Source organism: Gigantopelta aegis, chromosome 8 (genome assembly GCF_016097555.1).
Source record: "Gigantopelta aegis isolate Gae_Host chromosome 8, Gae_host_genome, whole genome shotgun sequence".
In the NCBI taxonomy this organism is placed as follows: Eukaryota; Metazoa; Mollusca; class Gastropoda; order Neomphalida; family Peltospiridae; genus Gigantopelta; species Gigantopelta aegis.
Genome location: NC_054706.1, coordinates 38,416,990 through 38,483,914, shown reverse-complemented (window position 1 = coordinate 38,483,914; position 66,925 = coordinate 38,416,990). Strand labels below are relative to the sequence as shown.

The following is a 66,925-nucleotide window of genomic DNA, read 5'->3' as shown; positions in this document are numbered from 1 at the left end:
TGAAATTGGTATAAACCTGTTTTCTCTAAAACCTTAAATTCACGAATATGTGCGTGTGACTGAACTGCATTTTCCCCTTCAGAACAAAGTAGACACATCTGTGCTTGTCGTAATCACCAACTGGGGGCAATTTCACAACACATCGTACATTTATGTTGCGACTAGAAGTTATACCGGGCATACATTTGTAACACGTGTTCAGTATCTATTTCACGAGGAAAATTACATTATTACGAAAAATGGAGCATTTTAAAGGGACATTCCTGAGTTGGCTGCAATTTTTAAGATGTTATCGACTAACATACTTTTTTTAAACGATTGTAATTACATATCAAATATACTTTTCTGTATAAAATATTAGTGGCTGCATATTAAAGTTTTTGATCGTTCTAATATTTGTACTAGGTTAAATTTCATTTTATTTGAAGACAAAATCAAGTTTGGGCTTCTTACAAATATTAAGACGACCAGAAACACATTGAATATACAGACACTGATATTCTAAACAAGAAAATATATTTAATATGTAAGTTTAATCGTAGAACTATTTTATTAGTCGGAAATATCTTACAATGCAGAAAACTCGGGAATGTCCCTTTAAGAACCAATAAATAAATAAATATGTGTATGTCTAAATATACTAAAAGGCAAAAGTTATTGTGACATGGATTGTTTGGAGTAATAAATTTGTGAATTGATTTATGGATGTAAACCAGAGAAAATGTGCATGAAACAGCTCGAAGAAATGCAACAAAGCAGTTGTTGCAGCGATTGCATGCTTTGTGCAAGAAACATGGAATATTCGGGAGAAATCCTGTCCATTGTTCACCATAAATGGCCAGACATTCAGTCGCAAGTCATTGCCACTCTGTGCAGCATTCAGAAGTCCAGAAGTTAGAAAAACACCAAATCCTCCAACAACACTGCAAGAAAGCGGATCTGGAATGACATTCCCAGGAACTTTCTCCAGCGTTTAGTGGCCTCAATGAGACGACGGTGCCAGGCCTGTATCAATGCTCATGGTGGACACACTCGCTACTGACTATTTGAACTTCGCTCTGGACCCCCTCTAGTGTTGTGGCTTATTTGCATATGGCAGGTGCGCCCTTTTCATGGACTATTGCTCGTTTTCATACCTTCGAACACTTCTCTTTCCATGTTATAACGTTTCATACATGGCAGTAAAAATTTATCATCAATTATCTTTGTCTTTTGTGTGTCAAAATAACTTTTGCCTTTTAGTATATATTTGTTGTACTATAATAGTAATAAGAATTGTGGTTTAGTCGTTTAGTTACGTTTACGTGCAAAACTAGGCTTAAGATGTTTTATAAAATTGGAGAGAGTAGTGTCTACTTATAAGAATTCACTAAATATTTTGTCAACTTTAAGCAAAAATAACCAAGTTTCAAATCAGTTTAACGGTCTATAGCCCACATAGGCATACGCCCCCCACATAGGCGTACGGGCTGCTTTTTACCCGAATTAAATGAAAATTCCTGAATCTGGATTACATTTATTAATATTTGCATTACTGCCAAACAGGTATATAGGGTTGCATACGAATCACTACATTTTCCATGGATTACAAGTAATATTATGGTTAGAAACGTTTAAAGTTTGTTTTGTTTAACGACACCACTAGAGCGCATTGACTTATTAATCATCGGCTATTGGATGTCAAACATTTGGTATGTCTGTCTCGTAGTCATCAGTGAAAACCCGCTACATTTTTTTCAATTCAGCAAGGGATCTTTTATATGCTCTTCCCCACAAACAAGACAGCACATACAACGGCCTTTACCCAGTTGTGGTGCACTGGTTGGAACTAGAAAAAACCCCAAATCAGTCGAATGGATGCATCGAGATTATGGTTAGATTGATGGAAGGACATGGTAAAAAGGCTTCAGGTTAGCATATTCTGCCAAAATCAAATTTTTGCCCGAATTTGGGGATTTGCTCCAGCACTAAGGGTGGAGGGGGGGGGGGGAAGGGGGGGGCTTGCCCGGTACGCTTATGAAAGTCCAACTAAATTAAAGCTCGAGTATTAAATTATTGACTGGCAAGGAGGGGAGGCAAGGCTGATTTTTGTTAAACGAAACACGAATCTGGATTATAACGTAAATTCATATTTGCATTACAACCAAAGAGGTACATATAAATATATACGGCTGATTTTTGTTAAACGAAACACGAATCTGGATTATAACGTAAATTCATATTTGCATTACAACCAAAGAGGTACATATAAATATATATATAGTGTTCCAAACGAACCACGACATGTGCTAAAACTAATATTACGAGTAGAATGATCGAAATACATATACATGTATACTGAAAAGTGTTCAGTCCAGCTTATTTTGCTGTTTCAAATTAGCGCCATACATAGACGAAGCTAACATTTTTCTTGGAGAGAACAGGGGAATATCGAGGGTGGAGGAGATGGTTATAGTTCCGAGAGTCGTAAAACTGTTTTATGAAAACAAAAAGTTAGGAATTTTCTCTTTTACTCCCCCTCCCCTCTCTCTCCACTCTCCCCCCCCCCCCCCACCCCACCCCGTTCTTCTGCTTTGGCACTGGATGTATGGCATTACAGACACAGAGGCTAATTAATCTCTGATACACATTTCTAGTTGCCAGTGGGTGTTATCAATCCACTACATGAAGGGGCAAAGTGCAGCTCAAGGCAAATAATTCTTTTAAAATGTCACCGTACCCTTCCACAGTAAACTAGGAACATATTTTCACTTTAACTTGGCGTATGCCAAAAAAAGCGGCAGAATATATTTAGCTAAATGGCGAGTTTATCGTGAGTCAGGGAAATGCGCTTGGTTTCAAGTGCTGCATCGTTTCAGTTTGATTAAATAAAACTGAAAAAAGCATGCCATGTAGACCGTTAAATCTGCTGAATCAGCATCAAACATGCTCACGGAAGTCTATAAAGGAACGTTACCGTTTACACGACGTCTCGGGTCTGAAGTGCTATAGTCTAGAACTCCTCGTAGGATTATAATGTTCTATGCGCCATTTACTCGTTACCGAGAAAAACGATGTTAAAGTTTTAACTTAATGGAACTTCCATATGTAATAGTTATCTGTGTGCGGTTTCTCATTTGGATATAAATTATTTATCTAAATATTCTTATTCTAACCTGGCACTGCACTAAAACATCGCATTTTCTGTAAAATTGTAAAATTTGATTGGGACTTAGAATTAATTGCGACATACAACTTGACTGATTCTTTTAGAACTATAATGTATTACAACATAGAACATATATTTAAGCACATACATGACTGCTCGAGCGTATTCTGTATTTTGTAAATATACTTTAAAGCTGCCTTCTTGAGTTTGTTTCCTGTATTCTGTATTCTATAAATATAATTTAAAGCTGATTATTTGTTGTTGTTTAAAAAAAAAAATGTTTTTAACCATATTTGAGGCAAAATGCCGAAATTATCTATAAGCCCTTAATTAATTTTGCTGAGTATATGATGAAACAAATATTATATTCATAATGAGAGATCCCAGACTACTGTCGGTAATTGTAAAGAAAATGTTAAGTAAACTTCTAAAGCATTCAATATTATTTCATTTCAACTTATTTTCAACTTGTTGTTATATTAGTTGCTAGTGATTAGTGAGAGAAAAGAGGGTGTAGTGGTCTTACACCTACCCACTGAATCGTTAAAACTCACACTGGGCTGCGAACCCTGTACCTACCAGCCTTATGTCCGATGGCTTAACCACGACACCACCGAGGTCGGTTTAGACTTTCAAAGCCTTCCCTCATTCCATAGACATGTACTTTTTAAAAAATATTATTTTGAAGTAAACAAAATAGCATTTCATTCACAACCCCGTCGGTGGGCCCATTGGGCTATTTCTCGTTCCAGCCAGTGCACAACGACTGGTACATCAAAGGCCGTGGTATGTGCTATCCTGTCTATGGATGGTACATATAAAAATCCCGTGCTGCTAATCGAAAAGAGTAACCCGTGAAATGGCGACAGCGGGTTTCCTCCCTCAATATCTGTGTGGTCCTTAACCATATGTCCGACGCCATATAACCGTAAATAAAATGTGCTGAGTGCGTTGTTAAATAAAACATTTCCTTCATTCATTCACAACATAATTATATTGGAGGAAGGGGTTGCATAAAGTGTCACCCACTTGTCAAGTCCAATGATAAAAATAAATTAAACATTGTTTCGATGGCGATCAGTAAAATTGCATATCACCTGTTTCAGGAATAACAGCCAGTCAAATTAGATTCTAAGAATGAATGATTATAATAAGAAACCATTTATCGGCTACTGAGAGTCAAAGTGTATTTGTGTACTTGATCCTTTTTAGCACTAAATACAAGTAGATCAACTCGTGGTTGATGAAATGTCTTCAACATTCTATAAAAGTTTATTCATATTCTAAAATGATCAATAAAACACAGTGCAGCGTGAACAGCTGTGAAGAGTCAGATGCATGAAAACAAAAGCAAAATCTTAAAAAACCAAACACTAAACGTTTTGACGAGGCCATCGAAAGAGTGTATGCAGCTGTGTGAACTGTACACACATATACGCATACGCACAAAATACGCGAACACACACACACATATACACACACCGCACATGCACACACACGCACGTACACACATGCACACACACATACACACACACACAACACACACGTAGCCACATGCACATACACAACGCGCGCGCATACACACACATACATACATACATGCACACCACACACACACACACACACACACACACACACACACACACACACCAAAAAAGCAAACAAAAACCAAACCAAAACAAAAAACCCAAAACCCCGAAACAACAGCAACAAAACAAACAATCTAGCATCACTGTCAACACAATTTATGACAAACAAAACATTAAAACACACACACACACACACACCACAAAACATACAAAAACACCCCTCCTCACAAACAACTACAACAGCAACAACAACAATAATAACAATAACAACAAGCAAAACACAAACAATTAAAAAACCCATCTAGAAAAATATTATCAGAAATGCTTATAGATGTATGTTTTAAACTTTAAGAGATACGGGAGGATGTGTGGTGTATTCGTCACCCTCGTGGAAAACCGTAAAAAAACACAGCGGGGAACAGTACACGCAGTGGATACAAATCGAAGAATGTCGCGTCATAAAAAGAAAGTTAAAACAGCATGGTCTACCTGTATTCTAAAATTAAATGATTATGTGTCAAACATTTACACTTTCTACATGTAAGGTATATTGTCGGATATTTGTAATTAGTTTTTTTATCATTTTAAAATTGGAATAGGAAAATATGGGGTTCCAACAAATCAGAATTAAGATTGAGGTGGTGTTCATACATTTACAAATTATAGTATTTTAAAACGACCATTACACTTTGATACAGGCATATAATACGGCAGTAGGCCTAGATAATTTTTTAAAACACAGCGTAGAAAGCAGCGGGGGTGGGTGGGGGGAGGTGGGTCAAGAAGGCATGTGCCCCCATTTTTTTTTATCCTGTAGCAGCATATATATATTATTTTTAATTATTATTACTTTTTTTTAATTTATTTATTTATATAGTGTGTGGGCCCACCTCCCCATTTTGTTTACACCTTCCTACGCCACTGTGGTATGATAGTGTCATAAGCCAGTGCAACAGACGGTTTTGTTCAATCATTTGGTGCACTCATCGACATTAATTGGATGCATATGTTTTGACAGCTAGTCCTACCTAAAACTTGAAAGTCTTGTTTTGGCTCGTGGAAACCACGCTACCGTTGATTCAGTGGCAGGGGAGTCTGGCTGGGCTTCCTGCCACATTCAGACACACATGGCTGAACACGCGTCTTTGAACTCCGTAATCACAGACATTATGACAAGTACAAATGTATAAAATCAGTTGGAAAAATGTATTTATTATTAGAAAACAAAATAAATAAAGTGGGACTTACTTCTTCTTTTTTATGTTTAAAAAGCCTTCAAACTTCACATATTAAATTAGGTCGTCAATTTCACCTATTAAATACGCAAACAACGTCACAACCACGTGTTTATGGTGTAAGACTTGTTTGGTGACCAGTATGACCAGAAAAGTATGATTAATAAAATAAAAACTGCACGCACTTTACTTCACTGGTTTAGCTTTGGGCACATACATATGTACATAATTAGCAAAAATTCGACTATCATGCCCATGGTATAAAGCACATGGAGTATTACTAAATAAGCAATAATTAAATAGATTAGTGTAAAAAGCATTCTAAGAATTTGGGTATTAAAACAATGTTATCTTTATACGGCGAAATTAGTTCCATGATTGTTTTGAGGGGTTTTCCAGGCAGCGTTCTTTCACCGCGGCAGGACGAAATGGACTCTTCCAAGAACAGCTCGCAATTTTACGTCTTGTGAGACGCCAAGTTCCAGCGGCCGTGGCACCAGTAAGCAATCTATAGACAAAAGGTAATCATACGTTTTTTTCATTGTTTTATTTCACAGTGTATTTTAGAAAGGAAAAAAAGTCAAGTTTTAATATTTTACTTAAGATTTATAGAATTTGAAGTAATATAATTTTATTATAAATTCCATTATTTTAAAGGTTTGTTTTTAAAGTTGCAAGTGTCACATAATTACATAATTTCTGCCATTTTTAAATGTAGGCTCTATTTGTGATAAATAATTACAAGTCAATTGATCTCACATTTGATCTTTGCATAATTAATTCAAGAATATTAAAATTGTCATTTGTTGTCACTTGGTGTAAACAGTGGTTTCCTTGAGGATCCTTAGCAAAAAATACAACATAAAATTTTCATCATTTATGCATTAAAATACTAGCTAGCTCTCTATCAATATAGAGAAGTAATTCAAATTCAGACTGTGATGTCATGTTTTAACCTTAAATTTATAAATATTAGTCACTGATATAGGATGCAGGGATGGGGGTGATCCAGTAGCACCAGCGATATATATTATATATATATATATATATATATATATATATATATATATATATATATATATATATTATATTATATTATATATATATAGAGGATAATAAACGAGTTACCAGTTATTATCAAAATTATGTCCCGAGTGAAATAATTTTCAGTTGTCACAAGCTTTAGCAAGTGACAAACGAAAATTATTTCACAAGGGACATAAATTTGATAATAACTGGTGCCGAGTTTGTTATTCTATTTATTACCTCAGCTATTTTTTCCCTAAAAGCCCTTATTTTCGACACACATGCACGTACATGTATAGAAACGATATAAACTACTTTACGCACTGTTCTGAGTATTGCCATAACTTTGTAATTTAATCACGTTAATAGATAATTTTATAAAAACAATAGTTATTTTTATTCTGGTACAAAATCTATAATGAATTGCATTAAAATGACATTTTGTTATATATTTAACACCAGAAACAGACAGCTGTAAACACAAACTCTTTAAACTACATGACGTCATTGTGTGTCTTTGCCAAATGATGATGATGTCATATTTAGTACCGACAAGGTCATTGGTTTATAAGCGTCAAATCATCCAATAGTATTGTTCGTTAGACCAATGCATGATAATTTCTCAGTGAGAAATTATGATTTTTATTTTCCCCATTATGAGTGTCTGCTGGAGTAATAAATGATATTATATTATATTATATTATATTATATTATATAAATTAAATTATATTATATTTATATATATGAAAACTTGTCTTAAATATAAATATAAATATGTATTTCTATATATATATATATATGCCTCCACTACCTTTTGGCACCTTCCTACGACTTTCTTAGTAAATATAATTATTTGGGTGTAATTTAGTTTTTGTGGGTGTTTATGTCAATGTATTCACTGTATTTCACACAAAAACAAGAACAAGAACAAGCATTGGTCTTAATGTAACTTTAAGACTGCACCTTTAAGTAGTAGGCCTATCTGGCTTTCCATGCCTAGATGTCAGTTTATTAACTATCTCTGCCAGTGTCAGTGAATATTTGTAATAAGTTATTTTAAAAATTAATAACCTTCTTCCATTGTTGTAAACATATGCCCATGGGAGTCTACAGAACTTATAAGAAGAAGGCAGCTTACAATGAGTCTACTTGTTCTATGTGAGATGCGCGGTCGATCTAGGATCGATCCCCATCGGTAACCCATTTGGCTATTTCTCATTCCAGCCAGTGCACCATGTCTGGTATATCAAAGGCCATTGTATGTGCTGTCCTGTCGGTGGGATGGTGCATATAAAAGATCCCCTGCTTCTAATGAAAAAATGTAGCGGGTTTCCTCTCTAAGACTGTCCAAATTATCAAATGTTTGACATCCAAGCCGGTGATTAATAAATCAATGTGCTCTAGTGGTGTTGTTAAACAAAACAAAACAAAACTTTTCAATTGTTGTAAACTTTTTACCATGGAAGTCTATATAACTTATAAGAAGAAGGCGGCTTGTAATATGTCTACTTGATCTCTGTGAAGTCATATTTTACAACACATCATATTTCTCTTTATTATACACCAGTGTAAGATATTGCTCATGTCATAGCAATCACTCAATATCTAACTAGTGTAATACTTAAAAAAATTTTTTTATTTAACTTTAAAAAAAAAATCATAATCATACAGTTAATACAATAACTTTACATAACAGATCCAATGTTTATAAATAAATATATGAATGTGAAATGTATACACAAAATACTAATAACAATATCAATACTAGTCCTGTCCTTAAACAGTCCTAAAAGCAGTATTCAAAATACAGAAGAAAAAAAAAAGGAAAAAGAAAAAAGTCCACCCCCACAACATATGGACATTATAAATTAAAAAGATCTATACAGTCGGACCTCGTTATCTCGATCTATGTAAACTCATTATCTCAGGCTAGTTTCATCTCAGTCCACAGTTACCTCAAATCTTGGACCATTTTGTTTGTTCCCTTCAACATCGAGATAACAACGTTTGACTGCATATATATAATTAATCCTTGAATAAATTGTGACATATAGACCAGAATTTTACAAACTTATCATAATTGCAACAAGAGAACGCCACGTGTTTTGTTACATTATAATATAGACTCAGCTCCTTTTGTATCCATGTAAAATCTGGGATGAGACACTTTAAAAACTAGTGTAATACTGACATGACGTGAGCATGACGTAGATCACTCACTGACCTAATTCGTAGAAAAATAATGTGTAGTAGGTCTCGATACCTGCTTACTGGATTTCGACTTGTTTGCAGTTGGTTTGTAATAAATAAAATACTAAACTTGCTTGCCTGTCATACCATTTTTATGAAACTCGTGGACAGTGCTTTCACTCGTGAAATACCAACACTGTTCACTAATTTCATAAAAATGGTATGACAGGCAAGCTCGTTTAGTATTCTATATGTAGCATATCAAAAGACCTGTCAGAGCCAGTAAGGGGTCATACACCCAACATTTGCCCATATGATATTTAAATGATGAATAAACACATTTACAATATTCCAGAATACTGAGTGTTTTCGTAAAATTTGTCAAGTCCAAAGTTGGGTTAAATGGAGATAACTGCATAAATTGCTTCTTTGATATAAAAGTACTCTACGAGGTTACATGGTTACACGTACAGTGGTTATCTCTAAATGGATTAGATCCTCTTAATATGGCTGATATAAACCATGTTTTTATCAAATTAACATTTGATGAAAAATACACTCTTCAATTAAGAAGCAGGACCTCCCAAAGTTGCTTATGGCCTTCTGTTTTCAATACTAATCAATATTTATGGTATGTCCCCATCCCTTTAATCTTAAAACAATGGTGATGGATCAAATTACACATGTAATCTGGCATGTCTGCCATTGTTAGTAAAGCTAATTTGCCATTTTAATCTTTAAACAATGGTGATGGATCAAATTACACATGTAATCTGGCATTTCTGCCATTGTTAGTAAAGCTAATTTGCCATTTTAAAAATACTTTGGTGGATGGAATCTGCATCTCTTTAAATAAGACATTCAAACCAGCATCATTTTAGTTTCTTATCTTGATTTATAACAGTCTGTATGAGCACACGTGCGTGTATGCACGTGTGCATGTGCGTGACTGTTAGCAACCCCTTGAGTAGGAAACGGAGCATATCTCAAAGCAAAATCTGATTTTTGTTTTGGCCAATCCCTCTAATATTTCGAATTCTTTGTTGTTGTTTCTCCATGCTACTGTAAATATGGAACTAATTTGTTGAATGAGTCAGACTGTGAGATGTGGTAGCAAGTAATACCAGGTCTCCCTAGCTTTTGTCTTATTCTACATATAGTCCTTATGTGGATATCCAGACACTGTCAAAGGTGTGTGGCACAGTCTTCCACCCATCAACACCTCCAGTAACATGACATAACATACTAACAGTCCTTATGTGCATGGGCGTATGACCCGGGGGGGGGGGGGGGGGGGGGGGGGCAGGTGGGAGCAATTGCCCCCCCCCCCCCCCCCCCCCCCCCCCCCCCCAATTCGGGCAAAACAGTGGGGAAAATTCGGACAGTTTTTAACTGGGTAAAATTTCGGGCAAATCAACCCCTCCAGCCCCCCTAAATCAAAGAGTCCCCATACGCCCATGCTTATGTGGATATCCAGACACTGTCAAAGGCATATGGCACAGTCTTTCACCCATCAACACTCCCAGTAACATGCCATCATATACCCCTGTGTCTTCTTTTTAACATGGATATGTTGACTAAGTAAAATAATTTTACTGAATAAATAAATTTACAATAAAACTTTTTTCCCATTGAAATTCTTCTGCTTCTGCCCATTCAATTTTATTGGATGCTCCCCCAGCATAGGCATCAGAAGTGGGGGAGGGATGCTGGGGGTGGGTGGGGGGTAGGGCATTGGCATAGGCATCAGAAGTGGGGGAGGGATGCTGGGGGGGGCATTGGCATAGGCATCAGAAGTATAAGAGGAGGCAGTGGCGCTGGCAAAAGGTGAATTAATAAAATAACTCCTGCTATTAATTCCATGTGAAAAATTATGATGATGGTACTGCCTAGGTGTGTGAAATCATAATTTATATGAAGAATTATGACCTGTGGTCAACTATAATATTTAATTCAAATGAATTATATTCGAAAATGCAGTATTGAATAAGGGTGAGTATTACCACCCACACAAACATGTACAGGCTGATTACCACCCACACATACATTTACATTACCACCCACATATACATTCACATTACCACCCTCGTATACATTCACATTACCACCCACATATACATTCACATTACCACCCACATATACATTACCACCCACGCATACATTTACATTACCACCCACACATACATTCACATTACCACCCACACATACATTCACATTACCACCCACACAAACATGTACAGGCTGATCCATGCATCCATCCATCCATCCATCCATCCACGCACCATCCATCCATCCATCCATCCATCCACCCATGCAGTTATTCATGCAGTTATCTTGCATGGATACTTCCATCTATCCATCCATCCATCCATCCATCTACCCATCCATCCATCCATCCATCCATGCAGTCATCTTGCATGTATGCTTCCATTTATCCATCCATCCATCCGTCTGTCCATCCATCCATCCATCCAAACACACAGACACACACAGACATACACATATAGACACACAGACATACACATGTAGTCTCTCTCTCTCTCACACACTCTCTCTCTCTCTCTCTCTCTCTCTCTCTCTCTCTCTCTCTCTCTCTCTCTCTCTCTCTCTCTCTCTCTCTCTCTCTCTCTGTCTCTGTCTGTCTTTCTCTTTCTCTCTGCATGTGTATGTGTGTCATACTCATACACATTGTTGTAGAAGAGATTTCCGTTCCACACCTAGAATCTATAACAGGTTTAGAACATAATGACCCAGTTTGTGCCAAGCAAAATGTCATACTAGGCATAAAAGTACACATGTTAGTAATTTTCATACACAATACTTTGTGAATGGCATTTATTATATTGTATTCACTGGATGCTGTACGTATTACATAAATACTGGGAAATAATATTCAGCATTTAATTTTAACACAGTTTTAATACTAATATAAAATGATTGGTATCTATACAATTTGTATCAATAGTTATTTCACAGTATTTGACATCCATATTAATCAAGCGGTGTTTGAAGGTTTTTTCTCTCTTTTGTTCTTTTTTTTTTTTTTTTTTTTTTTTTTGGGGGGGGGGGGGGGGAGGGAGTATTTGTTCTATAAGGTTAATGCTTGGGAAGGGGCCCCAATATTAGGAATAAGTTAAGTATCTCAAACACTTGCATGTAGTAGTATGTCTATTCAAGCATATTTGGGGTTGGATCTAGTGTAGTCAGTAGAGGACTCCTCTGAAGTGCTTATGTTGAAGGAACGAACCCACTAAGTGGACTTACTCTGATGGGACCGGCCTCGGTGGCGTCGTGGTTAGGCCACCGGTCTACAGGCTGATAGGTATTGGGTTCAGATCCCAGTCGAGGCATGGGATTTTTAATCCAGATACCGACTCCAAACCCTGAGTGAGTACTCCGCAAGGCTCAATGGGTAGGTGTAGACCACTTGCACCGACCAGTGATCCATAACTGGTTCAACAAAGGCCATGGTTTGTGCTATCCTGCCTGTGGGAAGCGCAAATAAAAGATCCCTTGCTGCTAATCGGAAGAGTAGCCCATGTAGTGGCGACAGCGGGTTTCCTCTCAAAATCTGTGTGGTCCTTAACCATATAACCGTAAATAAAATGTGTTGAGTGCGTCGTTAAATAAAACATTTCTTTCTTTACTCTGATGGGGAAAATACATATGAATCATCCCTTGCTGTTACTGGGAAAATGTGGTGGGTTTTCTCTGAAGACTATGTGTCAGAATTATAAATGTGTTTGACATCCTGTAGCTGATGATTAATTAATCATTATGCTCTAGTGGTGTCAATAAACAAAACAAACTTTAACTTTTTTCAGGAGATCTTATTGTAAAACATAGAGTTGATGTGATAGTAACTGGGAGCGTGTTTTGACAAATTTGCTATTGTTATGTTTTTTTATTTTTCATTTATTTTCTATGCCTATATCCACTTAAAGAAATAGTCAGACAAGAGTTGTGGACTGTTATACATATTTAACTATATTTTATGCACATATTGTTTAAGGTGAACAAGTACATTGCTATATAGAGAATAATACATGAGTGGTCGTTAGATACCATTTATCTCACAATGAGTTGTTTTAAAATGTATCTAACATGCAAAAGTGAGTTTTTAAATGAGTTGTGAGATAAATGGTATCTAACAGACATGAATGTATTATTCTATTTCTTACATATCCTCTAAAACCAGGTTTTAAGCAAATTTTAACATCTTTTTCGACTAAAAGTTATTTACAGCCATTGCACTTGTAGCTAACTTATGTATCACTGACCCATGATTGTCAGATTAACTATATATCACAATGTAATCAATTTCCATCGTGTAGTTTTTCATTGGATGTATGGCAGTGGTGACCTGGTCATCACCTAGGAGCAGCCAGTCATATGTCTTGAAATTATTAACACACGTACATGTGTAAACAACCATGTGTTATAAAAAATAACGCATGGTGTCCTCACCAAGAGGTGTGTGAGAAATTTATATAATTCATGTATAACAGTAAATGTGATAGCCATGATATGTTACGGCTGCAGCTATTTTTGTTCAGCATGATATTTAACACGTTAGGTGTTTTTTGGTTAACTACATCATTGGAACACACTGGTTAATTAATCATCAGCTATTGGATGTCAAACATTTGGTAAATTTGATAATTCTGACATATAGTCATCAGAGGAAACCCGCTACATTTTTTCATCAGCAGCAATTAAGGGATCTTTTATATTCACTTCCCCACAGACAAAAAAAGCACATACCATGGCCTTTGACCAGTTGTGGTGCACAGATTGGAATGAGAAAAAAAAACAAATCAGTTGAATGGATCCACTGAGGTGGATCGATCCTGTGATGCAAGCACCTCAGGCGAGCGCTCAACCGACTGAGCTAAATCCCGCTCACCATTTCATCAGATGTTGAAGAACATTGAACAGTGTGGGTTACTGGTCTGACAGGATTCATACGGGTCATGGAAATACTGTGAAGTCAGGAATTTGCAAATGTCATTTTCCAGACAAGGATGGTCATGGAATATTTTAGCTGCATCATGAAAATAAAACCTGGTTGAAAAAAAAAAATTCCCATTTGAAAAAACACAAGATGACGTGGACATTTTGAATCAAAATATTGAAATGTTATCAGATTATATTGATGAATGCTGAAAAATTCTAAAAGGTCATGGAAAATGCCTTTAAAACATCATGGCCAGCCATGAAATGTGGTTCATAACAAAATGTATGCACTCTGATGATGTCTAGCGTTAGCAGATTTGTGATATTACAGAACAGACCTGCTGGAATAAAATGCTGCAGTGTTTTGCAGTAACACCTTCTCCAGTAAGCCATGAAGAAGTTTATAATCTATGTCCAACAGTTTCCGGTGGAATGTGATTGATGAGTCAACAAAAACATCTGTAGAATCCACCATGCAATTACCAGGAGCAGTGTAAACTGATTTATATGAAATGGTTGTAAGAAAACACCATGTCTCTTGAAAAAACTAGTTTGGAAATTGTGACTTGACTCTTCCTTTTTTTTCTCTCTATTTTATGGCATGTTCTATCAACATCTGTCTATTTCCTCACAACACATTTTAATTTTTCTTATTCCCCAAGATCAGCCTGTATATTATATGTAAATATAACCTGAGTTTGGAACAGTGTATTTGTGTCACTTCAGTTTACCTTTCATTTCATTTAAACTTATTTTCGTGTTTATATATCCAATTACAGTTCAAGCACACTGTCCTGGGCACATACCTCAGCTATCTGGACTGTCTGTCCACAACAGTGGGTTAGTTGTTAGTGGTTAGTGAGAAAGAAAAGGGTGTAGTGGTCTTACACCTACCCAATGAGTCGTTAAAACGTGCTGTGGGTGGGAGCAGGTACCGGGTTGTGAACCCAGTACCTACCAGTCTTATGTCCGATGGCTTAACCAGACACCACCGAGGCCAGTTTCAATTAACCAAGACTGTGGTATTACCAACTGATGGGGATATTAAACTTTAAAAAAAAAAAACCCAACAAAACATTAATCAAGGCTCCCCACTCCCCAACATTTGCATTGCCAACTGATCTGGGAATAAGAAACTTAAAAAAAGAAGAAAAAAAAAGAAGAAAAAGTCTTGTCAACACTATCAGGAAGTAAAACCACTCTTAGCTCTTCCTTTTGCATTCACAGTTTTAATTCAGAAGGTTGCTTTGCACCCTATCTGTTTACCCTGTACAGGCCAGAGTACTGGTTGTTTTCTCACTACCTATGTGATGTTCCTTCTTAGTGTGGTTTTTAATGTTAAATTGATGTTGTTCTTATTTGTCAAGCTGTTGGTATGTGTTGGTGCTGTGGGTATGTGTTGGTGCTGTGGGTATGTGTTGGTGCAGTTGGTATGTGTTGGTGCTGTTGGTATGTGTTGGTGCTGTTGGTATGTGTTGGTGCTGTGGGTATGTGTTGGTGCTGTTGGTATGTGTTGGTACTGTTGGTATGTGTTGGTGCTGTGGGTATGTGTTGGTGCTGTTGGTATGTGTTGGTACTGTGGGTATGTATCCAATGTATAAGCCCTATACTAGTATTGCATGGTTTCGTTTCACCCCTTTCAGGTTGCTGTCTGTGGGATGATGCATATAAAAGATCCCTTGCTGCTAATCGAAAAGAGTAGCCCATGAAGTGGCGACAGCCGGTTTCCTCTCTCAATATCTGTGTGGTCCTTAACCATATGTCCAACGCCATATGAATGAATGAATGAATCTTTAATGACACCCCAGCACAAAAATACACATCGGCTATTGGGTGTCACAAATGGAATATAACCATAAATAAAATGTGTTGAGTGCGTCATTAAATAAAACATTTCATTCATTTCCCTTTCAGGTTGACGCACACACATACATATCTGTGCTGTCTTTCAAGGTCAGGGGTTAATAGTTATTGTTAGTGGTTAGTGGTTAATGAGAGGGAAGTCAGAGTATTAGTTTTACACCTCCAAATTAAGCTCTTAAAACTGGCTTTGAGTTGAAGCTGGATCCTAGCACCGACATAGCAACTCTAAGGTCAATGACTTACGGTAAGCACAATGCCAGCTGAGGACAGTTGTAGGTCAGCTATAACTGTTAGTATATGATGAGGTACATGCATGCGCCATTCACCTGAATATGTTAGTTACAAATAGTGCATACCACAAATGACATGCATATGCTACACATACAGTGGGATATCCTCAGTAAACCAGAATTACCTCATAGCCAGATGTTTTTCATGGGCCCTTTTCAAATGTCAGTACAGAATTCAGAACAGAATCTATCAAAACAACATATTCCTTAAAAATGGATGTTTGACTTGGATCCAGTTTAGAGGGATTTATATAGCAATTGTCTTGGAATATGTTGTTTTCTGTTTGAGAAAAATGCCTATCAAATTAAAAAGATCCTTTGGTGCTATGAGTATGAGTATGAGTATGGGCATGGGCATGGGCGTGGGCGTGGGAATGGGTATGAGTATGAGTATTGGTGTGGGTGTGGGTGTGGGTGTGGGTGTGGGTATGGGTATGAGTAGCCTATGTGGCAGCTGGTTTCTTCTCTCATTAAAGCAAGAATTTCAATAACCATGTTAAACACCAAATAATCATAGTTTATAACATAACTAGATGTCATTAAAGGGTTATTTCAGAGTCTGTAGCCATTTTGAAAGGTTTTTAGAAAATAAAATATATAAATAAAATATAAAATTACAATTTATTTGCTCTTTTTTTTTTGAGGGGGAGGGGCTTAGAATATGATTACCGATAGCTCTATAACCAATGCATTTCTGGACTTCATAGTATCTCAGTATTGATTTGTGTCTAAAATAATTTCAATAGCCAAACAAAATTTAAAATAATTTGATCAAATGTAATTCCAAATGCATTTATCTGTATAATGCTTTATATTTACAACATGTTAAGGAAAGATAATATTTAAAAAACAAACAAACAGAAAAAAGCAGGATGTGTGATTATTTTGTTGGGGGGAACAAACACAAGTCTTGCTACAACTAAAACCTCAGGATAGTTCCTCTAAAGAAACATTCCTATCTTGTCCTTGTTAGTTATGTACACAAATATGCAAAATGTGGGTCACTTATGGTAGTACTAAACCAAATAACTTCCGGCTGGGTCAAGGTTCGAGGTGCACCCACCTTTTGATAGAGAAGTTAACACCACAAGTCCTGAGATTGGTGATAAATGTGTGTGTGTTGCTTGTAAAAAAAAGAAGAAGTTTCATCTGGGCAAAATACGTATGCAATTTTATTTCATCTTTATGTGGAACTAGGTTAGTCACAGATGCTACTCATTATATCTGAAATGAGCTGCTTGACCCCAAATGTTTTCTAATTCACTTTAACGGTGGGGGGTGGTAGTATTTATATTTGTGGAGTTTATGTTGATTGATACGCTGCAGGTAGGAGGTTTAGCCACATATGTTACTATTGTTGTCTATGGGATTTGATTTAGTAGTATACACCCTTATGTGTTATTTAGTTGTACAAAATGTTATTATCAGCCTGATTAATCATCTGGAATTTGATGAACATAATTAGGATAATATGATGTCAAAAATGAGGTAAAATATTTGTGATATGCTTTTTCTTGCTGAGTTGTTGATTTGAATATAGTCTTTCTGTTAGTCTTCCTAATACAGAATGGAAGAAAAGAAGGAAATGTTTTATTTAACAATACACTCAACACATTTTATTTACGGTTATATGGTGTCGGACATACAGTTAAGGTCCACACAAAAATTGAAAGAGGAAACCCACTGTCGCCACTTCATGAGCTTTTCGATTAGCAGCAAGGGATCTTTTATATGCACCATCCCACTGACAGGATAACACATACCATGGCCTTTGATATACCAGTCATGGTGCACTGGCTGGAGCGATGGGCCCACCGACGTGGATCGATCTCAGACCGATGGCACATCAAGCAAACGTTTTACCACTGGCCTACGTTCCGCCCCAACACAGAATGAAGACTCGTATGAAAAGACTGATGTACATAATATTGTGGTTTATGTGCATGTTGTGGACATCTGCCAAAGTACTTGATAGACAAGAAATGTGACCTCAGAGGATTGTGCTTGGTATTCCAAACAGTACATGATGGTGCATAGATGTATCGTCTTGACTACTTGTATAAACAGCTACTGAAGTAACAAACAAACAACCTGTCATGGACGGAGGAGCCGAGACCAAGGCCGGCTCTTGTGCCCATGACAGGTGTTCTCTACAACAGCTTGTTCTGAATGTGCAAGTAAAACCCTATGACCTGACCTGACCTGACAAACAAACAAAGCACATGTGATTTTGTCTTTTGAACATTAATCTTGTGACAACAGACATGTATACATTATACAGGCTTATTCATATTATATATCATATCATTGATATATATCATTGATATGCATATAAACTTAAGTACAAATAAAATACAGGTATGAAGGCTTCCAGAAGTAAATCTCAATGACAAAACCATTAATTTATTCACAATTTGTATCTCTGTCCAAGGCAACCTAAAGGATATGTTGACATGGCCGTTATTGATCACAGGAATCACTGTTAGGTGCTTTGTCTATAGGAGGACTGCCACTCCACATCATACTTTGTAGGACTACCTTGCTCCAGGATAATACATCCTAATATTGTAGGAGGACTGCTAATCCCAGGACAGTACATCCTATTGTGTAGGAGGACTACCTCTCCCAGGACACTTTATCCTTTGTAGGAGGGCAGTCACTCCCCAGGACAGTGTATCCTTGGTAGGAGGACTGTGACTCCCCAAGACTGTCCATTCTTGGTAGGAGAACTGTCACTCCCCAAGATAGTGCATCCTTTGTAGGAGGGCTGTCACTCCCCAAGACAGTGCATCCTTGGTAGGAGAACTGTCACTCCCCAAGACAGTGCATCCTTTGTAGGAGGGCTGTCACTCCCCAAGACAGTGCATCCTTGGTAGGAGGACTGTCACTCCCCAGGACAGTGTATCCTTTGTAGGAGGGCTGTCACTCCCCAGGACAGTGCATCCTTTGTAGGATGGCTGTCACTCCCCAGGACAGTGTATCTTTTGTAGGAGGACGGTCACTCCCCAGGACAGTGTATTCTTTGTAGGACTGACACTCCCCAAGACAGTGTATCCTTTGTAGGAGGACTGTCACTCCCCAGGACAGTGTATCCTTTGTAGGAGGGCTGCCACTCCCAGGACAGTGTATCCTTTGTAGGAGGGCAGCCACTCCCCAGGATAGTACGTACTTTGTAGGAGGGTTGCCACTCCCCAGGATAGTACATACTTTGTAGGAGGGCTGCCACTCCCCAGGATAGTACATACTTTGTAGGAGGGCTGCCACTCCAAAGGATAGTACATACTTTGTAGGAGGGCTGCCACTCCCCAGGATAGTACATACTTTGTAGGAGGGCTGCCACTCCCCAGGATAGTACGTACTTTGTAGGAGGGCTGCCACTCCCCAGGATAGTACATACTTTGTAGGAGGGCAGCCACTCCCCAGGATAGTACATAATTTGTAGGAGGGCAACCACTCCCCAGGATAGTACGTACTTTGTAGGAGGGCTGCCACTTCCCAGGACAGTACATCGCTTTGTTATGCGATTTTATAAACTATCAATGTCAGCAAACTGAGGACATTCTCTGTAAGCTTATCTGAATTGAGGCTGGATAATTTCAAGTAACACTGTCAGGTTTTTGAGAATCAGCATGTGATTACCTGGTACATCTTGGTCTTTTATCTAGACTAAATTATCCAAAATCTGCTGAGTATGTTTGACTTTATCTCAGCATTTGATGGAATTCTCTCTTGTTGCACATGCTGCATGCACATGAGTGAGATTCATTATCAATGATCAGGGCAGAAGCCGAAGTGACTTCTTTTACTTAGTGACTGCCTTCCCAGTGTATTCTCTTACCATTATAGTGTCAGTGTATTCTCTTACCATTATAGTGACTGCTGTCAGTGTATTCTCTTACCATTATAGTGACTTCTGTCAGTGTATTCTCTTACCATTATAGTGATGTCTGTCAGTGTATTCTCTTACCATTATAGTGACTGTTGTACCAGTGTATTCTCTCACCATTATAGTGACTGCTGTCAGTGTATTCTCTTACTATTATAGTGACGTCTGTCAGTGTATTCTCTTACTATTATAGTGACGTCTGTCAGTGTATTCTCTTACCATTATAGTGATGTCTGTCAGTGTATTCTCTTACCATTACAGTGACTTCTGTCAGTGTATTCTCTTACCATTATAGTGACTGTTGTACCAGTGTATTCTCTCACCATTATAGTGACTTCTGTCAGTGTATTCTCTCACCATTATAGTGACTTCTGTCAGTGTATTCTCTCACCATTATAGTGACGTCTGTCAGTGTATTCTCTCACCATTATAGTGACTTCTGTCAGTGTATTCTCTCACCATTATAGTGACTTCTGTCAGTGTATTCTCTCACCATTATAGTGACTTCTGTCAGTGTATTCTCTTACCATTATAGTGACTTCTGTCAGTGTATTCTCTTACCATTATAGTGACGTCTGTCAGTGTATTCTCTTACCATTACAGTGACTGTTGTCAGTGTATTCTCTTACCATTATAGTGACTGCTGTCAGTGTATTCTCTTACCATTACAGTGACTGTTGTCAGTGTATTCTCTTACCATTACAGTGACTTCTGTCAGTGTATTCTCTTACCATTACAGTGACTGCTGTCAGTGTATTCTCTTACCTTTATAGAGACTTCTGTCAGTGTATTCTCTCACCATTACAGTGACTTATGTCAATGTATTCTCTTACCATTATAGTGACTTCTGTCAGTGTATTCTCTTACCATAATAGTGACTTCTGTCAGTGTATTCTCTTACCATTACAGTGACTTCTGTCAGTGTATTCTCTTACCATTACAGTGACTTCTGTCAATGTATTCTCTTACTATTATAGTGACATCTGTCAGTGTATTCTCTTACCTTTATAGCGATTTATGTCAGTGTATTTTCTTACCATTATAGTGACTGTTGTACCAGTGTATTCTCTTACCATTACAGTGACTTCTGTCAGTGTATTCTCTTACCTTTATAGCGACTTATGTCAGTGTATTTTCTTACCATTATAGTGACTGTTGTACCAGTGTATTCTCTTACCATTATAGTGACTTCTGTCAGTGTATTCTCTTACCATTATAGCGACTTATGTCAGTGTATTCTCTTACCATTATAGTGACTGCCATCAGTGTATTCTCTTACCATTACAGTGACTTCTGTCAGTGTATTCTCTTACCATTATAGTGACTTCTGTCAGTGTATTCTCTTACCATTATAGTGACTGCCATCAGTGTATTCTCTTACCATTACAGTGACTTCTGTCAGTGTATTCTGTTACCATTACAGTGACTTCTGTCAGTGTATTCTCTTACCATTATAGTGACTGCCATCAGTGTATTCTCTTACCATTGTAGTGACTTCTGTCAGTGTATTCTCTTACCTTTATAGTGACTGCCATCAGTGTATTCTCTTACCATTACAGTGACTTCTGTCAGTGTATTCTCTTACCATTATAGTGACTGCCATCAGTGTATTCTCTTACCATTACAGTGACTTCTGTCAGTGTATTCTCTTACCATTATAGTGACTGCCATCAGTGTATTCTCTTACCATTACAGTGACTTCTGTCAGTGTATTCTCTTACCATTGTAGTGACTTCTGTCATTGTATTCTCTTACCTTTATAGTGACTTCTTTCAGTGTATTCTCTTACCATTATAGTGACTGCTGTCATTGTATTCTCTTACCTTTATAGTGACTGCCATCAGTGTATTCTCTTACCATTATAGTGACTGCTGTCAGTGTATTCTTTTACCTTTATAGTGACTGCTGTCAGTGTATTCTCTTACCTTTATAGAGACTGCTGTCAGTGTATTCTTTTACCTTTATAGTGACATCTGTCAGTGTATTCTCTTTCCATTATAGTGACTGCTGTCATTGTATTCTCTTACCTTTATAGTGACTGCTGTCAGTGTATTCTCTTACCTTTATAGTGACTTCTTTCAGTGTATTCCCTTACCATTATAGAGACTGCTATCAGTGTATTCTCTTACCTTTATAGAGACTGCTGTCAGTGTATTCTTTTACCTTTATAGTGACGTCTGTCAGTGTATTCTCTTACCTTTATAGTGACTTCTGTCAGTGTATTCTCTTACCATAATAGTGACTTCTGTCTAAATGTGTATGTATATATTAGAACCAGGTTAAATAGTGTCGTTGTTTGGTTATTAGCAACCATATTGGTCTATTGTTTTGAATGTGTATTTTTTAATTATCCAACATAACTGGCATTAATACTAGTACCTCAACAGATTATAGCTATTCCGAAAATGGTATGGGATAAGGGTGGTAGATGCCAACACTATTTTATTATGTTTGTTGGGTTTAGTAGAATCATTTTCAGTGGAAGTACCAGCAACTGGTTTTGTTTTAGAGCTAGTGATATTTGACATTATTACCTATGAGGAACAGCATAACAGATTTATATTTATCATACAATTATCGTCTTTGTCATAACATAATCATATGTCCTCTTAGGTTTGTTGTTCAGTGATTGGCTGTAATAAAAGTACACCTCTTTCTGATTGGCTGACACATTCCACAGTCTTCACTGAGGCTATCCAAAATGATGTCATTTCCATGTTTTTTTAAATCACAGTGCCACATATCCATACATATTTGAATATCAAGTAATGGATAACTGAAGTTAAGTATAAAGTTTATAAAAAGACTGAATGAATGAATGAATGTTTAACGACACCCCAGCACAAAAATACACATCAGCTATTATTATAAAGAGGTTGTTATTAATATGATGTCACTTTTGAATGGGTTGTGATTAGGTTTTCTGCAATGAATGCCAATTACTCTGGAGACACAGAAAGGTTGTTAGTTTGTAGACATTGACTGCACTGTATATTTACTAATTTAGCAGAATAATTCTATGGTAATATACAGACTATTACATTTGTGTCCATGACAGATGAATTTTATCACACTCATGCCTAAATTATCACATTTGCCAAGCGAAATAATTTAGGCACTCATGTTGTAAAAACAGTGTTGCACAATATCTGTTATAGACACTGATATTATATCCTCTGTTTATTTGTGATTATTTTCAGTCTGTCATGAAGCAGTGGTGGCTATGTCTGGTTCTGGCCAGTCTCATCCTCGTCTCAGAGGCAAGAACTGTAAGTAGTCATCCATCCATCTGTCAAATCTGCCTGTCTGTCCATCCATCCTTTAGTCCAACCAACCAACTGTCCATCCATCCATCTGTCAAGTCTGTCTGTCTGTCCATTCATCTATTAGTCCAACCAACCAACTGTCCATCCATCCATCTGTCTATCTATATGTCTGTGGTGCTGTTCAACCAACCATCCATCAAGCATCTGTCCATCCATGTAACCAAAACAAATTTGTTTTGTTTAATGACACCACTAGAGCATATTGATTAATTAATCAACGGCTATTGGATGTCAAACATTTGGTAATTCTGACACATAGTCAGCAGAGAAAAGCTGCTGCATTTATCTTAATGCAGCAAGGGATCTTTTATATTCACTTTCCCACTGACAGGAAAGCACATACCACAGCCTTTGACCAGATGTGGTGCACTGGTTGGAACAAGAAAAAACCCAATCAGTTGAATGGATCCACCGAGGTGGTTTGATCCTGCGACAGAAGCACCTCAAGCGAGCACTCAACCGACTGAGCTAAATCTCATCCCCCATCCATCCATTCATCCATGAATGAATGAATGAATGAATGAAAGAATGAATGATCCATCCATTTATCTGTCCATCATCCATCCATCTAGGTTGCACTGTATTTACAAGTGTGTGTCTGTGTGTAGAAACCCCCCAGATATTACCAAGTATATATCCACCATCCATCCATTCTTTCATTCATCCATCCATCCATCCATCCATCTAACCAACTGTCTCTTCATTTGTCAATCCATCCATTCATCTTTCCACTGTATGCTGTATTTACAAGTGTGTGTATCTGTGTGTGTGTGTATGTGTCTGTGTGTGTCTATATATGTGTGTGTGTCAGTGTGTGTGTGTGTGTGTGTGCGTGTGCGTGTGCACACACACACACACATACTGACACACACACATATAGACACACACACACACATAGACACACACACAGACACAGATACACACAGATACACACACTTGTGTGTTTGTTTTCTTGTAGAAGACAAATTAACATATATTGCCAAGTATATTGTTCTAATGCATACATGTGTGTTATTTTGTTATTGTCAAATTCATTCTCATGTTTATCTAATCCATATTTACCTCCTGGTATCTGTGTACAACCTACATGTAAATAAATACAGCTTCAGTGATTCATGTCATTCCTTCTAGCCAGTAAGCATACAAATATTATCAGTGCTCAGCACTACTACTAATAATAATCTAAGTGTGTTTGATTCTTGTTTTACTTCTAACCAGCTAGTGCCCCGGGTTGGGTCACTGGCCTCCAGAGGCCGAACCCGGGGTGGTCATGCTCGAAACCTTAGTGGTATAGGAGCATGTTAAAAACATTATGTCTAACCAGCTAAGATTGTAGCATGTTATCCTGGTCACAAACCTCAACTGGTTGGCTGATTTCTATTATTAACAGCCACAAATCTTCCATACGAGTACACGTATATATTTTGTAAAATACAAGGAGGCACATACCATGGCCTTTGCTGTGTAAATCATAAGCAGTGAAATTGTACCTTAGTACATACATGTGTATACATTGTTAGCCAATAACCTTTAACACCATGCAGTTTCTTCTTACAAAAACATATATTTGCATGTTAATGTCAATGGGATATGACTGCATACAGTACATTGATCACTTGAAGTGTGAATGGTTGTAGGATCAAATCACTGTTGTGGAGATTTATTTGGGTTTGTCTTGTCCAATTCTTCATGACTGGTATTTAAAAAGCCCTGGTATGTGTCATCTTGTGAAAAGAAAACCCCCATATATACTCACGGAAAAAAGTTCCTGTGCATCATTAAAATTTTAGTAGGATGTATATTTTTAAAATTAAAAAATATTGTGATTTACAGTACTATTTATCTGTTAAAAGTACGGTGATCCTCTCCTGCCTTCTGAACCTGAAGTACTGTTTACACAATGTTTGGTGCGCCGTCAGCGATGATGTAACAGAACAACGTACTGATGTACGGTCATGGTCGTACTTTGTTATCACCTAATCGGTTGCGTTCAGTTCTTCCACTGATTGGCCTTAACTTAGAGATGCATTAGGATGTTAAACATATTATTTCCAAATGATTCCATATGTGCACCTGCTTAATACTGACGATTTGCTGACGTGGCGTCACGTGTCAACTCCCTAAACATGGAAGATACCTAGTACCCCTAAACTGTCAAGAACATCTCCACAGATATTGCATAGTGTTCTGATGAACACCAATGAATACCGAAATTACTAGCAACAGCGTTTGTGCCGTTCTAACCTCAATCATACCCATCGTTCGAAGGAGTCCATATTCTGGGAGGCGTGGCATCACACTGACGACGATCAGATACCAACAAAAATATTTTTCTGAGTGATGAGAATCCATACAATAGTTTTAAAGTCCAATGATAAGAAAAATGACGTCAAACAGGAGCACGTGACCAAGAATGCTAGTAATGCAACGTGTGATCACAAAGTATGAATAGTTTGTGCAATTGACAGGACATCGCTGGAATATCGATGGGAGTGATTACACGTTCAGTTACTGAAATTTTTATAACCAGATTTCAAGTAAATTATATTCTATATGCAATCATTTGGTGCACAGGAACTTTTTTCCGCGAGTATATATGACCCATTACTGCTAACTGTTAGCAACAGGTTTTTATTTCACTCTATTGTCTCATCATATTAATTAAAATTACCATACGTTATAGCAATCCTTCACATAATGATCATCACTTGAAAATGAAGCGATTGTGTACATGCAATAGCATTTCTTGGGCAACATAGGATATTTTGAGCTATTGCAAGGCCCTTACAATGTACAACATGTGTTTATTTTGGAATTCCAAATTGGAATCCTGCCTTTCATCAAATGATGTATGGCCATTAATCAATGATGCCATAGGGAATCTGTTGCATAAACTCCAAGTGGATGATGGCCAAAAGATAGCTAATAACCACAGTTTAAAATGTGCTGGTGTTATTAAAAGAACATTCCCTTTCATGTTAGTAAATAACAGTAGATAGTTAAATAGTTGTTATCTGCATAAAATATGAAGAAATTAAATATACTGAAACAAAAGAGAAACATGACAGGGCCGTAGCTAGGAATTTTTTATTTTTTTGGGGGGGGGGGGGGGGGGGGGGGGGGTCAACTGAGTAGTTAATAGTCTAAAACTCCTTTTTTTAAAGTTTCTATAATGGTTTCCGAAAAATTTTCCCCCATGCTAGTTACGGCCCTGTTATAGCATACCATACAAAAACATACTGCATTTTAAAGCATTCCAGTTGGTAGATAAAGTGTTGCATGGATGCTGGCATGAATTTGCGCACACCTAGTGCTGATTCATCCAAGATGGTGCACATTCATGGTACGTTTATACCAAACATGAAATGCGTGTGTGGAAGGTCATGCATCCATCATTGTCACATTCATATGGGTGTATGCAGATTATTCATAGCTTTTAGAAAAACGCATAGAAATTTGCATACGGCAGTGATTAGAGAATGTCAAGACTTCTGAATAACAACAGTGATGGAAATCTATATTGTTTCGGTGTCATGTTATTTATACCTAAAGAGGGGTGAGATGTAGCCCAGTGTTAAAGTGCTTGCTTGATAAGCAGTCAGTCAGTGGACCCATTGGACTATTTCTCACACCACAAATGGTATGTCAAAGGCCGTGGTATGTGCTATCCTGTCTATGGGATGATGTATATAAAAAATCGCTTGCTACAAATGTAGTGGGTTTCCTCTCTAAGACTATATGTAAAAATTACCAAATGTTTGACATCCAATAGCCAATTAATAAATCAGTGTGCTCTAGTGGTGTCGTTAAACAAGACAAATAAACTTTATACTCAAAGAAAAACTGTAACCTAAGATTGTTGTTCATCAACCTCTTAATTCAATGCCAGAGCAAATTTAGTCTTCAAGTTTCTTTTTATTTCAGTATACTAATTACAGTATGTTCTTTGTTAAACTGATTTCTAATTGACTTGATAATTTTGATTTTGTTTTGTGTGTGTCAAGTTGAATGTTTTAACTGATGATTTCCAGACTGAGATGGAGGAGGATGGAACTGAGGAAGAGGATTATCCCGAGATAGAACAAAGACCTGTTGTAACAGGTGACAGTGTACTTTTAGTGCTTTATTCTTTATTATCCCACTGACACTTCTCCTTTCTGTTCGTTGAATTCCATCTCATTTCTTCCCAATCTGGCAGCTCCTCCTAGCTGTCAACTTCTTTCACTGTCCACCTCCACATCCCAGTCCTTGTCTCTCCAACCATGACAGGTGCTTGTCTCCTGTGGCTATCTGTCACACACCTGCCCATTTACCATCAAATAGCTGTGGGCTTAGTCTGACCAATTCTTGTACTATGCACCTCCACATCCCAGTCCTTGTCTCTCCAACCATGACAGGTGCTTGTCTCCTGTGGCTATCTGTCACACACCTGCCCATTTCCCATCAAATAGCTGTGGGCTTAGTCTGACCAATTCTTGTACTGTGCACCTCCATATCCCAGTCCTTGTCTCTCCAACCATAACAGGTGCTTGTCTCTTGTGACTATCTGTCACACACCTGCCCATTTCCCATCAAATAGCTGTGGGCTTAGTCTGACCAATTCAGAGATAAGAGTGTTCAGTAGTGAAGTTTTATTACATACGTAAATAAATAGAGTGTTTTTTGGTATCATTAATATTATCATTTATATGATAAAGAGATTATTACCCTCATGTATTTCGGTATCATTAATATCATATATTAGGAATAAAAATTGTATTATGCAAGCCTCTGGTAAGCATAATACATTATTTTTATTCCTAATATATGATATTAACGATGCCGAAACACATGAGGGTAATAATCTCTTTATCATATAAACTCAAGCTTAATACAACATGTTTTTGTAAACTGTACATGCAACATTAATTCCAGTCCGCCATTACTAGATATTCAAATGACGTAAGAATATGTGGTGCAGTGTATTTTTGAATGGAAATTACGTCAAACTCAAACGACGTCATTTTGGATGTCCTTACATCAAAATAAATTAGGACTTAACGTTTTTTGTTTTCTGAACATTGGACAGCTTTCAGTGTAAAATTACCATTGAAATGTTTTTATTTGATGACTATAAATGCATACGTCAATTATGGAGTGTCACCCAAGTACGTTTGCTTAAATGTCAATAAACCTAGTGCTGTGACCTCGATTAATTTACATCTAATGTGCAAAGTTAGCAAATTCTTAAAGTATGTGATCTGAAAAATATCACATACTTTGATTGCACTGAAAATGTAAGATATTATATGATAAAACAAGGTATTCACATATATTGTTTTCACTTCCTATTTATTTTAGCACTCATTGATTTTGTGCAAGAATATAGCACTTGACCACCATTACATTCTGTACATTTATTACACATCCGTGTAAGAGATGACCTAATGTAAATACATTTCATCTCCATTGTGTTCAAGATCACTTCTTAGTCTTGTGATTGGCTGTTCTTAAGTCATGACCCAAGTATCCGGAATAATAATAAACACATGACATCATTTTAGTACATCACTTGTGTCTGTAATGTTATTAACTTACACACTGTCAACCTTCTTTTTGTTTAGTATTTGTCCATTAAACCATATTAAGAAAATACTTTTTCTGGGTTTATAACAAGTTGAATAATACACACATGCCCATTGGGAATGATTTATTTACAATTCATGGTTTCCAAATGCATCTAACTCACTTTTACTCATTATTATACATTTGGCAACCACTTGTTATAAGATAATTCATCACAAAGTAGGCGCGGGACGTAGCCCAGTGGTATAGTGCTCGCTTGATGCGCAGTTGGTCTAGGATCGATCTCCGTCGATCGGCCCATTCCAGCCAATACACCATAACTGGTATTTCAAAGGCCAAGACCGGTCTCGGTGGTGTAGTGGTTAGGCCATCGGTCTACAGGCTGGTAGGTACTGGGTTCGGATCCCAGTCGAGGCATGGGATTTTTAATCCAGATACCGACTCCAAACCCTGAGTGAGTGCTCCGCAAGGCTCAATGGGTAGGTATAAACCACTTGCACTGACCAGTGATCCATAATTGGTTCAGCAAAGGCCATGGTTTGTGCTATCCTGCCTGTGGGAAGTGCAAATAAAAGATCCCTTGCTGCTAATCGGAAAGAGTAGCCCATGTAGTGGCAACAGCGGGTTTCCTCTCAAAATCTGTGTGGTCCTTAACCATATGTCTGACACCATATAACTGTTAATAAAATGTGTTGAGTGTGTCGTTAAATAAAACATTTCTTTCTTTCAAAGGCCAAAGTTTGATCTAATCTGTCTGTGGGAAGGTTGATATAAAAGATCCTTTTCTACTAATTGAAAAATATAGCAGGTTTCCTCTAAGTCTATATGTCAAAATTATCACGTTTAGCCGATGATTAATAAATCAATATGTTCTAGTGGTGTTGTTAAACAAAGCAAACCTTTTAACTTATCTCCAATGAGTATTAGTGTATAGTTCTCCGTCCTACATTCTGTAAAGTGGTTACGTGTCCAGTATATTTTTTATTATTCAACCTTTAAAAAGAGACAATCCACATTATCTCGCCTTCATGTAAAATTCTTTAATCTCATTGGTTGTTTGCCGTTGGACAAATCCCTTATACCCCTGTGGGCGGAGCCAAATTCTCTTATACCCCGTCTGTAATTTCCAACAGTTTCCAGCCACCCCAGTTAATGCTAAAGCAATAATTAGATTATAAATAACATTGATAATCAATCAAGTATACATAATTAATTTTATTTTTACTATAAAATACACTATTTCAATACTTTCAAAAGCTGCAGTGTTGAACTGGGCCACCTAATTACGGTCGTGGTATTATTGTATTAATGCGCGATTAGCAACAGTTGTGGGGTTTTTGTTGTTTTTTTAAATATTTTATTTTTTTTACTACATACATTTCTGATAAAAAAAAGTTTTTATTTTTTTTATTTATTAATATCTGTTTCAGACAATTTCGTATTACAAACATTTGAAGTTAAAAACTCGTTTATCGATGGAACTATTTTTCGTCACTGGCAAGTGGTTTCGTTCGCGTCCGCGTGGTACGGCTCCGTTAATAAATTGTTAACAATTATTATCTGGCGTTATTTTGTTTATTTGGCTATATGTTTTAACATGTCGGCAAGATAAATTCGTTGTAGAAGCATCTCTCGGGGTATATGGCTTTTTATGTACCCCAGGGGCCCCCGTGATGCTTCTACAACTTATATTATTTTTCTCACCTCCAACACACTACCCTTTGATATCCTTTACCTACAGTACTAAATTACATCACATAAAAAAGTATTTTTTTATTAACATTTTTAAGTATCCTAGCTGAAGGTATGAGATCATATTACCTGTAGTAGCTAAAGTTTGTTTTGTCTGGTATTCAGACATGGCTTTGCCAGTCTAGTTTATCCTTTATGAAGTTAATTACCACCGACAATTTAAAGAGTGCAATAGGGCATATTCCAAGAATCACAAAGGAGAAGGTGATAACCTTATCACCCAATCAAATCCCATGAATGAGTCATAACTTGTGGCTAAAGTTACTGGGTGCATCATTTGAATAAACTTATACCATACACCATAGATATAAATACTACAAAATCTTTTCCTTAAAATGCAACTCAGGTATGTTGCTTGTTTCAGATATACATATCATGGGCGGATCCAAGGGGGGGGGGGACCAGGGGGACGCGTCCCCCCCAAAAAATTGTTCAAGTGCCCTCAAAATGTCCAAGTGCCCTTTTTGTTTGTAGAATTTTTTTTTTTTTAAGTAAACAATAATTATATTGTAGATAAATGAAATCAAGATTTTCGTGTACATGCGCAAGCTTGCAGATATGTGTCTGTGTTATTGAGTCTCAATGGGGCCCCATTGAGGTTCTAACGCGAGTGACGCCAATTTACTTCATTATTGCTAGTATATTATGACGTAGAACTGTAGGAATTCATATTAATTGTAAATATCAAAACTTGTAGTAAGGTGCCCTTTTGACGAGTCAATGTGCCCTTCTTTTTTGGTCCCCCCCCCCCCTAAAAATATTTCCTGGATCCGCCCATGTCACATATACTAAATTTAGTAGCATTCTGCATAATTCAAGTTTTTAGAATCTGGCACTATGATCAGTTACATGAATTTACTGGCCAGATAACACAACACTTTATTATGGCAGCTCGTGTCACATATTATCCAATGGCAGGCATTAAGTATTCAATCCTCTATCTAAAGATAGGTTAACTTTTATCTTGTGGGTTTGTATTTCATATAATAATATGGACAGTTGGAAAATATTTTTACTGGTGCAAAATACTTGTACAAACTGGGCAATAATCAATAATTAATAACACCAAAACTTAATATTTAAAAACCTCAGATAGCCTACCTTCTAGTTTAGTGTTAAAAAAATAAAATGAATAAGAAGAACTTGAAAATGAAATAAGAATATTGCTATTAGAAATCGGCAGTTAATGTCTGGACTCAGCCTAACAAGACTTTTAATCTGAATGAAACCTGCTGCCACCATATACTAGGCTACTCCTACCAAACAGCAAGGACTTTTTTATAAGAATTTCTCACAGAGAGGACAGCTCATAATGTAAACTTTGATACACATGCACATGTACTAGTCATGACTAGGATGGGGAATAGATCTTACCGGTTAACCAAGGACAACTGATATTATGAAGAACGGCACCTGTGGCTGTATACCCCACCCCAAGTCTGCATCCATGGCTAAGCTGCTTGTACACCCCACCCCAAACATGCTTCCCTGCTAAGCTGCTTGTACACCCCACCCTGAATCTGCATCCCTGGGTAAGCTGCTTGTATACCCCACCCTGAATCTGCACCCCTGGCTAAGCTGCTTGTACACCCCACCCTGAATCTGCACCCCTGGCTAAGCTGCTTGTACACCCCACCTTGAATCTGCATCCCTGGCTAAGCTGCTTGTACACCCCACCCTCAATCTGCATCCCTGGCTAAGCTGCTTGTACACCCCACCCTGAATCTGCATCCCTGGCTAAGCTGCTTGTACACCCCACCCTGAATCTGCACCCCTGGCTAAGCTGCTTGTACATCTGCATCCCTGGCTAAGCTGCTTGTACACCCCACCCTAAATCTGCATGCCTGGCTAAGCTGCCCGCCCTGAATCTGCACCCCTGGCTAAGCTGCTACACACCCCACCCTCAATCTGCATCCCTGGCTAAGCTGCTTGTACACCCAACCCTGAATCTGCACCCCTGGCTAAGCTGCTTGTACACCCCACCCTCACCCCTAAGCTGCTTGAATCAATCTGCATCCCTGGCTAAGCTGCTTGTACACCCCACCCTGAATCTGCAACCCTGGCTAAGCTGCTTGTACACCCCACCCTGAATCTGTATCCCTGGCTAAGCTGCTTGTACACTCCACCCTAAATCTGCACTTGAGACTCTAGTGTTAAATAGCTTCAACTATCAGTTGTTTTACCATTAGCTAATTCAGAAATTACAACTTTTAAAAAATCTGTTTTGGCAAATTTGATATGTTTCTGGTCAGCTTGTCTTATTTCTAATAGCTCAAAATGCAACTTATATGAAATTTTAAAATGTGTATCTCTGAAACTAAGGTTAGTGGCTTGAATAGCATGAGCTTTCCAAATTAGAAACTGGTGTGTAGTAAGCACATTTATCCTATAACTTACCCATAATATCCATGCCATAAACCCATGTGATAATTTAGTGTACCAATATTAACTCGGCTAATAATGATATGCAAATTTAAAGGTACTGGTATATGCAAATTTGCAAGGTCTTTAGTTGCTGTCAATGGGTCATTTGTTTACAAGCCAACAAGACCTGTATACCTGAGCATAACGTTTTCATAAGATTCAATTAAAGTGTGTGACATCAAACTAATTTGTGCTAATTGTGATGATGTCATATTACCAATGGAGGTGATTTTAGTACTGCAGAGCCTCAACAAATACCGATTAACGTAGACTCGGTTGATATTGTCCATATTAAAAATCACTTTGACAAATCCTCCATTTATTATCCACCTGGTGAACATCTGGGTGTATTGTACATACTACATATTTCGTACATACCTGGCTGTGCATATTAGTTGCTAAATGATGTCATTTCAGTCATTTCAGCCATCTTCCCTAGTCTTAGCTGTGTGCATTCGGATGTCTCAGTGGTAATGTTAGAAGTTATTGGTTATTGTCAGATTTTACATTATTTGATGGCGAGTAATAAATCAAATACACCACATTCGTTTTTGCTAGATAACATTTTTACTAAACTCATGAATTTCCATGGCATCTCACCTAACTTTTGTTCCATAAAAATTATATCCGGCAAAAACTTTTATCGTATTCTTTATATGACTGACATGTACTGACACATGTTCTGGTGTAATACCTTACAGATCCATGCAGAAGGAAGAAGTGTTACCGTGGCGAGGAGTGTATGGTTGATGAAAACCGCAATCCTGTCTGCATTTGTGTTCAGGACTGCCTGGACGAATTTGACAAACGCTACTGGGTGAGCCTTCTATAAATGTGATTAACATATCCACTACACATTGTTGTAAGTATCTTTTTTGAAATTCAGCAATTAATAAAATATGATAACATGTTTAATCTTACTATACATAGCATTTAACACTTTATATTCTCAATCCATTCACTTATGATCCAATTGTGAGAAAGTTATGAGGTCAGTTTTGATCGTTTTAATGAGCAATGATAAAGATGAAGATTCCTAAATCATAATCATTTGAAGGTATTAAAAATGTGCCTGTGAAAATATTAATTTAGAAAAAAACTATTCGTACACACTCGATGGTGAGAACACCATGCGTTATTTGTGGTTACACGTGGTTGTTAACACACACATGTGCGTGTGTTAACAATTTCAAGACATACAACTGGCTGCTCCTAGGTGATGACCAGGTCACCAATGCCATACATCCAATGAAAAATTATACAATGGAAATCGATTAGACTGTGATGTATAGTTAACCTGACATTCATGTGTCTGTGACTCTTAAGTCAGCTACAAGTGCAATGGATGTAAATAACTTTTAGTCGAAAAAGATACTAAAATTTGCTTAAATCCCGTTTTTTGAGGATATGTAAGAAATAGAATAATACATTTGTGACCATTATATACTATTTATCTCACAACTTATCGTTTAAAAACATATCAAACTCACTTTTGCTCACTTTTTAATGCTATCCCAGCACACCACATGTACTACATTTGGTATAAAAAGTTAGTGACCCAACAACCACTGCCAGAACATAAGATATTCTTGGGTCAGTATTAAATGCACTAAAGCACAGACAACACTTTTTTTTTTTTTTTAAATCAGTGTTGTATAAGGTAAATTATTCAGTAATTTTTTGTTGTGACATGTAAACACTGTACTTTGAACAAGATGCAACCACATAAAAATTACAACCAAATAATTTTATTTACTAGCAAAAACCAATTATTGTGAAATCTGTACGTGTGTATGGTATGTGGGACGTGTATGACGTCACAGTTATCGAGTGCATGTTTTCCACATGTAATTCTTTTAGGGCTGCAGTTCTTGAGGAAGCCACTGTTTACATCTAGTAACAGCACATGACAATTTCAATAAATATGCAAATTATGTGACTATTAATTTAATCTGTAGTTATTATAATACAAATGAATGGGAAAATAGCATGTTATGGCATATGCAACAAAAGAATCACCTATAAACCATGTTTTGTATTCAGGTTTGCAGTAAGAAGAATTTCACCTATGAAAGTGAATGTCACTTGGACCGTGATCACTGCCGGTGTAGAAGAAATCTCCCAGAATGCTCGGGCAAACAGCGCAATGGTGGCAAGATCCAACTGGATTACTATGGAGAATGCAAAGGTCTCTTGTTCTTTATAATTATTATGGGCATGCAGGTGCATACGCAGGATTTTTAATGAGGGGGTGATGTAAATTCCTCGTGATGGGACCAACAATGCCCAAAAACCCCCACAAAAATCCCCAACATTTATTTATCTAAATTTGTTTTTAAAATTTTTTTAATTTGAGGGGATGCATACAAACCCATCACACCCACCCCCTCCCTGCATTTAGGCCTGGCATGGGATGATCATATATTCTTAATTCCGCTCTTTTGCCTAGTGAAACTAATAATATTATATTTGAGGAATTAGTTGTAAATTCCAATGCAATTCCAAAGATTATTATTATTATGTAATATTGTTATAGTTTTATAATCTTTGAACATGAATATTTTAATATAATGTTTTTCATAAAATTAATGTGGTAAGTATAGTCCAAAATGGGCCTGAAATGTTCAGAAAACATTAATAAATTTAACAGACACAAATACTTTTAATGGGATTCAAAATGTATAATTTAAATAAAAATAAAAAAAAATAACTAGTATCCATGTTTCTTTTGTAATAAATATGGGTGAGAAATCAGTCATAGAAATAGGTGTTAACACCCATCCAACTGTTTTTGTTATTTTGCTTCTTCATTGTACACCGGCCTCGGTGGCGTCGTGGTTAGGCCATCAGTCTACAGGCTGGTAGGTACTGGGTTTGGATCCCAATCGAGGCATGGGATTTTTAATCCAGATACCGACTCCAAACCCTGAGTGAGTGCTCCGCAAGGCTCAATGGGTAGGTGTAAACCATTCGCACTGACCAGTGATCCATAACTGGTTCAACAAAGGCCATGGTTTGTGCTATCCTGCCTGTGGGAAGCACAAATAAAAGATCCCTTGCTGCTAATTGGAAAGAGTAGCCCATGTAGTGGTGACAGCGGGTTTCCTCTCAAAATCTGTGTGGTCCTTAACCATATGTCTGACGCCATATAACCGTAAATAAAATGTGTTGAGTGTGTCGTTAAATAAACATTTCTTTCTTTCTTTCTTCATTATACCACCTCAATAGATGTATGGGTTTATTTTATTTTAATACTTACAGCCATAGAATCTAATTCAGTGGGCATTTCCTTCTTTTCTTTTAATGTCAACAGTCTTTGAGTTTTTCTAATCTGATTGGTTTTTACAGAGCTGACTGAGTGTCCAGATCATGAATTCACAGAATTTCCTGGCCGCATGAAGGAATGGCTTTTTATTGTTATGAAACAGCTGGTTAGTACTCAGATTGTTAGAATTTAAAACTTTATCAAGCAATATAAATATGAAATTTCAAAAACGTTGTTCAATGTTCATAGTGTAGCAATACTTTAATTAGTACAGTTATTTCATTCATTGTGAGTAGGGGTAGGACCTAGCCCAGTGGTAAAGCGCTCGCTTAAGGCACGGTCGGTTTGGGATCGATCCCTGTTGGTGGGCCCATTGGGCTATTTATCGTTCCAGCCAGTGCACCATGACAGGTATATCAAAGGCCGTGCTATGTGGTATCCTGTCTGTGGGATGGTGCATATAAAAGATCCCTTACTGCTAATCGAAAAGAGTAGCCCATGAAGGACGTAGCCCAGTGGTAAAGCGCTCACTTAATGCACGGTCGGTTTGGGATCGATCCCTGTTGGTGGGCCCATTGGGCTATTTATCGTTCCAGCCAGTGCACCACGACTGGTATATCAAAGGCTGTGGTATGTGCTATTGTTTGTGGGATGGTGCATATAAAAGATCCCTTGCTATTAATTGAAAAATGTAGCGGGTTTCCTCTCTAAGACTATATGTCAAAATTACCAAATGTTTGATATCCAATAGCCTATGATTAATAAATCAAAGTGCTCTAGTGGTGTCGTTAAACAAAATCCCATTGGGCTATTTCTCGTTCCAGCCAGTGCACTTTTTTTTTTTTTGTCGTTGTGAGTAGTAAATTATGTTTAAACATTAGCTCTGTATGCCATGCTTTAAGCCTGTACTGGCCTCGGTGGCGTCGTGGTTAGGTCATCGGTCTACAGGCTGGTAGGTACTAGGTTCGGATCCCAGTTGAGGCATGGGATTTTTAATCCAGATACAGACTCCAAACCCTGAGTGAGTGCTCTGCAAGGCTCAATGGGTAGGTGTAAACCACTTGCACCAACCAGTGATCCATAACTGGTTCAACAAAGGCCATGGTTTGTGCTATCCTGCCTGTGGGAAGCACAAATAGAAGATCCCTTGCTGCTAATCGAAAAGAGTAGCCCATATAGTGGTGACAGCGGGTTTCCTCTCAAAATCTGTGTGGTCCTTAACCATATGTCTGATGCCATATAACCGTAAATAAAATGTGTTTAAGAGTGTCGTTAAATAAAACATTTCTTTCTTTTTTTATTTTTTTTTATTTAAGCCTGCAGCAGAATTTAGCACTGTCTGTAGCATGCTCACCTGAGGTGGTTTGGTCATAGGATCAAACCTCCTCGGCAGACCCATTGACGTTTTTCTGTGTGAATGTTCTCTAGTGGTGTCATTACAGAATTTTTTAATTGGAGCTTTGTCAACCTAAGTTGGTCATTATTAAGTTATGTGAGCAGGGCCATAGCTAGATAGCCAGAAAAAAATTCTGGAAAAAATTATAGAAACTTAAAGAAAATTCTCTTCTTAACCGTTTAAGGAGTTTTAGACTATTAACTACTCAGTTGCCTCCCCAAACAAAAAATCCCAGCTATGACCCTGGTAAGTGCGGGTTTTGACACAGTATTAGTAATTTAATACAGTATTAGTATTTTAACACAGTATTAGTAATTTAGTAGTATTGGTAATTTAACACAGTATTAGTAATTGCCTTTTGTAATGGTCTGTTCAGTTTCAAAACAAGATTAATGAAAATTCAACATACTAGTCAGGCATAGGAAGGTGCCAAAAGTGTGTGTGGGGATGCACACACATATACATGAATATATATAAACCATTGCCAGTGCTGGTAACATGTTTTTAAATTGAGATATACCCTGTGGAACAAATGTGTTATTATGATAGGTTCCTCTCCTTTAGTTCAGGGCCGGACGTAGCCCAGTGGTACAGCAATCTAATTAAAATTAGCTCCGCTATTACATGTGGATCTAAAGACAGCCAGTTGGAGCTCATGTCCACCAATCAAAACCTTACTTGCAGAATCCTGCCAGTGATTTAAAAATAAACTGAAAACATTCCAAATTATCCTGAGGGTATATGACATGTTTTGTGTGAATTACGAATGCCTTAAAACATGTTTTATTTTATAAAATAAATAATTTGTAATGTAAAACTGAAGACTGATTTAGTTAGGTTTTTTTTTTATAAATACGTACGTATTGGTATGGTTCACTGTACTGCGGCCACTAAAATAAACTCGCCCGATATTTTTAGAATTTGTATGCTCCCAAATAAAGTTATAAAAGGCGAAGTGTGATTGGTCAATATTTAAATTATTATTTACAGACGAAATGTTACCTGGACATTGGGGACTACGCAGTGTTGTTAGTTTTAAATCACAGGATTCTGCAAGTAAGGTTTTGATTGGTGGACATGAGCTCCAACTGGCTGTCTTTAGATCCACATGTAATAGTGGAGCTAATTTTAATTAGATTGGTGGTACTGCATTCGCTTGATGCGCAGTCAGTGTGGGATCGATCCCCGTCGGTGGGCCCATTGGGCTATTTCTCGTTCCAGCCAGTGCACCACGACTAGTATATCAAAGGCCATGGTTTGTACTACCCTGTCTGTGGGATGGTACAAATAAAAGATCCCTTGCTGTTAATCGGAAAGAGTAGCCCATGAAGTGGTGACAGCTGGTTTCCTCTCTCAATATCTGTGTGGTCCTTAACCATATGTCTGACGCCATATAATTGTAAATAAAATGTGTTGAGTGTGTCGTTAAATAAAATATTTCTTTCTTTTTACCTTTAGTTCATTATGTTATCTCTGGTAGGTATATGTATACTAATTTCCTCACTGGTAGTTTGATTAAAGATGTCAGTAAGATAGACCAAAGTTGCACTGCGAGTCATGCTTCTTGACAAATGTTATTCACACTGAGGGCTGAATTTATGAAGCCTGTTCTCTGTAAACACATGTGTTTAAGCATTGTAAATATAGTTACACACATGCAAATCTAAAACAGGATTTGTAAATTCAGCCCTCAGTGTCATCAACATTTGTCAAGAAGCAGATCTCTTATATCAGGGAATGACCAAATTCATACATAATTACCTGTATTAAACATGCAGTTACTGATGGTTTTAAAGAAGTGTTTGTGTTGCAGGCTGCTCGTGATGAACTTGGCAGTTACATCAAGCTGTTGGACTCTGCCAAGGACGATGCTAACCACACAGATGCCATAATATGGAAGTTCTGTGACCTTGATGTGTCACCGCAGGATAAGTAAGTGCATGTTTCTTCTCATGTATGACATACTACTGAACATTGATTATTTAGTATTATTAAGGCTCTTTAACTAATTTGATCTAGTTCAGCTGGTTTAGCTCTATGTTCCCTCAGGGTTAGGGTTAGTTAGGGTTCCTCAGCTCTATGTTCCCTCAGGGTTAGGGTTAGTTAGGGTTCCTCAGCTCTATGTTCCCTCAGGGTTAGGGTTAGTTAGGGTTCCTCAGCTCTATGTTCCCTCAGGGTTAGGGTTAGTTAGGGTTCCTCAGCTCTATGTTCCCTCAGGGTTACGGTTAGGGTTCCTCAGCTCTATGTTCCCTCAGGGTTAGGGTTAGGGTTCCTCAGCTCTATGTTCCCTCATGGTTAGGGTTCCTCAGCTCTATGTTCCCTCAGGGTTAGGGTTAGGGTTCCTCAGCTCTATGTTCCCTCAGGGTTAGGGTTAGTTAGGGTTCCTCAGCTCTATGTTCCCTCAGGGTTACGGTTAGGGTTCCTCAGCTCTATGTTCCCTCAGGGTTAGGGTTAGGGTTCCTCAGCTCTATGTTCCCTCATGGTTAGGGTTCCTCAGCTCTATGTTCCCTCAGGGTTAGGGTTAGGGTTCCTCAGCTCTATGTTCCCTCAGGGTTAGGGTTAGTTAGGGTTCCTCAGCTCTATGTTCCCTCAGGGTTAGGGTTAGTTAGGGTTCCTCAGCTCTATGTTCCCTCAGGGTTAGGGTTAGTTAGGGTTCCTCAGCTCTATGTTCCCTCAGGGTTACGGTTAGGGTTCCTCAGCTCTATGTTCCCTCAGGGTTAGGGTTAGGGTTCCTCGGCTCTATGTTCCCTCATGGTTAGGGTTCCTCAGCTCTATGTTCCCTCAGGGTTAGGGTTAGGGTTCCTCAGCTCTATGTTCCATAAGGGTTAGGGTTCCTCAGCTCTATGTTCCCTCAAGGTTAGGGTTAGGGTTCCTCAGCTCTATGTTCCATCAGGGTTAGGGTTAGGGTTCCTTAGCTCTATGTTCCCTCAGGGTTAGGGTTCCTCAGCTCTATGTTCCATCAGAGTTAGGGTTAGGGTTCCATAGCTCTATGTTCCCTCCGGGTTAGGGTTCCTCAGCTCTATGTTCCCTCTGTGTTAGGGTTAGGGTTCCTCAGCTCTATGATCCCTCTGTGTTAGGGTTACGGTTCCTCAGCTCTATGATCCCTCTATGTTAGGGTTACGGTTCCTCAGCTCTATGTTCCCTCTGTGTTAGGGTTAGGGTTCCTCAGCTCTATGTTCCCTCTGTGTTAGGGTTAGGGTTCCTCAGTTCTATGTTCCATCAGGGTTAGGGTTCCTCAGCTCTATGTTCCCTCAGGGTTAGGGTTAGGGTTCCTCAGCTCTATGTTCCCTCTGTGTTAGGGTTAGGGTTCCTCAGCTCTATGTTCCCTCTGTGTTAGGGTTAGGGTTCCTCAGTTCTATGTTCCATCAGGGTTAGGGTTCCTCAGCTCTATGTTCCCTCAGGGTTAGGGTTAGGGTTCCTCAGCTCTATGTTCCCTCAGGGTTAGGGTTAGAGTTCATCATCTCTATGTTCCCTCAGGGTTAGGGTTAAGGTTCCTCAGCTCTATGTTTCCTCATGGTTAGGGTTAGGGTTCCTCAGCTCTATGTTTCCTCATGGTTAGGGTTAGGGTTCCTCAGCTCTATGTTCCCTCTGTGTTAGGGTTAGGGTTCCTCAGCTCTATGTTCCCTCTGTGTTAGGGTTAGGGTTCCTCAGCTCTATGTTCCCTCTGTGTTAGGGTTAGGGTTCCTCAGCTCTATGTTCCCTCTGTGTTAGGGTTAGGGTTCCTCAGCTCTATGTTCCCTCTGTGTTAGGGTTAGGGTTGAGGGAACATAGAGCTGAAGGAACATAGACATGATCCCATTTATCTGATCAGCAGAGTCAAATTCATCACAGGTGATATCCCATACTAAAAAACCCAACATGTTTGCTCAATAAGAGATAACCTACCACTGGTCTTCTTACATGGTACTCTTGAATCATATTTTCTGCTAAAACTTTGTTCCTTGACTGAAATAGTCCATATTTTCTCATCCATTCATTTAGAATGTGTTTCTTTGTGAATAATCATCTTCATATTCGTCCAGCACTTCATGGATAAAAAAATTCAAATCTCATCTGCATTTAAATGTTTATGTTTCTTATTATTGCAGTAAGCAGGGTGACAGAAGAAATATGTTCTAATAATTATAATCTTCATTATACTAAAAGAAAAAAGAAAATAACCTAGTGTTAAAGAAATATATTACAAACAAGACATTTTTAAAACAATTATTTTAGCCCACTTACCCCTTTCCTTTCTCTCCTTTGAATTCCCTCTCATTTCTTCCTGATCTGACAGCTTCTCCTATCTTTCAACTTTCGTTGTCGACCTCCACATCCCAGTTCTTGTTACTCCAACTGCGACAAGTGTTGGTCTCTTGTGGCTATCCCTGCCACACACCTTTCATTTCTCATCAGCTTTAGCTGTGGGCTTAGTCTGACTACTTTGGAGAGTGTTCAGTAGTTACTTCTGGCCTACAGACTTTGTTTTTAATTGAAAACTTGAGTTACAGCTAAATGTTTGTCTGTGTTTCAGGGAAGTGTCGAGGAGGGAGCTGCAGTACATTGTTCAGTCACTGAAGCCCTTGGAGCATTGTCTGCTTCCGTTCCTAGAAACCTGTGACAAGAACAACAACCGCAAGATCACTCTTCAAGAATGGGGCAACTGTCTGGGGCTGGACAAAGGTTTGTGTTCAACAACAGATCTTATGGCTTTTGAACTTCATCATACCTGTATCTCTAAAACAAAAAGGGGCAAGACGTAACCCAGTGGTAAAGCGTTCACTTGATGTGTGGTCGATCTAGGATCGATCCCCGTCAGTGGACCCATTAGGATATTTCTCATTCCAGCCAGTGCTCCACAACTGGTGTAACAAAGGCTGTAGTATGTACTATCTTGTCTGTGGGATGGTGCATATAAATGATCCCTTGCTGCTAATCGAAAAGAGTAGTCCATGAAGTGGCGACAGCAGGTTTCCTCTCTCAATATCTGTGTGGTCCTTAACCTGTCTGATGCCATATAACCATAAATAAAATGTGTTGAGTGCATCATTAAATAAAACATTTCCTTCCTTCCCCCCCCAAAAGAACAATTCAGAGTAATAAGGCATTTTATCAGAAGGCGTTTTATCAGGATCCACAAGATGTGAAACAGGATTGTTTCATAGGTACTTGATGACAGGATAATACAGTTTGTAGGCATTTTATCAGAAGGCCTTTTATCAGGATCCACAAGATGTGAAACAGGATTGTTTCATAGGTACTTGATGACAGGGTAATACAGTTTGTAGGCATTTTATCAGAAGGCATTTTATCAGGATCCACAAGATGTGAAACAGGATTGTTTCATAGGTACTTGATGACAGGATAATACAGTTTGTAGGCATTTTATCAGAAGGTGTTTTATCAGGATCCACAACATGTCAAACAGGGTTGTTTCATAGGTACTTGATGACAGGATAATACAGTTTGTAGGCATTTTATCAGAAGGCGTTTTATCAGGATCCACAACATGTCAAACAGGGTTGTTTCATAGGTACTTGATGACAGGATAATACAGTTTGTAGGCATTTTATCAGAAGGCGTTTTATCAGGATCCACAACATGTCAAACAGGGTTGTTTCATAGGTACTTGATGACAGGATAATAAAGTTTGTTTGTTTATTAATCATTGGCTATTGGATGTCAAACATTTGGTAGTTTCGACATATAGTCTTAATAGCAAAAACCCACTACATTTTTCCATTAGTAGCAAGGGATCTTTTATATGCACCATCCCACAGACTGGATAGCACATACCGAGGCCTTTGACATACCAGTAGTGGTGAACTGGCTGGAAATAGCCCAGTGGGCCCACTGACGGGGATCGATCCCAGACTGACTGCGCATTAGGCAAGCACTTCACCACTGGGCTACGCTCTGGCCTCAAAGAACAAAAGAGTAATAACGAGTTTTATCAGGAGTCTTAGTATATGTGAAACAGGGTTGATTTAAAGAACAAAAGAGTAATAACGAGTTTTATCAGGAGTCTTAGCATATGTGAAACGGTTGATTTAAAGAACAAAAGAGTAATAACGAGTTTTATCAGGAGTCTTAGGATATGTGAAACGGTTGATTTAAAGAACAAAAGAGTAATAACGAGTTTTATCAGGAGTCTTAGGATATGTGAAACAGGGTTGATTTAAAGAACAAAAGAGTAATAACGAGTTTTATCAGGAGTCTTAGGATATGTGAAACAGGGTTGATTTAAAGAACAAAAGAGTAATAACGAGTTTTATCAGGAGTCTTAGGATATGTGAAACAGGGTTGATTTAAAGAACACTGTAACCATGCAACCGTAATATGTTACTTTAATTACCATTTCCAGTTTTCTTCAGTTAGGAATACTCACGTGATTTTTTAAATTATTATTGTTATTAAACCAGATGAATCTAATATGGGAGTTATTTTTTACTCAACATTTTTGAATAATTTATATCACTTTTTATTTTTTTTTGTTGGATATGAAACGCTATTTTAATAACCAAAATATTGAAGAAACCAACACCCCACCCCGCCATATTAAGCTCACATAATTTAATAAGTTTTATAAAATGTATAGTACATTAAAAACGTTTTGCATCCAGTTTTTAAATATAACTAACTGTAAAACAATTTGACCAGTGGACATGATTAATCTGGATTAAATATGTTTACCGGTAGTTAATAAAACATTTAGTCTTTGAACCTGAATACAGGTCAAACATATGGACATCCCTTGTAATATATCATTTTGGTTAACTTTATTTTGAAGAAAAATTCCAATTATCAGGGCTTCTTAGATTATGGTAGCCCCACTCCCATGGCTAGTGATATTCAATGTTGGGCTAGTAAATAACTACTATTGCCACGCCCGATGGCTAGTGAAATTTTTTGATCAAATGTTGCAATTGTCTATTTTGTACATATGAATATCCTGCCCCCATCCCAACCCACCAATGTTAGTGTTTTTAAGTTCTATCTCCCTCTTTATGTGACATATCTGATTATTACTATTATTTAGTAAAATTGTATTAATAAAGTAAAGTAGGGCTAGTGAATTTTTAATCGTGGCTAGTAAATATTTAAAATCACTGATCCAATGGCTAGTGGATTTTATAAAAAAATTCTAGAAGCCCTGAGGATCCTAAAGAGAGCAAACTTGTAAGACCAATGATAAACAAAACAGGAGACAGGCAAATTGTAAATGAAAAGGCCGTTTATTAAAAACAACAGTTATTTACATTTCATGTAAATATGTAACACAGTGTATACAAAACATATGTTTCTACTCCAATCTTTGTGATGAGTAAACAATGGGCTTAGGTGGGGTTCAGAACAAACGCCTACCCACAACTAAATTGCATATACATATTATTACTTTCAGACATAATATAACATGGTTAAAACAATATTGCATACACATAGTTATACAGTCATACATAGATTAACATGTTTAAAAACAGTGCATAAATGACCATCACTGTACATGTACATCACAAACTTACATCATATAAACTGCCATAGATTAAAGGTGGTAAAGTGAGGGAAGGTGATGGGTCAAAATTAAGAATGGTTTGATAAATAACAACGTACCTCGTGTAGCTTGGCTTTTCTTCAGAATGGTACCAGTGGGATTAATGCGCCTCACCTCACAACCCCATGTCCCCTTGCGCAATAACCAGGAACATTCTTTTGTGGAAATAGTTCCCTTCTGGCCAAAGTATTAAACTGTAACAAAATTGTACCTGTATAAAAGGCTTTATTTTCAATTAGTATGTTATTTTTAATTAGTATGTTATTTTCAATTAGTATGTTATTTTCAATTAGTATGTTATTTTTGTCTTTCAGATAAAGTGAGAAACAAGTGCCAGGAAATCAGAGCAAAAGCCAAAAGGCAAAATTAATAACAGTTTGAAACATGTAAAACAAGATTTTAACAGTTAAATTTTGTGTTATTTTACAATTATAGGAACATGTTTGTATTAAAATATTGGTGGTCCATATTGTGATAAACATCTTTTGCTATGGACATGACTTTTGAATGTGTATTTTAAGAATGAATACAATACAGTGTTCACTGTATTTACAGTATGTTCTTGTCTTCTAATATAATCTTCTCGCTTATTTTATATGCAAGTAGTCCAATCCATGACAGTCATGGTAAACTTTAGACAGAAAACATGTTTTGTGAAATTGTCTACATTTTGAAAACCCGACAGTGGACATACAAATTGTGAAATTAAACAAATTTAAAGGCACTTCTATTGGGAATCTTCTTTAATTTCATTGCAGTTGTTAATAGGAATATAAAATTATATATATTTAGCTGAATTGGGGGGGGGGGGGGGGGGGGTTGCAAGTGGAGAGAGAATGATCCTCCAACATTGCATGAAATTTCACAATACTATTACAACTTTGCAAATATATGTGTATTAGATTTATAAAACTCTTAATGCCTGGTTTGTTTTATTATTTTTTATTATATAAAATTTTATTATTTTTGTTAGCATCCTATCTTATAATTGTAATTTAAACAGAGTTGCATTTACTGCTTTTAAAGGCATATTGTCACAGACCACTGACCTATTTAATGGTCTAACAAAGTATTACCTGAACAAATATAATTTGATTTGTTCCTAAATTTACTTTATTGAACTATCTTCATAATCACCATACTCCATTTTTTAATGGCATTTTGTAAAAATAATTGAATTATGGCAATGGTCCATAATTCAAAAACAAAACTTGCCGAAAGGGATGACATGGATTTCACTCCATCATGGTTCAGTTAAGGTGATGCAATAGCTAGATTTGGTTCCAACAATTAATGTAATTTTTATTTATTATCCATATTTAGAGAAATAAGGTCCTTAAATCCATGACAGTATGCCTTTAAGTTCTCTCAACTGGAGTTGTGTTCATGTAGTCATGTTCTCAAACATGTTTTGTTTTTATTATTCACTGCAGCTATATTACTATATGTTGCTTCAGTGTCTTTAGACTGAATAAAATTTCAAATAGTTACGTTGTTTTATTGTGGATTTTAATTTGGGGTATGAAAGGAGAAGAGAAGAAAGAAAGAAAGAAAAAGTTTAATGATGTTAAAGCACATGGGTGATTTTTTCACATTACTCTTGTTGGTGTTTGATTTATTAAGACTCTTTAATATCCAAAATCCAAACACCATGCAGTAATATCACAAATAACAGACATTCAGGTTTTAGTTGATTAGCTGTACTTCAGTCATACTTCCATATCATTATTTATATAGCATCCATTAAAAAATATTTTTGAAATAACTGTACATGTATGTATATACCAATCCAAGTGTATTTACCACAGCTTTTTTATGGATAGTTTAGTTTAGTCAAATCTATACCAAGCCTGATATTGCAATTTATCCTGCAACCAGTTTCTATTGACAGAATATGATGTCAGATAAAGCAAAGTGATATCCGTATAGTAGCAGGAATTGACTTTTGACGTCACGCATGCATAGCTACATTACAAAATCACTCATTTGACCTCTAGGTCATCGTACAATGTAACTGAAATAACAGAAATAATAGCTTTTCCCCTTAATTTATATGGTCTGCAGGATAAAGATAATAACTAGTTAATGACATCGGATATTGGCTTTACTAGTATCCTCTTTTAGACCAAATGAGAAATTTCCCATTCTTATATTCACTGGATAAAGCTGATATCTGATGTCATTAACTAGATAGATAGATAGATAAGTAGTTGAACGTGCCCATATACCACTAGGGTTTCGAACACGCCCACCCAGAGTCCGACCTCAGATAAGATCGGTGGCCTGACTCGGGATGGGGGGGGTGGGGGGGAATAGAGTTGAAAACGGGCAGAATTTTAAAAATAGCAATTAGTAAAAAAAAGTTAATAGAATTAAAAAAATTAATTAAATAAAAAGTTACAAGCCAAAAATAAAAAGAATTGACAGCTCGGCCGAATATTTATATAATTTGGAGCATTTTAGAAGGACAGTCCAAAAATAAATAGGAGAAAGAAGACTGCTCGGCCAAAAAGTTGTTAGGGTGATTTGAGCAATTTAGACGGGCTGCCAAAGTAAAGTGTGTCGGACTGTTTACAAAAAAATGAAGATAAAATTTTGAAACACGGCCAAAAGATTTAAAGTCCAACTAAGCCCTAAAAAGGAGGTTCCTGCCCTAGGAGAGGTTTGGCGGAACTCATGGCGAGATGTTGGGGTGATTGGTTCGAAACCTCGGGAAGAAGTGAGGCAGGTCAATGTAGCACTCTCCCCGAAGTAAGGCTGGGTAATCTTCTGGAAGTATCAGCCTGATAATCCGATGGACGATTGGATTATCCATGTCTGATTTCAGCAGTCCTTGCCGATACACCCCATTTCACTCAGACGTCAAGTAGAAGGTGCGACTCTTCTCGACGTACTGGAACTGGTATCGCCCCTGACCAGATGGTGTTGGTCTCCAACTCTTGGGGATGAAGGGGCCTGGCAGTTGGGAGGTAGCAGTGAACTCCCCCTTGACACACTCGTGATACCGTCCAGGAAGCTTGTCGCAGGCGATCTGCCAAGTAGTGGGTTGGGTGTCGGACGGGTCCTGAACTGACACATTCCTCTTCTTGGCATCCCGCTCTGCACCAGCTATCGCAACAACATGTGGAGACGCCGGTGGGCTGGCTGGAGCTGACAACACTTTAACATATCCTGTCTCCATCAGCGCAGGGGGAGGGGCCGCCACTGCCAATTGAGCTGACAGCTTAGGCCTCACCTTTGCCGCTCCTGGCGTCTGCTGCTTTTGAGTAGTGGGGGGAGGCAAAGCAGAAGGGACCGCCGCCGGCAGTTGAGCTGCCGGTTTTGGCCCCCCTGAACTGCCCCTGCCGGTCTCGACTTGAAGCAGAAGGGACCGCGCCTGGTGGTTGAGCTGCCGAGTTTGGTGCATTAGGAAAAAAGTAGCGGGTTGCCTCCAATGACTACGTGTCAGAATTACCAAATGTTAGACATCCAATAGCCGATGATTAATCAATCTGGTGGTGCCATGCATAAAGAAGAAGGAATGTATGGTAAAATCTACATAATCACGTTTAAGGAGCTGCTTATGTATGCACAATCTCTTGAACAGTCACAGGGTGCAGAGTATTTTAACATTGCATTAGCACATTTACACAGTCTATTCATTTATAAAGCACAGCTTTAATGTTTTGGGGGAGTGGTCCAGAACAGCTGTCACCTTATTAGTAATGCCACATTATTCACATGTTCTTAAGAATAAGAATGTGTGATGGGTTACTCATATAAATCAGTGATTTCTACTCTTGTAAATATTATGGGTGCTTTAATTGTGTTACCTTGTTCCATGTATTCCATGGATCTGGTTGCATTGTCAATTCAGATTAAGAATTTCAATCAACATACTTAGAACTATATGGTCATATGGCAAGATACTTTACCACGAAACCTAACTTTGGTATTTGCAGTCGCTACTTGCAAGAATGGTTATTAGTGACCTTGTCACATTAAAATTGTTTATATTTCTGGACTGACCTTGGTGGTGTGGTTAAGCCTTTGGACATAAGGCTGGTAGGTACATGGTTTGCAGCCTGGTACCAGAGCAAGTTTTAATGACTCAATGGGAAGTTGTAAGGTCTCTATACACCCTCTTCTCTCTCATTAACAACTAACCCACTGTCCTGGACAGACAGCCCAGATAGCCGAGGTGTGCGTGTGCCCCAAGACAGCATACTTGAACCATAATTGGATATAAGCATGAAAATAAGTTGAAATGAAATAAAGAAATATGTTTCTGGGGGAAAAAGTGATTGGTAATCTTGACTTTATTGACTATCTTTGGAAAAAGCTACGATACAATGCCATGCTGTAATGATATTGAATGTGTGAAGATAAATCAACAGAATAGGATGGTATCGGTGCTCTAGTAATGGGATGAAACATTGCACATCAATTTGCTTGAGTTTTTAGCCATCTGCAAGGCAATAAAAAAGTCACTTAAGGTATTGTGAGAAGTCAGTCTGATGGTATTTACCATCTACCAGTAGAAGCTTATGACAGCCACCTGGGACTGACTCATCATGAGCTGCCTGTACATTATCCCTCAGAGTGACTGAATAGATACTCCACCCAGATGCCCTTTTGTGGATTTACATAAAGTGGACCCATTTGTTAAGCACCTGTGTGTGCCCAGTAAAGGATCCAGCATCCCTGGACCAAGACATTGAAATCCAAGGACTTTTCATCAGAGTCCACCAAAGCCGGTTTGAGTGTCCATCAGAAATTTAAAACATAGGGTTATAATGCATGGTAGGACTGCTTTCATAAGTGCTGCATCAACAACAAGCTGAGATCAGTCTTTATGTGTGGAGAGGATTGCAGAGTCCATGTTATATTCATGGAACTCACTGCATTTAAAGAGATCCAATATGTGCTGCATCAACAACAAGCTGAGATCAGTCTTTATGTGTGGAGAGGATTGCAGAGTCCATGTTATATTCATGGAACTCACTGCATTTAAAGAGATCCAATAAGTGCTGCATCAACAACAAGCTGAGATCAGTCTTTATGTGTGGAGAGGATTGCAGAGTCCATGTTATATTCATGGAACTCACTGCATTTAAAGAGATCCAATAAGTGCTGCATCAACAACAAGCTGAGATCAGTCTTTATGTGTGGAGAGGATTGCAGAGTCCATGTTATATTCATGGAACTCACTGCATTTAAAGAGATCCAATAAGTGCTGCATCAACAACAAGCTGAGATCAGTCTTTATGTGTGGAGAGGATTGCAGAGTCCATGTTATATTCATGGAACTCACTGCATTTAAAGAGATCCAATAAGTGCTGCATCAACAACAAGCTGAGATCAGTCTTTATGTGTGGAGAGGATTGCAGAGTCCATGTTATATTCATGGAACTCACTGCATTTAAAGAGATCCAATAAGTGCTGCATCAACAACAAGCTGAGATCAGTCTTTATGTGTGGAGAGGATTGCAGAGTCCATGTTATATTCATGGAACTCACTGCATTTAAAGAGATCCAATATGTGCTGCATCAACAACAAGCTGAGATCAGTCTTTATGTGTGGAGAGGATTGCAGAGTCCATGTTATATTCATGGAACTCACTGCATTTAAAGAGATCCAATAAGTGCTGCATCAACAACAAGCTGAGATCAGTCTTTATGTGTGGAGAGGATTGCAGAGTCCATGTTATATTCATGGAACTCACTGCATTTAAAGAGATCCAATAAGTGCTGCATCAACAACAAGCTGAGATCAGTCTTTATGTGTGGAGAGGATTGCAGAGTCCATGTTATATTCATGGAACTCACTGCATTTAAAGAGATCCAATAAGTGCTGCATCAACAACAAGCTGAGATCAGTCTTTATGTGTGGAGAGGATTGCAGAGTCCATGTTATATTCATGGAACTCACTGCATTTAAAGAGATCCAATATGTGCTGCATCAACAACAAGCTGAGATCAGTCTTTATGTGTGGAGAGGATTGCAGAGTCCATGTTATATTCATGGAACTCACTGCATTTAAAGAGATCCAATATGTGCTGCATCAACAACAAGCTGAGATCAGTCTTTATGTGTGGAGAGGATTGCAGAGTCCATGTTATATTCATGGAACTCACTGCATTTAAAGAGATCCAATAAGTGCTGCATCAACAACAAGCTGAGATCAGTCTTTATGTGTGGAGAGGATTGCAGAGTCCATGTTATATTCATGGAACTCACTGCATTTAAAGAGATCCAATATGTGCTGCATCAACAACAAGCTGAGATCAGTCTTTATGTGTGGAGAGGATTGCAGAGTCCATGTTATATTCATGGAACTCACTGCATTTAAAGAGATCCAATAAGTGCTGCATCAACAACAAGCTGAGATCAGTCTTTATGTGTGGAGAGGATTGCAGAGTCCATGTTATATTCATGGAACTCACTGCATTTAAAGAGATCCAATATGTGCTGCATCAACAACAAGCTGAGATCAGTCTTTATGTGTGGAGAGGATTGCAGAGTCCATGTTATATTCATGGAACTCACTGCATTTAAAGAGATCCAATATGTGCTGCATCAACAACAAGCTGAGATCAGTCTTTATGTGTGGAGAGGATTGCAGAGTCCATGTTATATTCATGGAACTCACTGCATTTAAAGAGATCCAATAAGTGCTGCATCAACAACAAGCTGAGATCAGTCTTTATGTGTGGAGAGGATTGCAGAGTCCATGTTATATTCATGGAACTCACTGCATTTAAAGAGATCCAATATGTGCTGCATCAACAACAAGCTGAGATCAGTCTTTATGTGTGGAGAGGATTGCAGAGTCCATGTTATATTCATGGAACTCACTGCATTTAAAGAGATCCAATATGTGCTGCATCAACAACAAGCTGAGATCAGTCTTTATGTGTGGAGAGGATTGCAGAGTCCATGTTATATTCATGGAACTCACTGCATTTAAAGAGATCCAATATGTGCTGCATCAACAACAAGCTGAGATCAGTCTTTATGTGTGGAGAGGATTGCAGAGTCCATGTTATATTCATGGAACTCACTGCATTTAAAGAGATCCAATAAGTGCTGCATCAACAACAAGCTGAGATCAGTCTTTATGTGTGGAGAGGATTGCAGAGTCCATGTTATATTCATGGAACTCACTGCATTTAAAGAGATCCAATATGGAGTCTTCTCATAATGTGACACTTAAAATATGGCGAGAATTGGACTACAGAGTACAGACAAATATTTTACACATTATTTACTAGTACAGGATAGTACATACCACCACCAGGAATAAACCTGTCAGACCCTACATATTTAACCCAAACATTGGTGAAAGAGGGTGCTGTTGAGTTTCTTCCTGTATTGTGTGTATTAATGGTTAATACCCTGTATGTGAACTATTTGTTATCAGTGAATTAAAAACTGATCAATGTAATTTTGGTAATTATTGCCACACATAGGATTATTGTTGTATTGGAGCAGGAATACAGGGCACAATATTTCACGAGAACCATTGTTCTGTTCGCATGTTGGTTACGCAACTTTAAAATAATGAGAACTGCCAATTGGTTACACGGTGAACAATTACATTGTAACATTAAAAGTACCATACATCAGTAATGAAAGTGGAAATCAGTTTGTTTTTAAATACATTTGAACCACCATTGTAGCATAGGACCGTAGTTCAAGTGTTTTAGGATTAGGTAGACCTAACTCATCGGTTACGAGAACTATATTCACATAACCAAAAAATCGGTTACCTAAGTAAAACTCACGTGAATGGACTTCCGGTTACCTAAGATTTTGCAGATTATATCTACTATAATTGTGAAAATAAATAAACAGCGATTGTGGCCATTTGTCTTTGTTTTTGAGACAACAAATGAAATACTGCAGCTAACTACCATGCCTGGGAATGTGTTAGAGCGGTCACTGCCATATTTTGAAATACTAGTCCAGTCAATCTAAGGTTAAAAAAGGCCTAACCTAGAACAAATTGCAACAAAATTTATTTCTGTTGTAACTTACTCGTAAACCCATCCTAGACAACATATCAAAAATGTACATTGATATAGGTGGGGGAAAGTGACTAATTTCCATAAATTAAATATGGCCACAACAGGTATATTTTTGAACAGTATACACATGTATGTGTGCTGAAACAAGATGTATTAAATAATTAAAATTTTAGTAAATGATGTTTTAATTGCATTGTATTTTGTCTGTAATAATTTAATTCATGACTTAGAAATTCCTCCACTAATTTATAATTTAAAATGTTTTTTTTGTTTTTTTCAAGATGGCTGCCAACATTCCCATTGAAATAACAGGACTTAAAATTCCAAAATGATCAGAGATCTTGATAATCTTGCTATATCATTAATTTTTGTTGTAGCTTTCTTTTGAAGTCATCCTAGACAACATATCAAAAATGTACATTTATGTATGTTGGGGAAAGTGACGAATTTAAATAAATTAAAATGGCTGACATATGGCATATGTTACAATAGTATACACTTGTAAGTGTACAAAAAAAGATTATTTAGTAAAGGATATTTTATACGATTGCATTTTGTCCATAATAACTTACTTGATGACTTAGAAAGACCTCTCTTTATTTATAATTTAAGACAGTTTTAATTTTTCAAGATGGCCACCAAGATTCTCATTGAAATAACAGTTCCTTAAAATTAAAAAATGATCCTAGACAACATATCAAAATGGTAATCTTGCAACACTTTATTTTTGCTGTAATGTACTATCAATACCATCCTAGACAACATATCAAAATGGTAATCTTGCAACACTTTATTTTTGCTGTAATGTACTATCAATACCATCCTAGACAACATATCAAAATGGTAATCTTGCAACACTTTATTTTTCAAAATGGCCACCAACATTAACATTGAAATAACAGTTCCTCCATGGTGATATGAGATCTCGGTAATCTGAATCATTTGTGTTTAAAAACATAAGTAAAGTTTATGTCACATTGTAGATTAATAAGTTCCACTTATAACATGGTCTTGAGTTAATCAGTCAGCCTACATGTATCTTCTAAAGACAAAACAGAAATTTGTATGCCCAATTGATTTCCATTTATTACATACAACCATCCTTCCTTGCCTTCCATGTGCACCATTGTGTCATAGTCTGTTTTGCCAGAAATTTGAAATTACACATCAGTGACGGGGTGAAACCTATTTGCCCTGAAATGGGGTTTTCCATTTTCACATAATGACTATCTGTAGCAAAAAAATTATAAAATGTGAAGAATACAAACACCAAATTACCCAACCTTATGCTCTGGATTATTCAGCAAATTATTAGTTTCATACATATATAGTAAAAGGCAATTAATCCACCTGAAGCAGACTTGAAGAATTCAACAGATCAGAAGAATTTGCCTCCTCCAAAATCAATTTTTAAAAACAAATTCTGTTCCCTAGTCAAGTAGACTCAATACCACCTGCTTAACAAATATGGGAATTGTCATTTATAGATGGACCTTATTCATATTCATCAAATACTGTTATGTGTAACATTGCACATTCCTGAGGTACTGTCTCACCATACCCTTGTCCAACAAATCAAATCTGAATGACAATAACAGTTTCAAAATAATATCACATAAGACATTAGTTCAGATGATGTTTTGGCAAGGTTATGACAATTCCCATGATTGCCACTTCCCAGGACAAGATATCCTGTTATGCTGCCTTTAGACAGCAGATTACAGAATACAAGATATTCAGACAGTTGTGATTGCATGCTCTCATGAATCACTGTTAAAACAGTGATGATATCAGGTGTTTGCAAAAAGTGAGTATATCTTTCCACACAAGTGGCACCCAATAAGAGCTGAGCCAATAGCTAATTGTTTTTATTTAAACAATAAAAATTCTGTAGAAGATGTTTAAAAAACATCAAGAGGTATGTAGTCAGAATGGGATATGCAGACAAACATCTGCTTATTGGCTACAGATCACAGTTATTTTTCCATTTAGTTGACGAAAATCAAGAAAGTATCCATGCAAGTAGTCTGATGTTTGAGTATTTCATAGCAGACGGCTTTGTAGTGGCAATTATTAGATTGAAGTTGACAAGGGAATGCATATAGTTTGCAAATATGTGTAACTTGCTGACATTGAATAATTTTTTGTGGTAATTCCAGCCAATGCCAATGTAATACTTTTACTGTAAAATAGGTGTATGCCAGCCAGGTTTAGTGGGCGTGTTTCTTTAAACCAATGGCAAAATTCTGGGAAGAGCTGTCCTTTTCAGAATATGTTGCCCCCAGGCAGGCAAAGGTGCATGAAACCCCCACGGGCCTACTGATATTAATAAAAGTGCTATAGACACTAATGCTATATAGAAACATAGCATATAGCATAAATAATTATGCCCTGATATAGCCTCTACATATCTACAATAAACTGTTTTGAAAGCTTTCAGGAGTCCTTAAAGGAAGTGACAATCAAGGCATTTGACCTGGTATGCATATTCAACGATATATAATGCACATTATTGATTAATATCAACAAGTATACTCGTATAGTTAATTAATAAAACGGTTAAATATGACGGCTATTGTATATAACGGGCACAGCCATTTTGTATCATCCCAGTGAATACGCCCTCTGGTGGTTACGTAGTACCTAACATGTCACGTCATGAATTAGTCTTCGAACTGAAGAAACAAAACATACCAGATTTTTGCGGATGCATCACAATATTCTGTAATAATAGTCATCCAAGTAAGCCAGCAAAATTATATATTATTTTTAATACAAAATAAACTACCATTGTCAATGTGTTGAAATAACTGTCTTATGGTTTGTGGCTTTATTACTGTAAGTAATTCTGAAAAACCCTTGATTAAGTAGACTTTCCCATCTAAAAATCACAAAACTGACCAATTACGTAGTCCCAAAGAAAAGAAAATTATCACTTGGGTATCATGAGTGGCCGTTTTTGCTCGAACATAGCATACCAATAGGCCTAATAATATGCATTTTTTTTCTTTGGATTTTTAAAAAACGAAAAATACTATAACTCCATTTTGTTCTATTGATGCAAATTGAAATACATTTAATTAAATAGTTTATTATACTATCAAGTCATTTATGTTGTTTTAGCAGGCAGGTTGATGAAAGCGAAGCGCCTTGTCGTAAATTAGAGCATTTGTTTACACTGTGCATAGAGCAGATGGACGGAGCTGACGTCACTTTGCCCCAAACTATACCACCGGACGTCACAAAAACAAAACAAAATGGCTGCCCCCAGTTAGCAGGAATGATCATGGTTTTTTATTAACTCTAAAATTACACGTTTTTCATTTGTAAAAGTGTCAGTATGTGTTGGTGGTATGCATCTTTCCAACACATAAATCTCTTTTGAGTTTACTCTACCTTTAACTGTGATAAAACAACTTTCGTACAAGAATAATATGACATAGTGAAACTGGCATACCTTGAGCTTGTCCTAAGATACCTCACACATTGTGATATGTAAGTTCCAAAAGGTGAAATAGAGAATATATTGCTTCTGGAAAGCTGAAGTCATCCCTTTTGTCTTATAACTTAGACTGGATGCCAAACTCGGTTTGAATGTCTCTGTATATACCAAGGTATATAACAGATTTGATACATTCAGTGGTTTCTTTTCTGCTTTGCAAATTTGTCTTTCTTATGTTGTCTTTTGTCTAGCTTATATTATATCACTTATGTCATAAACCTGGCCACTGTTTGTTGCGGCTAGGACATATCTTGACCTCCTGATGATCTTCCTATAACCTACACCCACCCTAGCCACCCCATTCATTTCCTTTAATGACGCCACATAACGCTTGGACTTACACCCCAACCCGCTAAGCGTTACGTAATATTTGAATGGCCCCAAATGCGTATCTGCGCTTTCCCAAAACTCCATAAACGGTTAAGAAGATAATTTCTTTAAGTTTTGCGTTCGCGATGAGACAAGACGCTGTACCTTGTACTCTCGATTTAATAACCCCCCCTGGGAGGTATGATAGCTTCGTTCGGGACTTTGCTGGAGTTTCGCGTCGCGAATACCGGGTCACAGGTGACCGTGACTTTGGTTTACGGCGACGCGGACTCTCTAAGAAGACGAGAAGAGGAGGAAGGAAGGAACGTGTGCCAGAGACGGCACAGGGGGGATCAAAGCGGGCGGCTCAACCGCCAGTGGCGGTCCCTTCTGCGTCGCCGCCCCCCACTACTTCACCGAAGAGGAAGACGACGTCACCAGCGGAGACTTCCTTCGACGCTACGGCAGGCCTGCTGGACACCGCCATGACCCAGTCGCCACCGCCGCCTTCTATGTCGACTTCTACGCCCATGCCTGCTCCGGTGCAGTGGTCGACTTTACAGACCGGTCCCGTTGAGCCGCATGTGGATGTTGTTGGTGCGACGGCGGCTGGAAAGAGGAAAGCAACATCTCCTCCAGTCCAGCCAGCGCGACAGCCTCACGCCCCTGCACGCAAGGATGACTGGCACTTGGCCTTGGGGAAACACAAGGCTCAGTTCCACGACTACGTGCAGGGTGACACCACGGATACAGCGAAGCTGAGGGTTTGGTTTTCCAACCAGAACTGGAAACCATTACCAGACGGATGCCACCATGAGCTCCACACACTCGTCCTACTAGAGAACAAGACTGGACTCATCGTGACCCACCGGCGCCAGAAGATCTACCGCCAAGCGATTCTACTGACAGAAATGGACAACACCACAATCCATCGAATCGTCAAGACGATCTGCAGCGCCGGCTACGAAGTCGTCCTTCAAGACTTGGCCACGAGACGTCATATGCTCCCGTCCCGGAGTGTTACACAGCTCCTCAGCTCGCCGTATGCTCAACCTCCGCACCCTAACGGCCTTAACGAGGCCACTCACGTGGACATATAGATCGGACTTTAAATATTTAGACCTTCATTCAAAATTTTATGTCGAAATTACTTTTTAATTTATTTTTTTATTAAATAATCCGATCCTCTCTTCTTTCACTTATTTATTTTTGGACTGTCCTTCTAAAATACTCCAAATTATATAAATATTCCGCCGAGCAGTCAATTCTTTTTATTTTTGGCTCGTAACTTTTTAATTTTTTTAATTTATTCTATTAACCTTTTTACTAATTGCTATTTTTAAAATTCTGCCCATTTTCAACACTACCCCCAATCCCCCCCCCCCCCCCCCCATCCCGAGTCGGGCCACCGATCTTATCGGAGGTTGGACTCGGGATGGGCGTGTTCGAAACCCTAGTGGTATATGGGCACGTTAAACTAGTCGTCATCATCATCATCATCGTATCGGTCATACATATTTAACCCATTCATTTATCTTAAAGAAAGATCCTCCACCTCAGTGTGAGCACTGTCAGTGTCTTCTGATGGTGCGATACATTTTGGTGGAGTAAGCATCTGCATGAAACTCGAAAAGATATATTTGGACAAACAAATGTGATGGAATCATTTCGATTCCATCCAGAATTAGTTTTACAATTTTTACGTGATACTAACTTTTACTCTAAATTTTAATTTGATATATCTGTGATATTTGTATTTTTTGCATGGTTCTTTACACTGTGTTTTTGTTTGAATCTTGAATTTTTATATTGATCACAGGGGATAACCGCAATAGTTACTCGCATCCAAGATGGCGATGAACGCAAATTATGAGTATTAATCAATGTGAATTTCCATTCTTAACGTGCATTTTTGAGATATTCATATACAGAGACTTCATGAAATATATAAAATATGCATTTTTGAAGCATACGTTTAAAAAAAATAGTATTTGGGAATTAAATAACGGACATCAAAAATCGCGTGTGATGTTGGTAACTGAAAGTGTCAACATCATAAGGATGTGGGTATCTGTTACGGTTGGATGAGGGTAACTGTTCGATGAAGAATGCCGTTCAAATCACAAATAATTCAAAATTGGGTGATTGATTACTTTATTTTGAATATAAGACGAAATGACTCGACGGTAAAGTCATACTATAATATAGCTTTAAGTTTTTATAGTCTTCTTGTATTAACTTTCAAGATTGAAATAGTCCGACATATTACCCAAACTCTGAAAGATGAAAGGACAATTACCCCAAACGAAAATGTAATGTTAGATTATACCAAAGTTAAAATTAAAATATACTCCCAATATTTACCGAATCACGCACGCACGCACACTTTCCATTCACTTTTGTATTTTGTTGTTGGACATCAAAATGCCCCGGCAAGGGAAAATAGGCCTAAAAAAAAACAAAAACAACAACAACAACAAAAAACAACCAAAAACAAAACAAAACACGCTAGAGCTTAGCTCGTCAGCAGCCAAATGTCCAACGTCTTTGGGTACGAGTGCTTCAACTAAACTTAGTTTTGCCATTGCCATTTGTGTAGTTACTGTGGACTTGCAGAGCGCGTGTTGGTCGTGACCGCGGGCTACGACCAGAAGACATTCGAGCTACTGTCCATTCAGTACAAAAACATGACAACCACACACATATCAAGGCATCCGTATCCAGTGGCGTTGGCAGGATTTTTTTTTGGGGGGAGGGGGTGCACCTGGCATCCAAGCCCTCTGGTCCCCCCTGGTTACGCCACTGATCACCCCACTGTCCGTATCCAAGATCATAAGGTGAAATGAATTTAAATTTTTTCTAAGAAACTTGATAAAAAGTAAGTTGCTTTCGTGCCACTCTTTTGAAGGAAATGTTTGCCTTGGTACCCCTCGAACTTGCCTTAGTGCCCTAATGTTTGTTATTAAATCAAAGGCAACATTCGTCCCCCCCCCCCCCCCCCGCAATTATTCACCATGGGGCCATTGAAATATTACGTAACGCTATTATATCAAAATTAGACACCCTCCCTCCCCCCTTCATTACATGGCGGTGGAAGAGATACACATGTGGCATTTATCGTCTCTTCACATGAAAATACGTCTTTCGAGAGGTGCCACACAGTACAACTCCGCATAGATGTTATGCGAAAAGTGTGCACATGGTTCTTTCGATTCATATTTTTAAATCGGAAACATACTTGCTGTATAATTAATGCTAGTAACATAGGCCTAATTTAACCAAATATATATTTTAATAATTTTGTTTAGCCGTGAATATATTTATAATATTGTTTGTATAAACTTTATTGATAGATATGTAGCTTAGGAATGAAAAGTTTCATTAATAAATAGCTAAATGAAGTAGCCACGACATGGCGTTATTTCCCCCCTTGTAACGCCACATAACGTTTGGCGCTACACCCATCAACACCCTCGAGCTTTACGTAATATATGAATGGCCCCTGTGTACGTTTTGATGGGGTGTGTTAAAATAGTATTGGCAAGGGTGGAGGATGTATCGCACAAATAGCACATGTAATAATCTGAAAAAGAAAATGAATGGAAAAACATAAGAATAATGTTTTTTACTAATTGTTTCTTGACGCAGATGGCGATCATTAGTTATGAAGAGATAACTACTGCAGATACTCTCATCCTACAGCTACGCTCATCATTGCAGTTACTCGCATCCCTTTTGTCAGATACCCACATCTCATCAGAAGCTGACTAGACAGTTACCTACATCACCACTTCGAAGTTACCTTCATCATGCCTAACTTTGTGATTTCATTATCAGCCGAATGACACAACTTATCCTTAGTTCATTGATTCGAAATATATTCATACTAAAGCAACTGCCGATACGCTCTATTAAAATGTGAATGTAATGCTTAGAAATACGGAACTTCACATTGATTCTTCATGTGCGTCCTCCGCCATATTGGATGCGAGTAACTACAATTACCCGCATGCGGTTATCCCCTGTGTTTTCAATTTACCATAGTTTGACACCCAATAGCCTATGTATTTTTCGTGCTGGGGTGTCGTTAAACATTCATTCATTCATTCATTCATTCTTCTCTTTTTTTTTGCACCCGCACCCACTTCCATACACGTCCGTTGTCCGTCAAATTCGATTGCATTAGGGCCTACAGGTGTATAAATGTAATTTGTACACAAGTACTGAAGTAGCGCATGATTGATTTGTTTTAAAAAATAGTTATCTTGGTCATGTGAATAAATATTTTGTCTTGTTGTGTCTTGTATATATGCACCTACAATACAATCGATGGTTGACGGACGTTTGCGGTAGCTGGTGCGGGTGCGGAATGCGGATGCCAAAAAACTGATAAATTATGTGAAAACGGCCTAAACGGTTTGGGACTGAAATGGAATGGAAAATTGTTTAACGTGCACATTCAGAGAAAACTCTTGTAGCGCACGCCTGTCCTGGGCATAAGTACTGGCCTCAGCCGGTGCTTCCATCCAGGACAGGATGGGACTGAAACGTCTTGGGCCGAATATGTACAGGGGCCGAAACGCCCGGTGACCCTAAAAATAGCTTATGTGTTAGCGACAGGGTTTTTTTTTCTTTGTTTCTTTATTCTCACATTCTCCCAATAGTTTATCTTGTTTAGCCAGTTCAAAGACAGTTCAATAACATGATCAAAACGTCGTGCTTGAACAATAATGTATAAATATAATCACAAAAATAAGTATATCGTCATTAGGGCTGCCACTGCTTGTCTACCGGCCTCGGTTTGAAACGCCGGGTACCATGTGATCGTCCATATTGGAAACATGGCTTCTGATAAAGATGATTCAAAAGAGGTATATTTAGGTGTATGGTTTATTTAAAAGTTCCCTGCTGTATTTTTTGTTTATATTTTGATTCCGATGTTTCATTCGAGTTGGGATCCATTTCACTTGGTAAAACTATATAACAAACCGAATACAGTATGTTTGAACGTGCATCTCCTACGTTCTTGACCTCGGAATCTGTTTGGCTCAGTGTTTCCTTTAGTTTTTATTTGGAGGAAAGTAATATTATGGGGTTTTTTTCCTGTCAGATCAGGAATTTAGAGATATAGATATATCTTGATTCGAATAATTGAGTATAAATGTATAACTAATGAGATTAAACAGCAGTATTTCACCTGCATGTATCGTGGAATGATCTAATTTCGACGGGTTCGCAAATTCGTAATATAGTTATTTTTGTAATATAATGCATTTATCAAACTTTCACTTTCTGCTATTAACTATTTTATACAATTTGTGGTAATATATCTAGGGGTATAATATCCGCCTTTCCCCTCCATTCTTTTATTTAGGGTAGGGTTAGGGTTATGGCAGGACTAGGGTGGTAGGGGAAGGGGGACCGGGCGGATATTTTTCCTATCTAGGCTTTACAATTATAAATTTGATCTAATGTAGGCCTAATATAAGACTTCCTTACCGACATCTCCCCCCCCCCCACCCCCAACTTTTAAATATGTTTCAGGGGGAGCTGGTTAACACATAACCCAACCAAAATGAACCCAACCAAAACTACCCAATTTTGATCGAAACACCCACTTTTTTGTCAAAATGTATCCATATTGTGGTCAAAATATACCCTATTAACAGGGCTTAAAACTCGCCAAAAAATATGGTGGCCCAAAAACAAATATCTGGGTCACTAAAATATCATTTTCAGTGGCCCAAACTTGCTTTAGGTAGCCCCAATCACAAAATATTAATTTTTTAGCTTTTAAGCAAAATTTTAAAGTAAGCATATGAAATTTGCTTCAGTAAAAGAATACTGATTTGAAGAACCATTTCTAGATAGCAAAGATACCAACATACATGATATTGAAATGAAAAATTAAAAGAGAACACTGACTTGATGATGTACTTCAGATTGCGATACAGTTATTTTCAATGAACCTGTCAGTGTCATTTTGGGAATGCAGACTGGAAGAGCAGCTAGCTAGGCAACAAATCACACGATCATGTTTACAGCTGTGATCAAACAGTGACCGGACTTTACTTGGGGTGGGTGGGTGGGATGTTCAGTGTTGCTAACGAAATATTAAAAATTACAATGACACGAAGGGGGAAAACTTGATTTTTGTCAACGTTTATGTAATGGAAAACATGGAAATAAGACAGTAACAAAATCACCATTCATGAGGCTTCATGACAGCACGTTGAATGAGTACTCAACATTTTGTTACCTTGGTAAATCCTGTCTACAACATTAATGTTTATAAATACAAATGTATGTTGGCAAATTACGTTAAGCCGATAACTATCAGTTTTGCGAACCACAAGCAAGATTTTAATGTGGAATAAATATATGCAATACAGTTATTAAAGACATACTGTCACAGATTTAAGGACCTTATTTCTCTAAAAATTGATAATAAATAACAATTACATTAATCGTTGAAAACCAAATCTAGCTATCGCATCACCGTAACTGAACCATGATGGAGTGAAATCCATGTCATCCCTCTGGACAATTTTAGTTTTTGAATTATGGACCATTGCCATAATTCAATTATTTTTACAAAATGTCGTTAATAAATGGAGTATGGTGGTTATGAAAATGGTTGAATAAAGTACATTTAGGGTCAAATCAAATTATTTTTGCTCAGGTAATTTGTTAGACAATTAAATAGGTCAGTGATCTGTGACAGTATGCCTTTAATAGTGGCTCATATGTTATAGAAAAAAGATTAATGCCATTATTTTTTATTTTTTAAATGCCCAAACGGGACTTCGCATTTGGCGACCTGGTCACAGACAGTTTCAAGCCCTGTATTTATTTAAGAATTTGACGTTCATGCAATAATAAAATTTAAAATAACAACATGAACTGATAACACAAAATGTTTTCGATGAATTTTGAACTAAGGCGTAGTAAAAAAAATTGTTTGGTTCCGGTTACCCGACCATCCCTAAATTTTTGGTGCCGACCCTAAACTTTTTTTAACCTTTTCCCCACCCTTTTTTTTTCCACCTGTTTTATTTAATAATCCATTAATATCAATCCTAATTTTCGTCGACTCTAAAAACAACAACTGCAGAGAGATGCCACGAGATCTGTCAGTCCAAGATCTCGTTACCAGAAGACCCGGAACACTTCGCGCAATTTTACCTCCGAAGAGTTCCAAATGAAAAGCTTCCGAGAGCTTCGGAACTCCTCGTTTCCACGAAATATAAGCGTAGCGGAATGTGACAAGGTGTTCCGAAATGTCGTTTCATTTGAAATTGATTTAAATACATGTGTAATATTATTTGATTTGAATGAGCACATTTTTGACATTCTACTCTGTAAATGGAAGACGCCATTGACACCACATGCTCTCGGACGTGTTCTCGTACTCATTTGGAACTACTCGGAACTTGTAAAACCAATCTTCAAAATGTTACGCTAGTTTACTGTTAAAAAGCAGAATGATACAAATGTCCAGTCTATTTTGGTAGGGGAATTCCCTAAAACGTAATCGAACTTCTAGAAATACCGAGTTACGATTCAATGTTAAACATAAAGAGTAAACATGAAAATAGCCGATTATGTTGAAAAGATTACTTAAATTAAATATTTAGACATCAACTCTATCAATATTTTGCATTTGTTTGACAAATAACTCCTGTATTTATTATTAAATATGATATCCATGGCATTTGAAATGAACTGGTAGTACCCAAAACCTTAAGAAATGACAACTCTTTTCACATTAATAGCGTCTGCAGTGCTGTAGTTGTGAGGGGGTGTAACCATGTTGTGGATCAGACCTTTAAAAGCAAAAATACAAACCTGTTTTACCTCTTTGTCAACAGTGCAAAGATACTGTGCAGTGTCCTTATGGACGACCAAAAGGGAAACTGTTTTCCTGAAAATAGTTGTTTTCTTTTGATATCTCTGCTATGAGGATAGTTAGTATGGAGATCTTTTTGTTAACTTATTTTGTTAATTTTTATTGACATCTTCGTTGTGTTCATGATGTACATTTTGTTACTGCAATACTGGCAATGAAATAGGCCGGGAAGATCAGTGTTGTTGCTGTAGTTGTGAGGGGGTGTAACCATGTTGTGGATCAGACCTTTGATATTAAAACTTTTTTCCAATGAACAAATTATAGTGTTATTTTAGTGTTATCGTAGTTTATAACCTTACCGTGTAGTATTAGACTTGGGTGGTGTTTACATTAATACCGATTGTGGTTTGACTAGGTTACGACATGGTTTTTTTTTATAGAAAATAATTAATGATTCTCATTAGAGTACGTATTGTCAGTTGCACTGTAACACAAAGAAAGAGCTTTTAATATATTAATCTGCTATACTATTCAGGAAATATTAGCTCGAAAATGGGGGGAAAAAAAAGAAAAGAAAAAAAAAGTTTTCCCTACCAACCTACCCTATTTGTTTTTGGCATGTAACAGGAACCAAACAATTTTTTTTACTTGGCCTAATCAACATGAGGGAGAGCGTCAAATTATTTAGAAGATTTATCTTGGTCTACTACCTATATTAAAATTGCAGTTGTCAAAAGTTGAATTGGTGAAAATTAATGTGAAGACTGACTTGAAAGGGATAAAGTGGTTTAAGTGTTACTGTGTGTGGATTTCAGAGGAAGTTTGTGATTGTGTGATATTATTCTCGGAAAGGACAGGTCGCGGAATTGTGCACGAAGACACGTATGTGTTTTCGTGCTTGTAAGTTGTCGGTTTGGTGTTTTTGTCAAATGTGACAGAGCTGCGCTCATGTCTTCTCTTTTGATTTGTTGAGCATTCTTTGCTATAACTTCGTTTTTGTGGCCTGTCATATACATTATGTCTCAGTTCAAAACTGGAGTTGTTTAAAGCCTGAATTGACACCGCCACTCACAGTGCAGACAAACTTGGGATAAATATAGAAACGATGGAATCCTCGGGGATTCTGTTGTTTACCAAAAAAGTGCAGTTTTCATGTTCATGGAAAAATGAACGTTTTTTTTTTAGATCACGTGATAGCATTTTAACCAATCAAGATGCCTATTACAAAACAGTAATTATAAAATAGAATTATATATGCTAAAACTCATAAACATGTTTACAAATGTGACTTTATTTTTATCATGCTTTGGATAAAGAATACCTAAACCAAAATGTTTCCAAACAAAAGGTACCCAGTACAATGTAACCCAGTGGTAAAATGCTTGTTTGATGCGTGGTTGGTGTGGGATTGATCCCCGTCGGTGGGCCCATTGGACTAGTTCTCATTCCAGTTAGTGTACCATGACTGGTATATCAAAGGCTGTGGTATGTACTATCCTGTCTGTGCTGCTAATAGAACAATGTAGCATGTTTCCTCTCTTAAGACTTTGTCAGAATTACCAAATGATTGACATCCAACAGCCGATGATGAATAAACCAATATGCTCTTGTGGTGTCATTGAACATAACGAACTTTAACTTACCTAGTACAAATTACAGTTTGTACAGAGTGAATCAATTAGCACACTTTCTTAAGTTGTGCAAAAACATTTTAAACAAGTTTGAGAATCGTTTTATACCCCAAATATAAAACATTTCCCCAAAAAACATTCATCATAAAAAAAAATCATATGTCGACCTATTCATGCAATAA

The 66,925-nt window shown here is 37.6% G+C and overlaps 2 protein-coding genes across 2 annotated transcripts in view; both read left to right on the top strand.

Moving 5' to 3' along the window:
• The first annotated feature begins 6,407 nt into the window (after positions 1–6,407).
• On the top strand, positions 6,408–46,932 carry LOC121378537 (SPARC-like). Its single transcript, XM_041506754.1, has 9 exons — positions 6,408–6,493; positions 23,384–23,452; positions 27,541–27,610; positions 33,952–34,067; positions 35,294–35,438; positions 36,599–36,681; positions 39,725–39,843; positions 42,425–42,573; positions 45,757–46,932. The coding sequence occupies exons 2-9, from the start codon at positions 23,390–23,392 to the stop codon at positions 45,810–45,812; spliced, it is 801 nt and encodes a 266-aa protein (XP_041362688.1). The 5' UTR covers positions 6,408–6,493; positions 23,384–23,389; the 3' UTR covers positions 45,813–46,932.
• Positions 46,933–61,951: 15,019 nt separating this feature from the next.
• Positions 61,952–66,925, top strand: part of LOC121378449 (eukaryotic translation initiation factor 4E-like) — a 19,639-nt gene continuing 14,665 nt past the window's right edge. Inside the window, exon 1 of the mRNA XM_041506622.1 lies at positions 61,952–62,134. Within this exon, the coding sequence (XP_041362556.1) occupies positions 62,105–62,134 (30 nt within the window). The 5' untranslated portion in view covers positions 61,952–62,104. The remainder of the gene's footprint in view (positions 62,135–66,925) is intronic.

What these genes read in the sequence shown, in the direction of transcription:
- LOC121378537 (XM_041506754.1), top strand. Translation starts at nt 23,390, where the DNA reads ATGAAGCAGTGGTGGCTATGTCTGGTTCTGGCCAGTCTCATCCTCGTC. An exon ending in TCGTCTCAGAGGCAAGAACT is followed by an intron (nt 23,453 to 27,540) that starts GTAAGTAGTCAT and finishes GATGATTTCCAG; the next exon opens with ACTGAGATGGAGGAGGATGG. An exon ending in GATGTGTCACCGCAGGATAA is followed by an intron (nt 39,844 to 42,424) that starts GTAAGTGCATGT and finishes TCTGTGTTTCAG; the next exon opens with GGAAGTGTCGAGGAGGGAGC.